At 62.9% G+C, this 68,843-nt stretch overlaps 1 protein-coding gene across 2 annotated transcripts; it reads left to right on the forward strand.

Annotated features, from left to right (window-relative positions):
- Positions 1-14,041: 14,041 nt before the first annotated feature.
- CPXM2 (carboxypeptidase X, M14 family member 2) lies at positions 14,042-44,535 on the forward strand. 2 transcript variants are annotated; one of them, XM_084904461.1, is made up of 15 exons: positions 14,042-14,522; positions 26,636-26,734; positions 27,414-27,523; positions 29,910-30,049; positions 32,671-32,755; positions 33,631-33,781; positions 35,269-35,357; positions 37,504-37,627; positions 38,424-38,620; positions 39,579-39,758; positions 40,574-40,871; positions 40,955-41,094; positions 42,000-42,099; positions 44,116-44,375; positions 44,463-44,484. In XM_084904461.1, the coding sequence occupies exons 1-14, from the start codon at positions 14,201-14,203 to the stop codon at positions 44,370-44,372; spliced, it is 2,292 nt and encodes a 763-aa protein (XP_084760587.1). In that variant the 5' UTR covers positions 14,042-14,200; the 3' UTR covers positions 44,373-44,375; positions 44,463-44,484. The 2 variants fall into 2 exon arrangements, with proteins under 2 accessions (XP_084760587.1, XP_084760586.1); XM_084904460.1 differs by having other exon boundaries at positions 44,116-44,535.
- The last annotated feature ends 24,308 nt before the right edge of the window (positions 44,536-68,843 follow it).

Consider the following 68,843-nt stretch of genomic DNA (forward strand, 5'->3'; position numbering starts at 1 on the left):
GGAGAGGGGTCGGTGTGCCCGGGACCTCCGTGGGGTGAGCGGGATGAGGCCCTGCCCTGACCCCGGACGGGCCCAGCGCTGGGTTCAAAGGTTTACGGCCACAGGCCCTCTGCCCCCCAGGCCGCTCCCGCCCTGCCCCAGCCTGGCCCCGGGGCTGCGGGCTGAGACCTGTCCCGTGGACGTCGGTCCCGGCCGTCCAGGCGCTGTCTCAGTGGGGGTTTGGAAGGCCAGGCCATCGGGGGGCGTTGGGGGCTCTGGTTGGCCCCCCAGTTCTGGAGAGACCACTCTTGGGGAGCCTCTCGCCAGCGCTGCCCCCACGGGGTGTGTTGGGGGGAGGGGGGCTGGTGAGTCCAGACCTGGAAGTGAGGGGACCCGTCTCTTGACAAAGAGCCAGGAGCAGCTTGGCCAGCAGAGGGCGTGTCTGAGCAGAAGGGTGTGTGTGTGTGTGTGTGTGTGTGTGTGTGTGTGGACAGACAGGCGGTGGTCCTGAGGGCTGGTTGACCAGTCCCTTTCCCGCGGTGGGGCCCCTTCTCGGGAGCCAGCTCTGGAACATTCTGCTGAGGCTCACGTGTCCAATGTCAGCCTCCCTCGGAATGGCCTCTCCTCAGCTGACCCCATGAGGACCCCGGGCCAAGGCCGGCTCCTGGAGGCACCTCGGGCCTCATCCCGCAGGGACGGGCTCCGAGGGCGGCGTGGCCCGAGGGCGGCGTGGCCTGTGGGCGGGCAGAGCCTGGCCTTTCCCAGAACCTCGCCCGCAGGGCCCCTGGGGAGTCGCAGGGACAGTGGCTCCTGGGAGGGGACGGGGGGAGCAGGCGGGTGTATGCTGTGAGGTCAGGGTCAGCCTTGCCCAGCCGCCGCCCTGAGCTCCCTGTGTGTGTGTGTGTGGGGGGGGGGCGGTCAGGGAACGTTCTGGGTGTGTGGCTTTCACAAGCTGCGCCCTGGGCAGCAGGACTGACTCACCAGCCTGGACCTCAGGCCTCAGTGCTGCCCCGTGGCTGAGGGGGGACGAGGGGCTGAGCACCCCCATCTCAGGAGGGGCTTCTGTCGGCTCTGGCGTTACCGTTATCCAGGTGGGGAGACTGAGGCTAGGGGGATGAGGGGGGCAACTAGGGAGCCCCAGCCCCCCAGCTACGGGGAGCAGAGCAGGCCGTGACCCAGGGCTGTGGTCTCCGGGCCTGAGACCTCGGGCCCTGCTCCCTCACCTCTGACCACTGAGGCCTGAGGCCTGAGCTCCCAGGAGGGGGTGGGGGCTGAGCCTCAGGGGAGCTGGGAGGGGGGGCGGGAGGCAGGCAGACGAGGGGCGGAGGTCAGGGCCAGGCGGCATCTGCCAGGCCTTTCCCGGTCGAACAGCCCGACAGCCCTGCATCCCGGGGGAAGCCTGTGTTGTGAGGGCGGCTGGGCCCAGCCCACGGTGCCCACCGCCTCCACCCGCACCCGGAGGGCAGGGAGCCGGCGATGGGGCCGGGGCCTCACAGGAGCCCTGCCTGGGAGGCTGAGCAGGTGGCCCTGGCTCCGTGGCCCCCCTCCTGTGGAGGCGTCCTCGGGGGCCTGGCAGCTGGTCCCGGGTCCGTAAGGGGGTCCGTATGGGGCCTCGTGGCCAGCGGCTGGGCGGCCGCCGCGGTCCGAGTCACGGCTGAGGAATGAGGAGCGGCTGCCGCCGCCTCCGGGCTGGCCTCCAGGTCTCAGAGGGGCAAAGCCCGGCCCGCAGTTGCCATGGAGACCACTTGTTGACACCCACCTCCACATGAGCTCATCTGGAGAGCGGCCATTTTCTGCCGTTCGCCGTGATGGAATTCGGGAAAATTCCAACGCCAGGGCGGCCGTGTCCAGAGGCGGCCGGCGGGGAGCTCGGCCCGGGCGGACGTCTGCGGCCGGCCTCGAACCTCCTGGTCCCCTGGAGGGCACCGAGGCTCTGACGTCCCGGCTCCCGGCCTTCGCCCAGCCACCACTCCCCCCGGAACCCACCCCACCAGCTTCCTACTCCACCCCCGGCCAAGTGCACGTGCCGCCGCCTCCGGGGGGCCTCCTGGGCTCACCCTCCTCTCCCTCCTGACCTGCACGGCTCCCTCCCCCTTCTTGGTCCCTTGCCCCCAACGTGGCCGTGGTTCCTTCCCGACCCTGGACTCGTGTGTCTCCATCTCCCGCGTCTCCATCTCCCATAAGCTCTGGCGATGCCCGCCCCCAGGTACCCCGGCCAGCCAGGGGTCGTTGGCACCAATTCGACGCCGATGGGGAGGCCCGGTGTGGGGCGCACCCTGGGGGGGTGTGGGTGCCCGTTAACATTTCACCTGCAGTGTTTCAGCTCTGGCCGAGGAAACAGCCTCCAGCCTCGGGGAGGGAGGGAAGGGCAGGAGCCCAGGGCCAGAGGGGAGCTCACTCACAAACAGGAGGCCCCCCAGTCCTGGATTGGTCTGTCCTCATCCTCCCTGCTGTCCTGATGGGCCGGAGTGGAGCCTCTGGCTGGTTGTGAAGAGGCTGCTGGGGTGGGGGATACAGCTGAGTAGCTCCCAGGGGACGGGGGTGGAAGTAGGAGCCGGGGTCCTGCACACGGGCTGCTCCGGGCGGGACGGCAGCAGGCGCTGAGGGCAGGCCTCTCCCTGCACGGTCTGCACAGGAGACCGGCTTGTAGAAATGGCTGCCAGGCTCATTTTTTGTTATTGTTTTTTCCTGTTTGTTTGCTTTTTTGGGGGGGTTGTTTTTGAGCCCAGTTGGTCCCCAGGAGCCCTGTTGGCATTACTGCCTTTCTCAGTGTTCACACCAGCGGGTGCTCCCCGGGGGAGGGCGGAGAGGGTGCCTGCAGAGACCTGAGCTGGGAGCCAGGCTGCTGGCGGACATCGCACACATCGGGCTTCTCTGAGCCTGTTTCCCCAGCTCCTGGCCGGGTGGGGTCTGGAGGATTTCTCTTTCGAAATATATTTTATTTTATTTTATTTATTTTATTTTATTTTATTTTTTTTTTAACAAAAGAGGAAAGGAGAGGGAGAGAGAAACATCGATCAGCTGCCTCCTGCACACCCCCCACTAGGGATGTGCCTTGACTGGAATTGAACCCGGGACCCTTCAGTCCGCAGGCCGACGCTCTATCCACTGAGCCACACTGGTTAGGGTGGATCTGCCGGTCTTTTGATGCCTTTTGAAACCCTGTTCCTTCCAGAAGCTTTTCACAGAGGATATGAGGGAAGGGGTGTCTGGGGCACAAGGCACCCACATGCAGCCCTAGGCGATGCTGCCCCCGTGTGGCCGCTGTGGGCACTACAGGCAGGCCACCCTGGCCACCCGGAGGGTCACATAGAGGATGCCCACCGCCCACCTGACTGCCCGCTGGACTTCCTGTCTCCCTGCCCACCTCCCACGGAGCTCCGAGGGCGCCCAGGGTGGGAGGCCTAGGCCTCCGCCCGGCCAATCAGGAGCGCTGTCCTGAAGGTGCCGATGTGTGTGTGTGTGAGACAAAACCTCTCACCCACTTCCCGGCGCCCTGGCAGAGCCCCGGGGGGGCAGTTCCCATGCTCTGCCCTCGGGGAGCAGGGGGCTCTGTCCTCAGGGGGCGCTGGGACAGCAGGTGAGGAGTGAGCACCTGCCCAGGCTTCCCGCCGATGCGGGCGCTGCGTCTGTCTGTCTGTCCCACCGCTGCCCGGAGTCACCGATGGCGAGACGTGAACAGCGATGCGGACAGAGGCTCCTGAGGCCCGCGCGCTGGCCTCGGCCGGCTGCCATGCGGGGAGGGGACAGGGACTGGACGGGGGCCCTGCAGCTGGGGGAGGGGCAGGCAGAGCTGTCTGGGGTTTGGGCCTGAGCTGACACAGGACGGATGGGCGGGGTGGCACTGACACACAGGCCATCTGTTTCGCCTGCAGCCAGGAGGGGCCTGGGCCAGAGGAACAGGGTCCCCTGTGGAGGACGAGCTGGAGCCGGGCGTCCGGCACCTGCCAGGCGATGGGTGCGGCTTCTGATGAGAGGAGTGGGCTCGGCCCTGGCCAGTCCTGGGCTGAGGGGCGGATGCGCATGAGGGCGTGCGGGGTCCGTGGCGGCCCAGGGCGGCGAGGCGGTCCTGGCGGCGGGAGCAGGGCTACACTTTCTCCCCGAACACGCGGGGCCCAGCGGCAGGGCCTGCCTGACCAGGGCGGGGTATTTAAAAAATAATAATAATAATACATTTTATTGATTTTTTTACAGAGAGGAAGGGAGAGGGATGATGTGCCTGCAACTGAGGTACATGCCCTTGACCGGAGTCGAACCCGGGACCCTTCAGTCCGCAGGCCGACGCTCTATCCACTGAGCCACGCCAGTTAGGGCCAGGGCCGGGTCTTGAGAGGCCATCAGCGGGGCTTCTGACCCTCTGGTCCTCTGACCCTCTGACCCCGAGTGGCCCGGCCATGGCATTCACCGGGAAGGGCCCTGGTTCCCGGCCGCGCCACCGCCCTGCTCCTGCCGTGGCCTCAGCCGGAGTCCGTGTGCGGGTGCTGAGGGCCCAGGCTCCTCCACGCGGCCTCCGGAGCCTGAGGGGCTGTGAGGGCCCCGCAGCCCAGCAGAGGGCAGCCTGGCTTGGGAATGAGCCGCAGCCGCTCCCAGTGAGAGAGGCAGCTTCCCGGAAGGGTGCAGGCTGGGCGCCTGAGTCTGCCCCTCCCAGGGCTCCAGGCCTGCTCCCTGCTCCCCGCGGCTCCTGCTGGGCCCCCGTTGGCTCCCCCCAGAGAGAAACCCTGGGAGGTGTCAGCCAGGCCCCCCCCTCCCTCCTGGCAGTGCCCCCTCTTCTGCCACCCGTCCTGGCTGATCAGCGTCCTGGCTGGCCGGCGAGGGCCTGTGAGAAGGCGGCCCCGCCCCTGCTGTCCTCAGGGCCCCCTGGGCCGGTGGCTCTCACCCAGCTTCGCGCTCAGTGCCAGCGCTGGCCCTGCCTGGCACACCACCAGCGGGTCAGCTTGGCCGCACAGGGACCTGGGCCCCACACCTCGGCTTTGTCCTCTGAAAATGGGACCGGTTCTATATAATAAGAGCCTAACAGGCAATTAGACCGAATGGCGGAACGACCGGTCACTATGACTGCACTGACCACCAGGGGGCAGACACACGGTGCGGGAGCTGCCCCAGCCTACAGGCCCCAGGCCGGCCGAGGCGGGTGCCAGCAGGGCCCCGATCGCCCTGCCGGCCGCCCCCAGATCAGCCCTGATCGCCCGCCAGGCCTAGGGACCCCGTGCACACGTCCCACGCACCGGCCTCCAGGGAATCAATCGCTGAGATGTGCTCCGCAGAAGAGCTGGCCTGTGGCCTGAGGCAGGCACAGTGCATTTGCAGTGATAGATGGGGAGGGACAGGACAGTTTCTTAAGCTCCGGACACCCTGCTTTTCCACCTGAAACGCGCCGTGGCCGCCGCCTGCGTGGCCGGGCCCTGCCTGAGCCTGTCCCTGCAGGGCCGCGGGCCCCGGCCCCCACAGGGCTGTTTCCTCCGCGGGAGATGGAGCCCCCGGTGCCCCCCCAGGCGCCCTGGGGCCGGGATTGGTTTCCTCCTGTTTGTGCTAAGTGCTTCGGGTTGGGTTTCGGTGCCAGGCGGGAAAAGTAAGGAAAGCCTGAAATTACATATGCGTCTGGATCCTTCTAGAAGCCCCAGGGAGAGGCAGCCGCCAGAGCCCCCGGAGCCGAGCGCCCTCCTCCCGCCTCCGGCCAGCCTGGCACAGGCGGGGCTGCACTGGGCGGGCCGAGGGCACAGCGAGTGGGGCTTCCCCAGGACTCCATCTGGGCCCGCAGCCCCTGACCCGGCTTCCTCCCCAGGCCAGGCTGCTCCGCGGTGCAGGCTCCCCTTACCCCCCCCTCCCCCACATTCTTTCCCTCCGCCACAGAGCAGCACCTGCTTCCCTCTGCGCCCCGTGGACAGGGGCCTGGTGGTGAGACCTCCTGTCCCTCCTGCTGCGGGCCGGGGCGGGGCCAGGGCTGGTCTGGGGGCGGGGCCATGGGCAGGGCGTGGGCCCTGCTGGCTGATGGCAAAGTCAGTGACTCTGTCCCCCCTCCCCTGCCCCTTCCGGGCTGCCAGGAGTGCTGGTGGGGGCACAGGGCTCCACGGCTGCAGGGGGTCCTTGGGCAGCTCAGAGCCTCAGTGCCATCTGCAGACAGAGGCGGGGACAGTAAAACTGGGGTCCCAGGCCGCAGGATGACAGAGTGGACGGCAGGAAGTGGGAGGCGCGGACAGTGGCTGCTCTGTCCGGTCACAGCCCGCAGCCCGGCGGGTGGTGCGGCCCTGGAGGGTCCATGGCTGAGGTTTAATCGAACAGGAGCTGGGAGCCGGGCTCCATCGCCTGTGGCCGGTGCTAGCGAACCAAACCCCAGCCGCTCGGCGCTCCCGGTCAGGAAGGTGAGATTTGGGAACAACGGCTCCACACGCCGAGGTCTCCCCAGGAGGGCTGCCTGCGCTCCAGCCGGCACACCCCGTCCTGTCTGCTCCCTGCCTTCCACGGAGCCCTCTGCTGCCCTCCCGGGAGCCGTCTCACCGCGCGGGCGGCCGGCCGGCCTCCGTGAAACCCTGTCTGCACGGCCCCGCCCGGCGGCTCAGGGCTGGCCGGCCAGGAGATTCCTGGTGTGCCTGCGCCAGGCCGGGCTGCCAGGCCCTCCCTCCGCATTCTTCCAGGCGGTGGAGGGAGAGGAAGGCTGTCTGGTTGGCAGGGTCTAGATTTCCTTCAGCTCAGAACAACCCCAGGCCCACGCGGCACCTTCTGAAGGCTGGTTCTGAGCCCCTTCGCCTCCCCCTGGTGGCAAACCGCACAGGGAGGAAGCAGCCCGTCCACCCAGAGAGGCAGGAGGGCAGCCCCTGGGGATGGAGGGCCGCTGGCGTGACCCCCGCTGGCACCTCCCGTGCCACGTGGCAGGGTGGCCCGTGGCGGCAGCCGCAGGTGCCGAGGCCAGGGCCCCTTTAATTCGATTCCTACGAAGGCCCGCCCTCAGCTCTGGAGACGGAACCCTCCCTCGTCCTCCTGGCTCAGCCTCCGGCCCGCCTGCCCGCTGCCTGCTGCCCGCCTGCCCGCCTGCCCGCTGCCCACCTGCCCGCCTGCCCGCTGCCCGCCTGCCCGCCTGCCCGCCTGCCCGCTGCCCGCCTGCCCGCCTGCCCGCCTGCCCGCCTGCCCGCTGCCCGCCTGCCCGCCTGCCCGCCTGCCCGCTGCCCGCCTGCCCGCTGCCCGCCTGCCCGCTGCCCGCCTGCCCGCCTGCCCGCCTGCCCGCTGCCCGCCTGCCCGCCTGCCCGCCTGCCCGCTGCCCGCCTGCCCGCCTGCCCGCCTGCCCGCCTGCCCGCTGCCCGCCTGCCCGCTGCCCGCTGCCCGCTGCCCGCCTGCCCTGGGGAGGAGCGGAGGGCGGGCCCTCCCAGCGGAGGCGGCGGTGCCGTCTGGGCGGATGCGTGGCGCTGGCCCCCCGCCCGGACTCCCCCGCCGGCTGTCAGCAGCGTCTCGTCCAGGAGGCCTGGCGCAGCCTCGGCACACGTGGCCGCCATCCCGCACGCCGGTGCTGATGCTATGCGGTCCTGCCTGTGCCGTCTCAGACCAGCCTCCTCTCTGCCTGGCGGCGCGGGGCCGGCCTGGCCCCGACCTCCCTGCAGCCTCCCGGCCGGACTGAGGGCTCGCCGCTCGCGGTCCCTGGCAGCCATGTTCCCAGCTGTCCCGGAACCGGCACCTTCACACGCTCTCTCTCTTCGGCCCGTTAAAGAGGGCACAGTCCCCCGGGCAGCGTGGCTCAGGGGTTGGCCATCGACCTATGAACCAGGAGATCAGGGGTAGATTCCCAGTCAGGGCACAGGCCCGGGTTGCAGGTTCCATCCCCAGTGGGGGGCGTGCAGGAAGCGGCTGATTGATGATTCTCTCTCACAATGGATGTTTCTCTCTCTCTCTCTCTCTCTCTCTCTCTCTCTCTCTCTCTCTCTCTCTCTCTCCCTCTCTCTCCTCTGTCTCTCTTCCTCTCTGAAATCAATAAAAACATATCTAAAAATAAAAACATATCTAAAATATAAATGCTGGGAGCGGAGAGAGAAACCCACTGACACACAGACCTTATCAGCCGGCGCTGAGGCTGGCTGAGGAGCCGCCGTCCCGGCCGCTGGGGTAAAGCCCCGCTGTGTTCGGGTCTGAGGTGAGCAGCGCTGGGGAGCACGCCGGGCTGGGAGCCGCCTTCCTGGGAACCAGGTCTGGGGCAAGGTGGGGGGGCGCAGGGGGCTCCCCTTCTCCTCCTGAGAGCCTCCAGGTGACCCCGAGGGTTCAGACCAAGAGCAGCCGTTCTGAACCTCGGGGGCCTGCTTTGCTGGTTTGGCTGGTTACCTGGGTCCTGTTTCCAACCCGCCAGAGCAGGCCCAGGTCGGGCATCGCCATGGCAACCCTGTTTCCCCAGGAGCAGGCTGCGCTGGACACAAGCATACTTGGCTGGGGGCGGGGGGGGGGGGGCGGTCTTTGGGCGCCAGGGAACAGGCCGGCCCTGGTGTGCGCTGGCCTTGGCCGCGGCTGTCAGAGGAGGGACGGGCGGGGCTGGGGCGGGGTGATGGGGCGCCTGGGCTAGGACCCACCTGAGGCCCCGGATGAGGGCCACCTGGACTGTCTCCCGCCTGCAGTCCTCGGGGCCCCGGCACGTGTCACCTGTGCCCCAGTGCGGTGTCTCCCCCCCCCCCCCCCCGTCCCACAGGAGGGTGCCTTCTATGCCACCCCCTGTCCTGTGTGAAAAGCTGGCATGACCCCGTCTCTCTCCACTGGCCCCCCAAGACAGGGAGTAGGGGCTGGCCCGAGCATCTGAAAGACGGTGATGGCAGACATGGCCACCGGCCAGCACTGTCCGCTTTCCTTGTCTTCTGGAAGCGTCTGCCATGGTCACCCCACTTCCTGTGCTGGCGAGAGGGGCTGGGGTTCCTGGGAGAGACAGCCACCGACATGGGGGACGAGGGGGGCAGTGCATCTGCCATGCAGGGCCCCCCAGGGGCAAGGTGGCTGTTGGGCAGGTGGGCTTTGGCAGGGGCTCCAGGCAAGCCAGGGAAGCCCTTTCTGGCGATTAGAGACGGGGTCTGTGTGTGAGGACTAGGGGAGGCTGTGTGTGTGTGTGTGTGTGAGGACTGGGGGGAGGCTGTGTCTGTGTGTGTGTGTGTGTGTGTGTGTGTGTGAGGACTGGGGGGTCAGGCTGTGTGTGTGTGTGTGTGTGTGTGTGGACTGGGGGGTCAGGCTGTGTGTGTGTGTGTGTGTGTGTGGACTGGGGGGAGGCTGTGTGTGTGTGTGTGTGTGTGTGTGTGGACCTGGGGGAGGGGAGGCTGTGTGTGTGTGTGTGTGTGTGTGTGTGTGAGGACTGGGGGGTCAGGCTGTGTGTGTGTGTGTGTGTGTGTGGACTGGGGGGAGGCTGTGTGTGTGTGTGTGTGTGTGTGTGTGGACCTGGGGGAGGGGAGGCTGTGTGTGTGTGTGTGTGTGTGTGTGTGTGAGGACTGGGGGGTCAGGCTGTGTGTGTGTGTGTGTGTGTGTGGACTGGGGGGAGGCTGTGTGTGTGTGTGTGTGTGTGTGTGTGTGCGCGCGCGCGTGTGCATGCGAGGACTCTCTCTCCCTCTCCCTTCCTCTCCGACATCAATAAAAATATATTTAAAAACAAGAACAAATTCTGTGTCCTGCTCCTCACAGCGGGAAGCCTGCCGGTGCCCAGCCCGTATCTGATGAGGGAGTGAGGGAGTGACCCTCTCTGTCCAGAGGAGGCGCCGATGGGCACCTGCGGAGGAGAGCGCCCTGTGCCAGGGTGGTGGCAGGGGAAGCTCAGGGTCCTGGGAGTCCCACTTGGAAGCCGCGTTGGAAATCGGGGCCCGGATCTGCTGGACGGGCACCGCGTACAGACATTGCGGCACCACGTCCGTCCGCCTCCAAGAGGCTGTTTACAAACAGTGTTTGTTAATGCGCGCATTTCCATCACGGTGTGCCATCCCGTGGGATCCTGTGGGAGCCACTCTCTCTCTGCACTAGTGGCAATGGACACGCCGATGTGTTTTGCAGCTCTAGCCAAGGCCGGCAGAGATGGCCTCTGATTCACTGGAAAACCAGAGTAATGAGCGTGCGCGTCTTTCCAATAATTTCCACCGCTAACGAGCTCTGGGCGCGTGCCGAGCCGGCCGGCTGCCAGGCTGGCATCGGAGGCTCTGAGTGCGGCAGTGCGGCCCTGCATGGAGGAGCCAGCCGGGGGGGGGGGGGTACCCTGTGCCCACGCTGGTCCGGCCTGCGGGGCGGGGAAAGCCAGATCCGGGGGTGACCGTGGCGCTGGGCTGGATGGGACGCTAACTAATTGCTGTGGGAACTGCAACTACTGGCCTCTCATACCCGCCGGCAGCACTTCGGTGGCTCCTGTCTGTGTCCTCGGAGCTGTGGCCGCGGGCGGCCCAGCACCCGCCGCGCCGTCCTCGGGGGCGCAGCAGCCTGGGCAGAGGCTGAGAAAGTGTCCTCTCTGGGGGCTCTCCTCAGCCCCCCTCACCCCGAAGCAGCTCCTCCTCCCCCTGCTCGGGCCCTCCCTCCTCCCTCCTTCCTCCTTCCTCACCCTCCCACCTTCTCTCATCCACCCCACCCCCTACTCCCCCACCTTCTCTCATTCCCCCTCCTCTTCTCCTTCCCCCAGGAGCCTCCCAGCGGGGGATCCTTGCGCCCGGCTGGCAGGGCAGGCTCATGTGTCCTGCGTGAGCACCCACAGGCGCCGGGGGCACCCACAGGCAGAGAACAGCAGCTGGAAATCAACCGGGGGAGGGAGCCAGGGCTGGTGACAGCGGAGGAGGCGCTGAGAGCAGGCAGCCGCTGTCCCAGAGTCTCCCGGTCCGTGGGGGCTGCCCTGCACCACCCCTGCCTCTCCCTCCTTCTAGAACATGCGGGATGGCCTGCATCCCAGATCAGAGGCTTCCTGCCCAGATTCATTCTCTCTGGAGGTCCCCAGGCCGGTGGAGCCAGGCCGGGGAGAAGCCAGGCCCCGGGGGCAGCGCACAGTACTCACGGTGACTGTCCGGGCCCGGCGTTCGGGGCAGAGGCTGGCAGTGGGGTTTGTGTAAAGCACTGCGGCCTCTGGGTTTAATTTAAACTTTATTCTGACTTCGGCACATGTGCCCAGAGGCTGCGGAGGGAGGCTGGCACGTGAGGGAGCGGAGACCTGACCTGGCAGATCCCCAGGGGCTGGAGCTGCTGGAGGCGGGAGGAGGAGTCCTGGGCCCCGGCTTAGCGAGCCCTGACATGGTGTGTGTGTGTGTGAGTGTGTGTGTGTGAGTGTGTGTGTGTGAGTGTGTGTGTGTGAGTGTGTGTGTGAGTGTGTGTGTGAGTGTGTGTGTGAGTGTGTGTGTGAGTGTGTGTGAGTGTGTGTGTGAGTGTGTGTGAGTGTGTGTGTGAGTGTGTGTGTGAGTGTGTGTGTGAGTGTGTGTGTGTATATATATGTGTGTGTGAGTGTGTATATGTGTGTGTGTGTGAGTGTGTGTGAGTGTGTGTGTGAGTGTGTGTGTATGTGTGTGTATGTGTGTGAGTGTGTGTATATGTGTGTGTGTGTGTGTGTGTGTGTGTATGTGTATGTGTGTGTCCAGGTGTGAACCATCTCTCCCATCTCTCTCCTGAGCTGGGGAGGCATTACTGTCCCATTTTACGGATAAGGAAACTGAGGCTCACCAGGGTGCAATGACGAGGTTAACACACGTTCTGCCCAGGAGCCCCTTTCTCCATGTTCCTGGCATGTAACACGGAGACAGCGTTGGACTGAAGCAGAGGGAGGTAACCAGCAGGGGTGCTCCCGGGCTGGGTGAGGGTGCGCCTGTCAGTGGGATGAGGGTGAGTGGAGCAGGGCCAGTGCCGGTGAGACTTTATTTCCATACCGACGCCCGAGGAGTGAGGAGGAGGGGAGCGCGGGGAGGCCTGAGGGTGGCGAGGGCCTCCGGGGGTGACGGGCAGGAAGCCGGTCTCAGGGCAGGTGGGCGGAGGGGGTGTGGTGGGTGAGGAGGGAGGCGCTGGCAGGAGGACTGGGGCTGTGCCATCGGCCGTGCAGACAGGGAGGCCCAGAGGCGGGGACGAAGCCAGCCGCTCTGTCCTGTTCGGCAGTGTCCGTCCTTCCCTGGCTGCGAGGACACTTTCCCTCTTCCCCAGGGCCCGGCGGGAAGCGGGCTCGGACGGGCCTTGTGCTGTTTTGTCAGTTTGGTGAGTTTCCTGGTGAACCATCCAGAGCGTCTCCACGGAGACCTGCTGCCCAACTGCCACTCCTGGCTGTGGCTGCTCCGGCCGTGGCTGCTCCGGCCGTGGCTGCTCCGTGCCGTGGCTGCTCGGCCGCTGGTCCGCTGGGCCCGGCGGAATGCGGTCCTTCCTGGGCCTGTCCTGCGCGGGGGCGGCCCCCCGGGATGCTGAGGTCGGCTCCCCACGGTCCCGCGGGTCTGATTTCTCAGCCGTGTCCACAGCCGCATCTTCTTGCTTACACATGGGACAGCCGGAGCCCGAGCCCGCTCTCAGGTCCACCCGGAGGCACCGCACAGCCGATGGAGGTCACAGCATCCTGCGAGGAGGGAGCTGAGCGCTCGGGGCGGGCCCAGGGCCCGGGACCCAGCTTATCTGCGGAGCACGGGTCCGAGCGCCTGCTGAAGCCTCGCCGTGAGGGTGGTGCCAGCCCCAGGCGGAGGCCTCCCCGCACTCACACCGCCACCTTGCCCGGTGACTCGGAAAACCCGCCAGCTTCGTCGTTATGATCACAGTTGCCATAACAACTTCGTACCTCTCTCCACTAGCATGCGTCTCCAGGCTGTATTTTTAGCAGCGACTGTCAGAGCGTGTATTTTTTAAAACATAGCAGCTGGTTTTTCAAGCGACCAATCTTAAAAAATAAAGCAGTCCCACCTTCGCTGGCTCCGAGTGTCAGCATCTCGAGGACACTGCGGGGAAGAGCAGGTGGGGCGCTCGCCGTGAGACACGATGACAGGGGTGGTCTGAACATGTTTCCACCGAATGTTCTCTGGATCCGCGTCAGACGGCAGCACGGGACTCTGACTGGGGGCTGTGACTTGGGAAGGGATTGGCGGGAGGTGTGCGGGGACCTGACACGCACAGGTGTGGGCTGTGAAACAGGAATTCGCTGCACCGACCGAGTGTCCGGAGGCGGGCAGGGAGGCCCAGACGCACCGCGCCCACGGGCATGCTCACCAGGGGAGCAGGCCCAGAGTGACGCCCAGGAGCCGCCTCCATTTCCAAATTGGGCTCCGGGACTACACCCAGCGGGCTGTTTATTTAGTTGATTGATTGATTGATTTTTAAAAATATTTCTTTAATTGATTTTACTGGGAGAGGATGAGAGAGGGAGAAACATCAACATGAATTGGCTGCCTCCTGAGTGCCCCACCCTGGGGATGGAGCCCTCAGCCCGGGCAGGAAATGAAGGTTTAAGGCCCGACTTCCCGCCCGAAGGGCACACACGAAGGTGTGGGGCAGGGGCACCTTCCCCAAGGTGGCGGCGCCCGCCCTCCCTGCCTGGCACGGGGGTGGGGGGAGGGGGGTGGGGGGTTAGGGGGGATGCGGGGCCTGTGGGCACCTGGCGGCCCGGACCCTCCCCATGCTCACCCTCCGTCCCTCAGAGGCACCCTGGGGGGGAGAGGGACCCTTGGGGGTCGCTGTGCTCCTCTGACCCCTGGTGACCTGGGGCCTCAGGAATTCTGTTACATCTCCCGGATCAGGGCCCGGGGGCGGGGGGTGGAGGTCTGGCTGCCAGCAGGCCGCCCAGCTCCAATGTGCTTTCCGGTGAGGGCGGGTCCGCAACCTGTAACTCGAACCCTCCAGCCCCTTCCTGGCCCAGCAGGGCAGCTCCCTGGCCGCCGGTGCCTGGAGCGGGAGGGGCGGGGGGGAGACAGCTGCTGGGATGGGGACACTCCCTTACCTGCCTCCCAGGGCCAGCCCAGCGGCTGGAGGGGGAGGGAGGGAAGGGCGGGGCCGGACCCCTGCGCGTGCCCGCCCTGCGCCTGGCGGGTCCCTGCCCGCCCCTTGCCCGGCCCAGCCTGGCCCAGCCCAGCCCAGCCCGGCCCAGCCCGGCCCAGCCCAGCCCAGCCCAGCCCGGCCCAGCCCGGCCCAGCCCAGCCCGGCCCAGCGGGCCGGTCACACGCGCCACCCGCCGGCCGGCAGCTTCCCAGCCCCGAGCGCTGCAGAGCCGGGCGCCCCTGCCCCGCGCCGTCCCACGCACGCCCTCGCTCCAGCCACCCAGACCCTGCCCCCCTGCCCGGGCCGGGGCGTGGGCATGGCCGGCGGGGGGCCCGCCACGCTGGCGCTGGCCCTGGCGCTCCTGGAGGTGGCCCTGCCGGGAGCTGGGGCCCAGGGCGCGGCCCTGGAGGACCCCGGCGGCCACTCGGTGCAGGAGCCCTGGAGCCAGGAGCCCTACTACGGGCACGGGGAGCCCGAGCCCCAGCCCGAGCCCTTCTCCCCGCCGCTGCCCGCGGGCACCCAGGAGGAGGCGCAGGAGCCGCCCCCACCCGCACCCAGGCCCCCCAAGAGGGCGCCCAAGGCCAGGAAGGCGGCCCTGAGGGAGAAGCTGGCTCCGGAGACAGAGCCGCCGCCTCAGGGTGAGGAGCGCGCTGCGCGGGGCGCGGGGGGGGGGGGGGGGGGATGGAGGGAGCCATGGCCCTGTGTCTCCCGGGGGAGGTGAGAGGAGGGGGCGCCCAGTCTGCGGGGACAGGACGGCTGGCTCCCCAGCCCCTCCCCGGCCCCTGCGTCTGGGATGGAGGCCCGGAGCCGCCTGCCTGCGCCCCCAGCCTCTGTAGAGCCCGCACCACGCACCCCGTGGCCCCTGCAGTGCCAGGCCCCCCGCTGGGGAGGCAGACAGCTGGGCAGCTGCCGGGGAGTGGGGGGCCCCAGTGAAGCCGCTGAGTGTGGGTCCTGCTGACCACCCTCCTCTCCGCCCTCTCAGCTCCCCCCCCCCCCCCCCCGCCACGGGCGCTCTCTGGGGGTGTTTCTGATTTGGGGTGGGAGCGGCTGGTGGGTCTGGGCACTGTGGCCTCTGGGGAAGGCCATGTCCCCTCTCAGCTGCCCCCACCGCCTGCTCTGGGGCCCAATCCTCTGAGCAGCTGAAGGTGGCAGAGGCTCTGCTGGGAGCCGGGGCAGTGGGGTCCTGGTGCCCCGGGGAGAGGGCAGCCTGGGGTGCGGGGCCTTCCCTGCACCCCTCTCCCCCCGCCGGTGCCCCCACTCTCCAGCCCGCCTCGGGGACGGACTTCCATCCCGCCTCGCACGCTCCCTGGGGAGGCCCTCTCCCTGGTGCCCTGGTTTGGGCCAAGGGCACAGGCTCTGTCCTCAGGGTCCGAGGTGGGGAGCCAGCGCCCCAGGCACGTCCTTGGTGATGGGCGGGGGGCCCTCCCTGCCCGCAGGGAAGGGGGGATCCCGGGTTTGGTTAGACTGTTCCGGAAGGACTGGCGAGGCCGGGAGGGGAGATGGAGACTCAGCTCCTGGCCCCGGACCCGTGTCCGCAGCCCCCGTGCACGTGCTGGGGCAGGGCTGCCCCTGACCTCCAGTTCCGGGCCCTTCCGGCACCAGCGGGCAGGGCAGGGGGTGGGTTGCCCTGGCCAGAGCCGTCGGGATTCCCAGTGTTTTCCGCCGGACGAGCCTGGGCTGTGGAGAGGGTGGGAGGAGCGGGAGTGGGAGACACTCATAGCTGCAGGACACCGCCGGGCCCCGGCGCTAGGGTGGTGGTGGGTGGTGTTAAGTGTCTCGGTGAACCCTCCCGTGGCCTCGAGTGGGTGTCCGTGACTTAAGACGGGAGGCGGGCCCTGCCGGCCCCGCTCCGAGCAGGCGCTTGGAGATCTGTGTCCCAGCATAAGGCCTCTTTGTGTCCTGGCATCTGCATCCCATCTGTGTGTGTTTATGCTGCTTCGGGGAAGACACGCATGTTGTCTGGTGTTTACTGGGGAGGGGCCGGAGCCTGAGGACACCCGGAGCACCAGGTCTGGGCCTCAGCTCCCTGTCCTCCCAGCCTCCGCGTCTGCACGCGGGAAGATGGGCTGCCACCTCACCTCACTCTGCTGATGGTTCTAGAAGCTTCTCCACAAACCTCCCAGCGTGTGCTTTCCTTCATTTGCTCTGCAGGTCTGTCCCGGGACCCCACTCAGCTTGGGGTGCAGACGTGCTGAGGGACAGATCCCCAAACTGGAAACAGGTCCCTGAAAACCTCAGGCTCAGCTCAGACCCTCAGCTCGGGGCCTCCCGGGGGCTGTCCCCGGCCCCATGTCTCTAATGGGCTGTGAGGGGCTCTGTGGGGCACCCCAACTATGACAAGCAGTGGGTGACATACACCGCAGACTTCCAGCTCCTGCCCTGCTGGGGTGCCTTTGCCAGGACAGTCCTTCACCTGGACCCCAAGTGGGGAGACTGGGTTAAGAATGGCCTCCTGCCCGGCTGGCAGGGCTCAGGGGTTGAGCATTGACCCATGAACCAAGAGGTCAGGGTTCGATTCCTGGTCAGGGCACAGGCCCGGGTGGTAGGCACATCCCCAGTAGGGGGCGTGCAGGAGGCGGCCCATCCATGGTTCTCTGTCATCACGAATGTTTCTGTCTCTCTCCTTCTCCCTTCCTCTCTGTGAAATTGGGAGAAGCATGTTAGAAGAGAGCGACCTGGCCTTGGTTCGGGAGCCCTGACCGCTTTGTCCGGTCGGGGTGCTGACCGAGTCCTGTTCCCCCGGAGCGGCGGTGGAGGCCTGCGCTGCTCCTGATGCAGGAGGAGCGCCGTGCCACACGCCGTGTCACCAGGCCTTACCGGGCGCTGGCTTAGGAGGGACAGCAACACGGCCGGTGTGTGAGGGGAACCTCAGGCCGCGGCCTCGCTGGCGGGAGGCGCCGGCCCGTCCCAGCTGCTCTCTGGCTCTGAGGCGGGAGAGGCCAGGTCCCGCCGAGCGAGGGGGTGAGGCCTCTGGAACTGACAGACGCCGGCCAAGCGCCTCGTCTTTGCCGAGGATGGTGTCCTCCCGGAGGCCTCGTCTTGCTCGAGGGGAGGAGGCAGGCCACTGTTCTGAGCGGCAGGGAGTTGGGTCTCGCGTCACAGAAAGGCCGGCTCGGCGGCCGGGCCCGGGGTGACTGTGTGTCTCAGGCCGACGTGGCCGGCTCTCAGCCCGCAGCCAAGTGCAGTGGGCCGTGGGCCGGGCCCTCAGGGGACGGGAGCACTGCCGCTCTGCAGGAGTGGCTGGTCCCAGAGAGGCAGAGTGCTGCTGGATGAGTGGCCCTGAACCTTTAAAAACTGTTAAGTTCTTATCTGGAATGATGGAAGTGTAATATGCTAATTAGACGGTGTCCTTCCGGACATCCTTCTGGACGGAGCGGGGCTGGGAGGGAGCCCGATTGGGCGCCAGAGGGAAGCCGTGCCGCAGCCGGGGAGGGAGGCCTGCTCGTGCACGGATTTCGAGCATCCGGCCTCTCCTTCTGAAGTAACTGCAGACTCAGGGAAACTGCAAAAGCCACGCCGGGAGGTCCTGTGTCCTGCCACCCAGCCTCCCAGGGACAGGCCTTTGAGGACCACACTGTGGGTTCCTCACCTCGGCAGGACCGGCATTTCGGGCCACGTGTGCGAGTGTGAGTGTGTGTGTGTGTGTGCGTGCGCGCGAGTGTGAGTGTGTGTGAATGTGTGTGTGCGTGCGAGTGTGTGTGTGCATGAGTGTATATAAGTGTGTGAGTGTGTGTGAATGTGTGTGTATGTGTGAGTGTGTGTGTGTGTGAATGTATGTGTGAGTGTGTGTGTATGTGCGGGTGTGTGTGAGTGTGTGTGAGTGTGTGTGAGTGTGTGTGCGATTGTGCGAGTGTGTGTGAGTGTGTGTATGAGTGTATATAAGTGAGTGTGTGAATGTATGTGTGAGTGTGTGTGTGTGTGAGTGTGTGTGTGAGTGTGTGTGTGAGTGTGTGTGTGAGTGTGTGTGTGAGTGTGTGTATGTGTGAGTGTGTGTGTGAGTGTGTGTGTGAGTGTGTGTGTGAGTGTGTGTATGTGTGAGTGTGTGTATGAGTGTGTGTATGTGTGAGTGTGTGTGTGAGTGTGTGTGTGAGTGTGTGTATGTGTGAGTGTGTGTGTGAGTGTGTGTGTGAGTGTGTGTATGTGTGAGTGTGTGTGTGAGTGTGTGTGTGAGTGTGTGTGTGAGTGTGTGTGTGAGTGTGTGTGTGAGTGTGTGTATGTGTGAGTGTGTGTATGAGTGTGTGTATGTGTGAGTGTGTGTATGTGTGAGTGTGTGTGTGAGTGTGTGTGTGAGTGTGTGTATGTGTGAGTGTGTGTGTGAGTGTGTGTGTGAGTGTGTGTATGAATGTGTGTGTGTGAGTGTGTGTGAGTGTGTGTGCGATTGTGCGAGTGTGTGTGAGTGTGTGTATGAGTGTATATAAGTGAGTGTGTGAATGTATGTGTGAGTGTGTGTATGTGTGAGTGTGTGTATGAATGTGTGTGTGAGTGTGTGTGTGAGTGTGTGTGTGTGAGTGTGTGTGTGAGTGTGTGTGCGATTGTGTGAGTGTGTGTGAGTGTGTGTATGAGTGTATATAAGTGAGTGTGTGAATGTATGTGTGAGTGTGTGTGTATGTGTGAGTGAGTGTGTGTGTGAGTGTGTGTGTGAGTGTGTGTGTGAGTGTGTGTGTGAGTGTGTGTGTGAGTGTGTGTGTGAATGTATGTGTGAGTGTGTGTGTGAGTGTGTGTATGTGTGAGTGTGTGTGTGAGTGTGTGTGTGAGTGTGTGTGTGAGTGTGTGTGTGAGTGTGTGTGTGAGTGTGTGTGTGAGTGTGTGTATGAGTGTATATAAGTGTGTGTGTGAGTGTGTGTGTGAGTGTGTGTGTATGTGTGAGTGAGTGTGTGTGTGAGTGTGTGTGTGAGTGTGTGTGTGAGTGTGTGTGTGAGTGTGTGTGTGAGTGTGTGTGTGAGTGTGTGTATGAGTGTATATAAGTGAGTGTGTGAGTGTGTGTGTGAGTGTGTGTGTGAGTGTGTGTGTGAGTGTGTGTATGAATGTGTGTGTGAGTGTGTGTGTGAGTGTGTGTGTGAGTGTGTGTGTGAGTGTGTGTGTGAGTGTGTGTGTGAGTGTGTGTGTGAGTGTGTGTATGGAGTGTGTGTGTGAGTGTGTGTGTGAGTGTGTGTGTGAGTGTGTGTATGAATGTATGTGTGAGTGTGTGTGTGTGTGAGTGTGTGTGTGAGTGTGTGTGTGAGTGTGTGTGTGAGTGTGTGTGTGAGTGTGTGTGTGAGTGTGTGTGTGAGTGTGTGTGTGAGTGTATATAAGTGAGTGTGTGAATGTATGTGTGAGTGTGTGTATGTGTGAGTGTGTGTATGAGTGTGTGTGTGAGTGTGTGTGTGAGTGTGTGTGTGAGTGTGTGTGTGAGTGTGTGTGTGAGTGTGTGTGTGAGTGTGTGTATGAGTGTATATAAGTGTGTGTGTGAGTGTGTGTGTGAGTGTGTGTGTATGTGTGAGTGAGTGTGTGTGTGAGTGTGTGTGTGAGTGTGTGTGTGAGTGTGTGTGTGAGTGTGTGTGTGAGTGTGTGTGTGAGTGTGTGTGTGAGTGTGTGTATGAGTGTATATAAGTGAGTGTGTGAGTGTGTGTGTGAGTGTGTGTGTGAGTGTGTGTGTGAGTGTGTGTATGAATGTGTGTGTGAGTGTGTGTGTGAGTGTGTGTGTGAGTGTGTGTGTGAGTGTGTGTGTGAGTGTGTGTGTGAGTGTGTGTGTGAGTGTGTGTATGGAGTGTGTGTGTGAGTGTGTGTGTGAGTGTGTGTGTGAGTGTGTGTATGAATGTATGTGTGAGTGTGTGTGTGTGTGAGTGTGTGTGTGAGTGTGTGTGTGAGTGTGTGTGTGAGTGTGTGTGTGTTGAGTGTGTGTGTGAGTGTGTGTGTGTGAGTGTGTGTGTGAGTGTGTGTGCGATTGTGCGAGTGTGTGTGAGTGTGTGTATGAGTGTATATAAGTGAGTGTGTGAATGTATGTGTGAGTGTGTGTGTATGTGTGAGTGAGTGTGTGTGTGAGTGTGTGTATGAGTGTATATAAGTGAGTGTGTGAATGTATGTGTGAGTGTGTGTGTATGTGAGTGTGTGTGTGAGTGTGTGTGTGAGTGTGTGTGTGAGTGTGTGTGTGAGTGTGTGAGTGTGTGTGTGTGTGAGTGTGTGTGTGAGTGTGTGTGTTTGCAGTGAGGGCAAGAGTTAGGAGGACGTTTGTAATGATTTCTGTGTCTCTTAGCAGCAATCACAGTGCTTTCAGCACACGTAAGTGAGGACAAGGGATCTTTTAAAAAATACGTGTTTTTATTGATGTCAGAGAGGAAGGGAGAGGGAGAGATAGAAACACCAATGATGAGAGAGAATCATTGGTCGGCTGCCTCCTGTACGCCCCCTACTGGGGATCGAGTCTGCAACCCTGGCACATGCCCTTGCCCAGAATCGAACCCAGGACCCTTTAGTCCGAAGACTGACACTCTATCCATGGAGCCAAACCAGCCAGGGCAAGAGATCTTCTATGGTGATATTATGTGCTCACTGGAAGAGTTAAACCCAGAGTGGTTTGACCTGATAAACTCCCTACGAAATTCCAGGGAAAGGATATTTTACAGAAAAAAGAAGAAGAAGTTGGTTCTTACACATCAGCAAATAGCTTTCAGGGCAGCACCTCTTTCCACAGCATTCTCCAAAGTCAACGGCTCCCGCTGCGGCCCCCCGCTGGCCGCGGCCGGAGGCCAGGCTGGTGCCGGGAAGGAGGGAGCACTCGTGCTGGGGAGCTGGCCTGGAGGCGGTGCCGCCATGTGCCGGAGCCTGCCCGCTGCCAGGCCTCCCGGCGGGCGATGCCCTCGGTGCCGGCGGTGGCAGCCCGGCTGGAGCCTGCGTTTTGAGGTTCTCGCTCGCAGGCTGGGAGTTCCCACAATGGCTCTGCCCTCCGAGGCCTCGCAGACCCCCTGAGGTCCTGAAACCCAGGGACCGGGGTGTCTGTGAATGGCCACCCCAAGGGCTGCTGGCCCCGCTGCTGGCACCCAGCCCGCTGCTCACGTGGGCACAGGGGATGGTGGGAGTGCTACGTTACCCTCCAGGTTCATTTCAGAAGCTCCTGTCACAGATTTTTTATGGAAAGCCCATCCTGTGGGACACAGGTGGGTATTTGGCATAAATGTTCAGGATCCAGAGAGAGCTGGGGTCTAACTGTTGCTCCATCTCCTCGGGCACGTGTGGCTTCTCCCTGCCTCCGGCTGCTCCCTGTGACACGGGATGGTGAGAAGCACGCTGCCCGGGTGGCGGGAGGTCGGGTGGGTCGCCAGCAGCCTCCCGGCTTTGGAGGGCCGTTCGGAGGCTCCTCAGACCCCAGGGTCCCCAGCCAGCCGGAGTCCCAGGGGGCCGGTGCTCTGCGCAGCCTGCGTCACAGGTGTTTCCTCCTCCACGTCTCTGTTCCTCCACTGCGTGGACTCCCCCCCAGAGACACTCCAGCTCTGAGGCCTGGTCTCAGGCTGTTCCCGGCCGAACCCAAACTGAGACAGGCAAGTGCCAGCGGTGCCCGCACAGTCCTGGGCACATCCCCGCCTGCTGCGAGGGGGAGGGTCTTTCTTTTTCTTTTCTTTTAATGTATTTTATTGATTTTTTTAAAGAGCAAGGGAGAGAGCTAGAGAGCTAGAAGCGTTGATGAGAGAGAAATATCAACCAGCTGCCTCCTGCACACCCCCTACCGGGGATGTGCCCACAACCAATGTACATGCCCTTGACCGGAATCGAACCTGGGACCTTCCAGTCCGCAGACCGACGCTCTACCACTGAGCCAAACCGGCTTCGGTGAGGGAGGGTCTTTCTCTAACGGGCTCCTCAGTTGCCAGTTAGAAAGGTGGCTGCGGCTGCACGGAGGCCGGTGCCCTGGGCCCCTGATGGAGACCGCGCCTTCCTCACAGACACGCCCAGAGGAGGCAGAGGCTGATGGGAGGACAGAGGAGGAGGGTTGGGAGGGCTTTTGGGTGGGTGGGTGGGTGGTTGGTTGTTTGGTCGGTTGATTAGCTGATTAGTTGTTTGATTGTTTGGTTGATTGGTTAGTTGGTTGTTTGGCTGATTGGTTGATTGGTGGTTTGGTTGATGATTGGCTGATTGGTTAATTAATTGGTTGGTTGGTTGGTTGATTGGCTGATTGGATGGTTTGTTGGTTGATTAGCTATTTAATTGGTTGATTAGTTGGTTGGTTAGTTGATTAGTTGGTTGGTTAGTTGATTAGTTGGTTGATTGGTTGATTGGCTGGTTGATTTTGGTGTAGCCCTCGTGAAAGGCTTAGAAAATTGCAGTGGAATCTCCATCTCTACTCCAGACCATGCAGGTGACTGAGTAACAGCAGCAAGTACCTCATTCAACCACTCAGCTCCTCTCAGGACTCACCAGACCCCCAGGGAGACCTGTTTCCAGGGAGCTCAGTCTCAGGCCTGGATAAGGACACAGGCTGCCTCCTCCCCATTGGGGCCCTTTTGCTAACACCCCCTGGAGCTCGGGTTTGCAGCCACCATTGCTCAGGATTTTCACGGCCCCCTCCTGGCTCTCACGTGTGAGGTTCTCTGCAGACGTGCATGGTGGCAGGACCCCAGGAAGCTATCGGCGTCATCTGCCTGGATATCCTGCATCTCTGGGCGCCCCTGAGAACCCCCTTGCCCGGGGAGGTCTCCCTCCTGTGTGGGTTCCAGGAGCTGTGGGCTGAGCCCTTCGCCAGCGGGAGTGCAGATGCCGTGGGGCTGGAATTTCCTGGGGAAATGCAAAGAGGCAGCGAAGAATTTGTCAGTTTCTGGGGTTTGCTACTGGAAGCTCCTTGTATAGAGAGAAAAGCTTTCTCATAAACCCAGAATAGGCACGGCCGGGCTGGCAGCGCCATTCTGCTACTTTTAAGGAATTCGGCTCTGTCACGCAGCCCAGATGGAGATGTTGATTTAATCTGGCTCCGTGTCCCCCCCTCCGCTCTCTTCTCTCCTCCGGACGGACATGTGCTGCCTTTCCTGCCGGGCAGGACCTCGCGGGGAGTCAGCCTCCAGCTCCGCCGGCTCTGGGGGCGCCCCGGGGCGGGTCACCCCGCCTGAGCCTCAGTGTCCCCACCTGTGACTCTGTGTTCAGGGTCAGCCCCCGCCCTCAGCGGCACTTGCCCAGATGGGATGCTATGGTCTCTGGGAAAGTGCCTCATGAGTGTGAGTCACTCGCCACATGCTGTCTGCTGGCTTCTCAGCAGCTGGAATGGCGCTCTGTGGCGGGAGGGGCTCCATCATCATATTCATGATGACCAGACGGAAGCTGCCTTTTAAAATATATTCTTATTGCTGAAACCGGTTTGGCTCAATGGATAGAGCGTCGGCGTGGGGACTGAAGGGACCCGGGTTCGATTCCGGTCAGGGGCATGTACCTTGGTTGCGGGCACATCCCCAGTGGGGGGTGTGCAAGAGGCAGCTGATCGATGACTCTCTCTCATCGATGTTTCTGGCTCTCTATCTCTCTCCCTTCCTCTCTGTATAAAATCAATAAAATATATTTTAAAAAATATATATATACTTATTGATTTCAGAGAGGAAGGGAGAGGGAGAGAGAGAGAGAAACATCAATGACGAGAGAGAATCCTTGATCGGCTGCCTCCTGCCCCACATTGGGGACGGAGCCCATAACCCAGGCCTGTGTCCTGAGCAGGAACCCAACCGTGACCTCCTGGTTCCTGGGTCAAGGCTCCACCCGAGCCCCCAGAAGCTGTCTTACTCCGTGGTGGCGAGGCCGGCTCTGCCCGGAGCCCTGGCTGTGGGGTATGTGACTGCCATCTGGTGACGGGCGGGTCCTGTGTGCCCTGCCCACTGAGGAGGGGGCAGGCCATGGAGAGGTGAGGGGTCACTGAGGATTCAATTGCTCAGGGCGGGGGCAGCACCTGGAGCTTCGAGAGAGCGGCTGGGCCCTGCCTGCCGTCTCCGCCCTTGGTCCCCACGTGTCGGCCCCGGGAGGCAGGCTCTCAGGGTGGTAGCGCATTGCCCACATCGAGACCTTCCTTCAATCCCCGGAGCCAGGCAGGTGTGTTTGGGCCCTGGATTCGGACCGGGCGTGGGAGAGGCGAGGCTGAGGGTATGGCCGGGCTGAGCTCTGGACTCCCCCTCCCACATCCCCTGGAGGCCCCTGCAGAGAGGAGGAGGCAGGGAACACCACCTTCTCCCCAGAACCCCGCAGTCCCTCAGAGTTTGTGAGCCCCGCCCCGCCCCGTCTTAGCTCTCCGCCCAGTCAGGCTCCACGCTCGCAGGAGTCATGGCTCCAGTTTTGCCCAACCATCGAGGTCTTACGGCCCCTCAGCCGGGCTCTTCGGAAGAGGCCACCTCTGGAGGCCACTGACCGTGACATTTCCACCCACAGACCTGGCCCCAAGGGCAGGGCCGGGCACACCCAGGGCGGCAGCCTCTCTCCGCCTCTCCGGGCGCTCAGAGGGACTCCCTCCGCCAGGGGGCACTCATGTGGCGCCTCTTCAGTTCTCAGAAAGATGGGAGCCATCCCCGCGGCATCCCCCGAGAAGGGGGCGGTGTGGGGTGGCCCTCAGCTGGGCCCAGTGAGGGTCTGTGTTCTCCTCGCGAAGCACGTGTTCCCCGTTGGTGACAGAGGAACCGTCGGAAATGATTTCATTAATTGGCACGGCCCCCTGGCCGCTCCTGGCCTCTCAGTTTGCCGCAGGAAGTCCCCACGGAGTCTCTCTCCGCAGAGCTGCCCTCCTCTCGTGTTTGTCTGTTTGGTCACCCATGACTCATTTGTTCATTCATTCACTCCCTCATCACAGCCAATGATCTACCAGATTCTGGAGACAGCACGAGCAAAACCAGACCCACGAACAGGCCAGCTGTTGTCACACATGTGTGGTGATGCTACCCAGCACAGGGTGCAATGCTGTGGGGGTTGCTTGCCAGGGTTCCTGTCCCAGCATTAAGAAGGGTGCAGCAATCTGGAGGAAGGCAGTGCGTAGATTAACTAAGAGTCCAGAGAGGAAAGATGGCTTTGAAAGGCATTGGGGGTCAGAGGAGCTTCAGCTAAAGGAGCTAACGTTCTGAGTTCTTAGTTCTTGGCTCAGGTCCCTTGCTTTTTATTAACACAATTTGTCCTGAGGCAAGGTGGAAATAACACACATCAAAGGGTAGGGTTTCGTACAGATTGGGGAATAGCCTACAGCTGTTCAGGTGTTTGGCCAACAGGAGGCAATAACATGTAGATTGAGAAGCCCTGAGCTGTCTGGCAGCAAAAAATCATCCTATTCAGGTTTGGGGGGAGTGCCTTCCAGCGGTTCCAACAGGTGATTACATATGTGACTCAGCCCTTGTTGAGCCCCCAAGTTCCATCAACCTTTTGATAAAACCCTTGTAATTATGACGTGTTGGAACTGGCTTCCGGCACTGCTGCTCCCAGGTGGCCCTCGTCCGCAGGTGCACGTGTCCCTGGCTGCTGGGGTCCCAGTGAGATGGCTCACGGCTGCTCCTTCTCTGGAGTGTCGCCCTCGAGGGTCCAGCCTCCCTTCCCAATGGGTTGGTCTGTGGCCAGAGGCCCGCCAGCAGGAGAGCAGCCCCCCCGTCTCCAGAGCCGGAGGAGACCGAGGAGCCCTGAGAGGCGCTGCTGGCCCGAGGGGGCTGCCTCGTGCCCACAGCCGTCTGGTCCAGCCGGGGCCTCGGAGGGCGGGGGAGGAAGTGGCCCTGTGTGTGGGGTGAGGGGGAAGGGGAGGTGGGGGTGGGAAATGCCAGCTCTGGGCCCAGAAGGCCCCATTCCAGCTCCGTTCGGTCAGAGGGACGCGGTGTCAGCCTGTGGGTCCGGGAGGCCCGAGGTGCAGGCTTGGACAGAGTGGCTGCTTGTGCTGAGGGTTAGCGGGTTACTTCCTGGTCCACTCTCCGGGGAGCACCTCAGTGTCCTGGGCATCGCTGGGTTCGGGGTGGGGCAGAGGTGAGGATGGGGAGGGGACTGAGGTGGGAGTAGGGAGAAGGCAGAGTGGGGAGGGGGCACAGGTAGGGATGGGGAGGGGATAGAGGTGGGAAGGGGGAGGGGACAGAGGTGGGGATGGGGAGAGGGGATAGAGCTGGGGAGGGGAGAGAGGTGGGGAGCCCCCAAGTTCCATCAACCTTTTGATAAAACCCTTGAACGCTGGCGTGCGGAGGGGTGGGAACGCTGGCGTGTGGAGGTGGGGAGGGGATAGAGGTGGGGAGGAGGAGGGTGAGGATGGAGAGGGGAGAGAGGTGGGGAGGGGAGAGAGGTGGGGAGGGGATAGAGGTGGAGAGGGGATAGAGGTGGGGAGGGGGAGGGTGAGGATGGAGAGGGGAGAGAGGTGGGGAGGGGAGAGAGGTGGGGAGGGGATAGAGGTGGAGAGGGGATAGAGGTGGGGAGGGGGAGGGTGAGGATGGAGAGGGGAGAGAGGTGGGGAGGGGAGAGAGGTGGGGAGGGGATAGAGGTGGAGAGGGGATAGAGGTGGGGAGGGGGAGGGTGAGGATGGGGAAGGGAGAGAGGTGGGGAGGGGAGAGAGGTGGGGAGGGGATAGAGGTGGGGAGGGGAGAGAGGTGAGGATGGGGAGGGTGAGGATGGGGAAGGGAGAGAGGTGGGGAGGGGAGAGAGGTGAGGATGGGGAGGGGAGAGAGGTGGGGAGGGGAGAGAGGTGGGGAGGGGAGAGAGGTGGGGAGGGGAGAGAGGTGGGGGCGGCTGCTCTGCAGAGGAGGAGCCCTCGCCCCTGGGACCCTCACACGGGGAGGCAGACGTTTCTCTCTCTTTTTAGGTAAAAACAGCAACAGAAGGGGCGTGAGAACCAAGAGCTTGGAGAAGGCTGCCAGCGACGAGCACAGCGCCCCCGTGGCCCCGGGGGAGGCCGGGGCGGGTAAGCGAGGACCAGGGAGGCCCGCCCGAGCCTGGCACCGCCTCCGTCCGCGCCCCGCAGGCTCCGTGAGGCCCTGTGTGGGGCTGCCTCTTCCAGCCTCGCTCTCCGGGGGCACAGGGCTCTAGGGTCCCGGTCACTGCTGCGTGTCCCAGCTCCTGAGTCCCTGCCGGCCCCGCCCGCCTCCCCAGGACCACACCAGCCTTTCGATTCACGTGGGGCCTGCAGACACCCCCTCCCAGGAAGCTGCCCCCCTCGTCCATCCAAGGGAACCCGGGGAGCCAGGGAAGGGAAGGACGCAGAGTTGGGGCTGCTGGCTTTTGGGGCTCACACTGAGGTGCTGGGAGCGGGTCCCTGGCCTCCAGGCGGAAGCATTCCCGCCGGTTCCAGGAGGGGCCCCGCTCCCAGCACCCAGTGTGAGCCACACGGGGGGACCTTAGCCGGAGCAACCTCAGCCCGGGGGGGCAGCCACGGGGAGGGTGTCCGAGCAGGTGGCCCGGAGGGGAGGCTGGCCTGGTGTCGCCAGGATTCACCCTGGAATGCTGGCGTGCGGAGGGGTGCGGCGATGAGGGCGAGTCTGGGGCGCGGGGACGGGGAGAGGGAAAGAGCACGCGGCCGGCTCTGAAAGCCGGAGCGGCCCTCCCGCCTCCGTCCCGGCTGATGACCGGCCGTGCCTCTGCAGGGTGCCCGCCCCTCGGCCTGGAGAGCCTGAAAGTCACGGACTTCCAGCTCCACGCGTCCACTGCCAAGCGCTACGGCCTGGGCGCCCACCGCGGGCGGCTCAACATCCAGGTACCGGGGAGGGTCCTGATCGCATGCCGGGAGGGTCCGTACACGCCTATCGCTCTGGCCGCGGACCGCGCCCGCTCGCCGGATCGGCTCAGGCTCCGGCACCGGGCCAGCGGCTGGTTCGGCTCATTAGAGCGTCAGCCTGCGGACCGAAGGGTCGCAGGTTCGATTCCCGGCCAAGGGCACCTTCCTCAGTCGCAGGTCCGTCCGGACCATTCGTCGGGCACATGCAGGAGGCCACCAGACGATGTGCCTCCCTCCCCTCGAGCTCGCTCTCGCTCTCTCTCTCTCTCTCTCTCTCTCTCTCTCTCCTCCGCCTCCCCCTCTCTCTAAAATGTCTTGGGGACGGGGCCTATGACAGTAAGGCGCACTGACCCTAACACTCACAGGGGGCACGCTGCTGACCTCAGCGTAGAGTCGGCCCAGAGCCGGTTCGCTGTCCTCTCCGAGGGCTGCTCCTCCCTGGTGCTCGCTGCGCCGCCCTGGCTGGGCCACACTGGCCGGAGGCCAGAGGCAGGGGGAGGGACGGTGCGCCCTCAGGCGGTGCTTGCTTCCTGGCACTTCTGCTGCCTCTTTGTCCTTCACCCGGGGAGGCCTCAGCCGGCGGGGAGCACCTCGGGGCGCCAGTCTGTGGACATGCTGCCCACAGGGAGGACGGTCGGGGGGAGGGAGAGCGCCCGGTGCTGGCCGCCCTTACTGGGCCTGCCCGAGGCCCGGACAGACCCTCGCACCTGCCCGTGGGTGGAGGAGGTAGCGTGTGGGCCCGGGGGCTGGCTGTCCGCGCCCTGGGTGCCCTGCCCATGGGCAGCCACGCGGGGTGAGCCCGGAGCGGGTGCTGCGGCCCCCGGGGCCGTGATGCCGGCCGGCCAGGCTCTCGCCTCCAGAACCAGAACACGTGTAGGGTGGAGGCGGGGAACGGGGTTTTGTCTGCGAGAAGCTCTGAGGCGTCAGAACTTCAAACCCAACTTAAAGGCCGTCGACGGGGTGCGAGGAGGCAGCGCCCTGCTGGCCGCTCGGTCCCCTCGCCACCGCATCTGCCGCCTGGCCCCGCCGTGAGGCGAGAGCCTGACGGACGGCGGTGCCCGTGGCTGTAGACAGGCCCCAGGAGGACGGGATGTGGTCACAGACGTGGCACCCAGGTTTATGCTGGTGTCAAAGGTCACGTGCGTGGGGACATCTCGCCTGTCCCTCTGCCCTGAGCCCTCCGCCCCCACGTGCCCAGCCGGGGAGGCCCCTGTGTCCTGGCAGGCAGTGCGCGGGCAGCTTCACTTCCTCAGGTTCGCCCACGCCCACCCCACCTGCTGCGCGCGGGGCCGTCCGCACCCAGTGCCTCTGCCCCGGGGCCTGCCTGCCCGTCGAACCGTCCGGCTCGGGGGGCAGCCACCCTCAGTCTCTGGCAGAGGAGTGCGGCACAGGAGGCGGAGGGCCGTGGTGGGTGGTCTCCTTTCCGAAGCTCAAACCGTCCTGCTCGCCCCATTAAGAGGCTTCGTCTGCGTCAGGCGGCGAGGCGCAGTCTGGCTGGCGTTCGTGCCGAAGGCCGGAATGCTGGCTGTCCGTGTGGAGGGGAATAACGGCCACACGTGTTCAGTCTGGAAGATGAGCGTTCCCGTCCTGGCTGAGCTGCTCTTACAATCAGAGCTCGGACCTGCCGGTTTGGCACGGCGCCGGGTAAATCGTTTTCAATGTTTTTCTTCCCCTGGAACAACTCTGGCGTCTCCCGGCGCTGGTCTCGCTTTCTGTTGTTGGCGATCCCTCGGCGAGAGCGCGCTCGGAGAACGCTCTGTCCGTTCCACACGGCCCGGCTGCCCCAGGCCGCACGCCGGGCCCCAGGCCGCCCCCCGGCCCCTCACTCCGCCAGTCCTTTCCTGCTGGCCTGGGCCGGGCGGCTGTGCTCTGGGCCGGGGGGAGGGGACCGGGACCTCCCTGTTCAATGGGCTGACACACCCGCCCGTGTCCCTGTCACGTCACCCCTGCCTGGCTCTGCGCTGGGGCCTCTGTGGTTTGAGGTGATGTTTTGTTTTTGTTTTTTGTTTCAGAGAAAAGTCTAGGGCTTCTGTGGAGTGGGGGTGGCAACATGGGAATCTTTTTCTTTTCTTTTCTTTTCTTTTTAAATGGCAATATATACTTTATTGATGTTTTACAGAGAGGAAGGGAGAGGGATAGAGTTAGAATCATGGATGGGAGAGAAACATGGACCAGCTGCCTCCTGCACGCTCCCCACTGGGAATGAGCCCGCAACCAAGGTCCATGCCCCCGACCGGAATCGGACCGTGGCCTCCTGGTTCGTGGGCCGACGCCCAGCCCTGAGCCGCGCGGCGGGCTCCAGCGTTAGTGTCCACGGAGAGGGAGCCGCCCGGCCGCTGTGCAGAGCCGTCCGCCGTGTCTCCAGGCAGGTGTCAGCGAGAACGACTTCTACGACGGCGCCTGGTGCGCCGGCCGGAACGACGCCCACCAGTGGATCGAGGTGGATGCGCGGCGGCTGACGCGGTTCACGGGCGTCATCACGCAGGGGAGGAACTCGCTGTGGCTGTGAGTGGGCACTGAGCCGTGGGCGGAGGCTCGGTGTGGGTGGAGGCCCTGGTGTGGGCACTGAGCCCGTGGGCGGAGGCCCGGGTGTGGGCCGGGCGGAGCAGGGAGGGCTGGCAGTGGGGACAGGTGGGTGGTGGTGGGGCGGGGAGGGGCCAGGCAGGGGCATTAGACGGGAAGGACCTCGGAGGATGGGCAGGAGGTTGGGTGCTGTGGACTCAGGGCCCCTGGGAAGGTGCATCTCTTAGGATGCGGGGAGCAGGACCCCGCAGGTCGGGCTGGGTGACGGGTACGGTTAGCACCACGCAGGGTCAGCAGGGGCTACGTCTTGGATCCGTGGTGGCGGTTGGCCGACTGATGGCTGAGCAGCCTGAGGAGGAGCTGGCAGAGCAGAGGGACGGGGTCAGGTCCCAGCACCGCCTGAAACCCGTGTGGCTCTCCCAGACGCTGGGGCAGAGGCCTGGGCCTGGCAGGTCTGGAATGAGGGGCCGCTGAAGAAGCTGCAGAGGCGAGGCCGGGCCAGTGGGAGGCCCAGGGACCCGTGGGAGCCCATTTCCCAGAACCCAGCCTGCGGCCAGGGCTGTGTCAGTGATGGTGACTGAGAATGTCCCAGGAGCGGTGGCTGCAGCCCCTCAAAACTCTCCGCGGCCTGTCCAGCTGTGAAGGCAGGGAATTCTGACACCGGCTCCAGCACAGAGGAACCGTGAGGACATGGCGTCAGTGTCTGGCCGTCACACCGGACAGACAGAGTCCACGCTCAGGGCTCTGGGAGAGTCAGATCCCCATGCAGGAGGCAGTGGGGCGGCTGCCTGGGGCTGGGGAGGGGCCGGGGAGTTCCTGCTTGAAGGGGTGAACTTTCACTCTGGGGATGGAATGTTCTGGAGTTGGAGGGAGGGGATGGTGGCACAGCGATGTGAATACACTTCTTACCACTGCGCTGTACCCTTAAGAATGGTTACAATCAGCCAGCCAGTGTGGCTCAGTGGTAGAGCATTGACCTATGACCAGGAGGTCAGAGTTTGATTCCCGGTCAGGGCACAGGCCTGGGTTGCGGGCACATCCCAATGGGGGGGCGTGCAGGAGGCAGCTGATCCGTGATTCTCTCTCGTCATTGATGTTTCCACCCTTTTCTCTCTCTCCTGTCCCTCTCAAATCAACACAAACATATTTTTAAAAAATGGTTAAAATCATCGGTTTTATAGTATGTATGCTTTATTACAATAAGTGAAAAATATAAGTGCAAATACCTCTGCCCCCAAATGACCTCCACCTCACCCCGGGCTGGAGACGCAGTCCCCATTTCCCGCCACATTTGGGTGCGATTCCGCTGGTTTCCACTGCACCCAGGCATTGTCCTGCTGCTCCTGGACTTGGTGATGGTCCTCGTTAACAGCCGGTCACGGCACAGCCGGCCTCCCCTTTCCGCTCACGGCCATTCTGCCGGAAGGCGTTCCCTCCGCTTCCTCTTCCTGTGAGCGGCTCCCTCACCTGCGCCTGCAGAGCGGGCCCTCCGTGCACGGACAGCACCGGCCCATGACGGACCTCCGTGTGGCGGAGTCCACGGGGCGCTCTGCGGTAGCTATCACGCGCGTGTGCATGCCTGCCAGGCTGCCCCTGGCCTGGGTCTCTCTCCAACTGGTGGCTCGTTACCATGACGATGGTTCTCACTGTTCAGATTCCAAAAGGCAAGGGTTTTGGAAAAAAGAACCAAGTTGAATTGCTCCAGGAACAGGGGAACTTGGGGTTGAGATTGCCCCCGGGGCCGTGGGGACTGCGTTGATACAGGGCACGGACCTGCGGGCGGCAGCGGGAGGGCCGGGGTCGGGTTCGGGCTGTTATTGGCGGCGGGAGGGGCCGGTCGGGCTGTTACGGGTTAGAAAGCAGGCAGCTCACTTTCCGTTCCAGCTGAAACCCGAGAGGGCCTGGCCGGGCGAGAAGCCGCAGGGAACAATGTGTTTCTGGCCCCGCCGAGGACGGGAGCCTCGGAGCGGGGCACGGGGTAGGGTTGCTTCTCAGAGGCAGTTTGTTTTTGTAAACGTCTAAGTGCATTTCAAGTCCAATTACTCGTCAAGGCCAAGGCCAAGGAGGCGGGGGCGTTCGGTTTGAGCTGCTGGAATGGGACCGCCTGCACTCAGGATGGGACGAGGGTGCGTTTTGGTGTCTGAGCCGGTTTCCCGGAGGCCTGAGTCACGCTGGAGGCATGGGAGCCAGTCTGGGGCGACCCCAACACAGGGCGTCCTGACCTCCTGATGCTAAAGGCGGGACTCATTCTGGGGATTCCCAGCCCTCACAACAGGGGCTGTGCTCCTGGTGGAGGAGGAGGCGGGTCCTCTGCAGCCCTGAGCCCGGCAGATGCGGTGGGGAGAGGGGGGGGGGGTTGGACACAAAGATGCAGGGAGGGCTGGGCAGGACAGCCATGGCGTGGCTCAGGAACCAGGAAGTCACGGATCAATTCCTGGTCAGGGCACAGGCTCGGGTTGTGGGCTGGATCCCCTGTGTGGGATGTGCAGGAGGAAGCTGATCAATGATTCTCTCTCCCTCTCCCTTCCTCTCTGACATTAATAACAATATACGTTTAAAATAAGTAAGGTGTGTCGCCCCAGTGACATCCTGTTTCCTCTCAGGAGCGACTGGGTGACCTCCTACAAGGTCATGGTGAGCAACGACAGCCACGCATGGGTCACGGTGAAGAACGGGTCAGGGGACATGGTGAGTCTGCTCCTGGTGCCCTCGGTGCCTGCGGGGGCTCTGCAAGAATGGTGTGTGTGCCCCGTGTGTACACTGTGTGTGCCCCGTGTGTACACTGTGTGTGCCCTGTGTGTGCCCTGTGTGTACCCCGTGTGTGCCCTGTGTGTACACTGTGTGTGCCCCGTGTGTACACTGCGTGTGCACTTTCCTGCCAGCTCAGGGCACCCACAGATCTGGTGGGTGGCGCCCCCTCCGGGCCGGGAAGCACATTACCGAGTGGCCCTCGGTCAGGGCTCCTGCAGGGCTTAGTCTTCCCGCTCCCAGGTCAGCCTGGAAGTGGGGGGCCCTAGGCACTGCCCCCCAAGGTGTTCATTCACTGTGACCGGTCCTGACGTGCTTGAATGGCCGTGATCTCTCGGCCCAGGATGGGCTCCAGGGCGGCCAGTCTGACCACGTCCCCTCTTCCTCGGCTGCTCGCTCCTGGCCTGGTGCCTGGGTCCTGCTCGGCCTGACTGCGCCCCGGTTCCCTTCTCACCCCAACGCACTCCTGTGTCTGAGACTCCGCGGTCCCCCCTCTGCGCCGTCTCAGCCCCGCCGCCACAGCTGCTGCTCAGAGCCCGCCCTCCCTCAGCCGCAGGCGCTCTGCCTGCGGGCCGGGCGGGGCCTCCCACCACGTACCCTGAAGCCAGGGGAGCCCCCTCTGCCGGGGCCTCACCGTTTCCGCCGTCCCCTCCCCCCAGGAGGGGCTTCCTGTGGGCGGGGCCCCGGCTGGCCGGTGCCCCTCCCATCCCCCCTCCACGCCAGCCCGGTGTGGGGTCCCCAGTGAGGCCGGCGAGGGAGCGGGTCCGTCCCCCCACACGCAGGTGCTGACGGCGCCCGCCCCGGGGTGTGAGCAGGTGTTCGAGGGGAACAGCGAGAAGGAGGTGCCCGTCCTCAACGAGCTGCCGGTGCCCATGGTGGCCCGCTACCTGCGCGTGAACCCGCAGTCCTGGTTCCCAGACGGCAGCGTCTGCCTGCGGCTGGAGGTCCTTGGCTGCCCGCTGCCCGGTGAGCGTGCCCGCCCCGCAGGTGCCCGGAGGGGAAGCAAATAGACCGGGCCCGGCGTGTGGCTCAGGGGCTGAGCATCCACCTATGAACTGGTTCCATTCCCGCTCAGGGCATAGGCCCGGGACGTGGGCTCCATCCCCAGTGGGGGGCATGTGGAGGCAGCTGACCCATCTCTCTCTCTCATCAGTGATGTTTCTCTCTCTCTCTCCCCCTCTCCCTTCCTCTCTGAAATTCTCCAGGCTGGAAATGCATCCACTCAATCCCCAGAAGGGGGTGTACTGGAGGCAGCCCATCCGTGATTCTCTCTCACATCGCTGTCCTCTCTCTCTCCTCCTCGCCCCTCCTCTCTCTGAAAAAACCAATCAATTCCTCCTTCTCTCCTCCTCACTCCTCCGACCTCCCCTTTCCTCTAAGTGTGTGTGTTTGTAATTACAGAAGCAATACAGGCTTACACGATTACAGGCAGGGAAGAGCCAGAAAGGCCATTCATACGGAGGGGAGCAGACAGGCCCTCTGCAGACCCCAAACCCAGTCCCCAGAGGCGACCACTGTTAACACCCCCTGACCATGCTATCGGGGCGCTTCCACCCCAAAACCAGCTCCCCGCTCCCACTCGCTGAGCGGGTGAGGGTTCCTTCCTCCTGTGACCGGAAGCCCGGGGAAATTGGGCTCCAGCGTTGGTGTTTGGGTTCTCTCTGGCCTGTGTCCTGGAGAGTCGCACTCACTCCTCCGCGGTGACACTGAGGTCCTTCCCTTCGACCTGCACCCGTGAGGGTGGCCCGGAGGCGATGCTTCGATAGGCTGGGGGTGTGAGGCCAGTTTCTGAGGGAGAGAATGGGGCCCCCCACGTGGCACAGGCTTCTGTTAGGAAGGGTGGCAGTGGATGAATGCTGGATAAGCAACTGAGTGTGTCCACCACACTTGCAAAGATTCCATTTCTGCATGCAGTGTGGCATTCATCCATTGACTCATTCCCCCATCTGTCCCTCCACCAACCCATCCATCCACCCATCTATCCACCCATCCACCAACCCATCCATCCACCCATCCATTCATCCACCCACCCATCCATCCATCCATCCATCCACCCATCCACCCATTGATCTGTCAGTCCGTCAATCCATCCATCTATCCATCCAGTGCTGACAGTGTGCTAGGCACACAAGTCACGCCAACTCAGACCACAAGAAACCACGGAGGGAGGTGCCAGCATGCTTCTGTCTATGGGCAAAGAAGCCAAAGCAAAGACCCCTCTGTGCGTGTCAGGGTCACACAGCCTGTACCCGGAAGAGCAGAGCTCTGAGCCCGGGCGTCCTGGCTCCCGGCCCACGCTCTCCGTCACTGGGTAATTCTGACTGGTACAAAGCTGCTAGAAAGCTTCTCTCCGCTCTGTGGGGATCTTGAGGAGGGGTTGTGACAGGCGTCCGGCAGAGCCCCCACAGGTACCAGGTGACACCCGTGCACTCAGAGCCACGTCCTCTCCCTAGATCCCAACAACTACTACCACCGGCGCAATGAGATGACCACCACGGACGACCTGGACTTCCGGCACCACAGCCACAAGGAGCTGCGCCAGGTGAGGCCACGAGAAACCTCAGATCGAAGGATCGGCGTGAAGACGCGGAGCAGAGGAGCCGGAGCCGTGCCCTCATGAGCACACGTACAGGGCCAGGACCGACCAGGCCACGCTCCCCTGGCTCCGAGCAGGGCTCCTGGCGGGAGGAGGGCGCAGGCTCAGGGGCCTTCCTGCGGAGGAGCAATGAGGCTGAGGCCAAGGGCTAGGGGCTCCCCGAGGCACCCACCAGCCCGGTCCCCACTCGGCCTTTCACGGGGACACAGTCCTGTCGGCGCGACTCGGAGGGGGGCGTGCTGCGGGGACCGTCCCGGCCGCACTGTCCGGAAATCACTGTCCTGCGCTTGGACGCGAGGCTGTGAGTCACCCGCTCTGCACGCGGGGTGCACCGGGCCCCGCCCCCGCCCCGTGGACGGCCCGGTGTGTGTCAGCGCAGCTCCCTCCCTGGGCATCCTGGACGCCTCCCGCGCCGGGAACTAACGAGTCCAGCTCGGGGCCGTTAGTGTCAGAGGCAATCTGTCCGCATGCCTTTCACGTGCGCTCCGCGCCAGGCAGAGGCGGCGTCTCTAAATAGTTGTCCCACTTGCAGAGGGGCCTCTGCTCACCCGAGAGGAGATAGGGACGGCCCGACCACGTGGCTCAGTGGATAGAGCATCAGCCTGCGGACTGAAAGGTCCCAGGTTTGATTCCAGTCAAGGGCATGTACCTTGGTTCAGGCACAGCCCCAGTGCGGAGTGTGCAAGAGGCAGCTGATTGATGTTTCTCTCTCATCGACGTTTCTAACTCTCTATCCCTCTCTTCCTCTCTGTAAAAAAATCAATAAAATATATTGAGAGAGGAGAGAGAGAGAGAGAGAGAGAGAGAGAGATAGATATGGGATGGCCAGACCCATTTGGCTCAGGGGCTGAGTGTCGACCTATGAACCAGAAGGTCAGGGTTCGATTCCCGGTCAGGGCACAGGCCCGGATTGTGGGCTCCATCCCCAGTAGGGGGCATGCAGGAGGCAGCCGATCCATGATTCTTGCTCATCATTGGTGTTTCTATCTCTCCTCCCTCTCCCTTCCTCTCTGAGATCAGTAAAAACATATTAAAACAAAACAAACGAAAACGAGGAGCCACAGGAGGGAGAGGAGGAAGTAGGCCTGCCGCCGGGAGGGGGAGCCGAGCGGGAGAGTCCCACAGGCAGGAGGCGGTTCCCGGGAGTGACTTCCCGGAGGCGCTGTCCTACCCGGCTGTGGTTGGACGGGGAGGGGAGCTCCGGAGGACAGTGCACAGACGCTGGTCTCAGAGGGAGTAAATGGCTCCCGAGAGCCGGCGGCTCCACAGCACGGGTCCCACTTCAGAACCGCTCAGTCCCCTAGGCCTACATGTGTGTCTCCTGTGTGTGGGACCATGAGGGCCGAGACTCACTGTCACAGCCTCCTAGTGGCACGGACTGGGTCCAGGTGCACCTGTGAGGCCGTCAGGGAGAAGCCTGGGGGGGCGAGGGGGAGGAGGGGGCCGCCTGGTCGGCCTGGGTGGCGTGGGCGTTGCTGGTGGTGGGGCGCTGTCCTCCGCCTGGCCGGGCTGGGGCGGCAGAGGCGGGCGAGGTTGCTCTGGGCGGGGAGGCGGCTGGAGCAGGGGCGTGGAGGTCGGGCCAAGAGCATGTGTCTGGAGCAGTTGGCGGGGCTGCCTGAGTGCCCGGGAGGCCCCTGCGCCGAGTCTGAGTGTCGGGGAGGGTCTGCACGGGGAGCTGGGGGGTCGGGGTGGTGGTGGTGGTGTGAGAGCAGCTGGCGGTGCTGGGGGCCGGGCCGAGGGGCCCAGGACAGCTCTGGGTGTTGAGGGCGGCCTGGGGCCGTGGGGGGGGCAGGGGGCTGTCTGCTGGGGCCCCTCCGTGCTCAGGTCCTGGCTGAGGCCTGGGGTCCTGGGGGGAGCGGGGAGCTGTCTGCTGGGCCCTCTGCACGCAGGTCCTGGCTGAGGCCTGGGGCCGTGGGGGTGGGAGTGGGGAATGGGGGGAGCGGGGGGCTGTCTGCTGGGCCCTCTGCACGCAGGTCCTGGCTGAGGCCTGGGGCCGTGGGGGTGGGAGTGGGGAATGGGGGGAGCGGGGGGCTGTCTGCTGGGCCCTCTGCGCGCAGGTCCTGGCTGAGGCCCCGGCTATCTCCTCTTCCAGCTGATGAAGGTGGTGAGCGAGATGTGCCCCAACATCACCCGCGTCTACAACATCGGCAAGAGCCAGCGGGGCCTGAAGCTGTACGCCGTGGAGGTCTCCGACCGGCCCGGCGAGCACGAAGTCGGTGAGGCGCCCCCACCCCCCGGGGCGCACGCGGCCCGTGGGGTCGGCCTGGCTCAGGGCAGAGCCGCCCTCTGGGCCCCGTGAGAGGTGCGGGGTGTCCTCCTGGAAGGGGTCTCCCCGCGGAGAAAAGCAGGGGCTGCGGCTCCGGTGAAGTCGGTCGTTTCAAACCCGGGGCCGGTGTTCTCGTATCTGTTCTTCCACCCGGAGCCCCCCGCGCACCGTGGCCGAGAGCAGCGGGGGTTTCTGCCCTCGTCCTCCGAGGTGCCTGTCCGGGAACAGACCTGCACGGATAGCATTTTGCAGGCTGATGTGGAACAGTGGTCGGCAAACCATGGCTCGAGTCTATTTTGAAGGAGTGGTGTTGGAACAAGTTTTTTTTAAATGTGGCTCTCAAAGGAGCTTCAGTCGTTGTGCTGTTGATATTTGGCTCTGTGGACTAACGGGTTTGCCGACCGCTGACGGGAAAGAACAAGGCTGCCCGGCCGGCCGGCGTGGCTCAGGGGTTCAGCGGGGACCTGTGAACCAGGAGGTCAGGGTTCGGTTCCCGCTCCGGGCACAGGCCCGGGCTGTGGGCTCCATCCCCAGTGCGGGGCGTGCCGGAGGCAGCCGCTCCATGATGTTTTTCTCTGGTCCATGTTTCTCTCTCTCCCCCTCTCCCTTTCTCTCTGAATCCGGTAAAAACACGCTTAGGAGAATGAGAGGCCAGCAGGCCGAGCTGCAGTGGCCGCCAGCGGGGCTCCCTGGGCCACGGGGGGCTTTGCCAGCCGCTGACGGGCCTGTGTCTCCGCCCGGCCCAGGGGAGCCCGAGTTCCACTACATGGCAGGCGCCCACGGCAACGAGGTGCTGGGCCGCGAGCTGCTGCTGCTGCTGGTGCAGTTCCTGTGCCAGGAGTACCTGGCCGGCAACGCCCGCATCGTCCGCCTGGTGGAGGAGACCCGCATCCACATCCTGCCCTCCCTCAACCCCGACGGCTACGAGGAGGCCTCGGAGGGGGTAGGCCGCCCGCCCGCCCGCCCGCCTCCCCCGACCACGGCCCTGGCCGCACGGCGCTCTCGGCCCCAGTTCAAGTCCCCCCAGGGCCCGGAGCCCAGCCATCCAGCCCCGCCAAGGTCACATGACCCACCCAGTCAGGGGTCGGGGGTCAGGGGGTCAGGGGGTCAGGGCGCACACAGAATCAGCAATGAACACATGAGTGAGGGAACAGCATTCGCTGCTTCTCTCTCTCCCCTCCCTCCCGCCCCCCTCTCCCTCCCTCTCTCTCTAAGAAAACCCCAACGAATCGACAAGTAGCTTCCTGATGAGTCTCTGCTTAGGGGGGACACTGCAAGGTCATGAAGGGCTGGGAGAGAGGATTTCGGGGACCCGAGCGGGCCCGGCAGCAGACTCAGTGATGGCAGATGGTTGTGTTTATCGGTACAAACGGGTTTGTTTGTGGGCTGGACAGCGAGGCTGTTGAGTTTGCAATCACGGGCTTCTATTTTCATTCATTCATTCATTCATTCATTCAATTTTACTTTTTTAAATTTGAGAGAGAGAGAAACGTTGATGTGAGAGAGAAATACCAATCGATTGCCTCCCATGTGCCCCAACCAGGGGTCAAACTCACAACCAAGGTGTGTGCCCTGACTGGGAATCGAACCCACAACATGGTGGTTGTGGGAGAAAGAGTGCTCCGAGCACTGAGGCACCGGCCAGGGCCGGCTGGGCTTTTGGATTCATTAGCCTCAGTCTCCTCCTCCTGGGAGCAGCCCCCAGAGGAGGCTCAGGGGTGAAGGGCGGGATGAGTCACCCCGAGGAGTGGCTGGGCTGGCTGTGCACCCAGATGTCAGCAGGGGTTTCGATGGCCCCTTTGAGTGTGGCCTTCGGGTCAGAGACACGCCGGGTGGGGTTGGGGGAGGCGCCCCGTATCAGCGCGCCCACATCCGCGGCCCCTCCTCTGCACTGTCCCCAGGGCTCGGAGCTGGGCGGCTGGTCCCTGGGGCGCTGGACCCACGATGGCATTGACATCAACAACAACTTCCCCGACTTGAACTCGCTGCTCTGGGAGGCCGAGGCCCGGCAGCGCGGCCCGAGGCCTGTGCCCAACCACCACATCCCCGTCCCCGAGTGGTTCCTGTCGGAGAACGCCACGGTGAGCAGCACGCCCGGGCCTGCGGGCTCAGGGGGCGGCGGGGGGCCGGGGGAGCTGTGGGGGCCATGGGGGGCCTTGGGGACTGTGGGGGGGCAGCGGGGGTGGGGGGCACACGGGGGCTGCAGGGGGCCAGCCAGGGCCCCCAGGGCATTCCAGAAGGGGACAAGCCACTTCTTCTCTTATATATCTTCTCCCGGAGCAGGGAAGAGCCTGATGATAAAACACCTTTCAAATGGGTATTTGAGGAGGTTCTCTAGAAAAATCACTTAACTGTGTGTCTTTACAAGAACACAGAAAACATGCCACCGCTATTTGTCCTTTTCTGTTGCTGCTGTGGACCTGCCCCTCAGCTCGCAGACCCTGGGGGCGGTGCGTTCACGGCCAGGCAGGACCGTGGCTACAAGATGGGACTCCCGTTTCAGACAGGAAGTCACTGCCATCATCACCTGAAAATAAACGATTTCTCAATATTGTAAACTATCTAGCCAGGCTTCACATTTCACTATGTCACTCTCTCTCTGTCGTCTTGTTTACATCAGGAGCCAAATAAAGTGCATTCATTTTGATTGGTTTACAGTCTTTTAAGTCTTATTTATTTTTTTAAACATTTTTATTGATGTCAGAGAGGAAGGGAGAGGGAGAGGGAGAGAAACATCACTGATGAGAGAGAATGATGGATCGGCTGCCTCCTGCACGCCCCCTACTGGAGACTGAGCCTCCAGCCGGGCCTGTGCCCTGACCGGGAACGAACTGTGTCCGGGCGTTGGGGGAGGCGGGCCGCTCCTCACCGTGCCCCGGCGCCCGCGGTGCTGCAGGTGGCGGCGGAGACGCGGGCCGTCATCGCTTGGATGGAGAAGGTGCCCTTCGTGCTGGGCGGCAACCTGCAGGGCGGCGAGCTGGTGGTGGCCTACCCCTACGACATGGCGCGGTCCCCCTGGAGGGCCCAGGAGCGCTCGCCCACGCCCGACGACCACGTGTTCCGCTGGCTGGCCTACTCCTACGCCTCCACACACCGCCTCCTCACCGACGCCCGCCGGCGGGCCTGCCACACGGAGGACTTCCAGAAGGAGGACGGCACCGTCAACGGGGCCTCCTGGCACACCGTGGCCGGAAGTGAGTGCTCCCGGCACGTGCCCGCCCTGTCCGGGGCCACACGGAGCCTGGCTCAGCGTCCCGTCGTCCGGTTGGCTTGGCAGGTCTCAACGACTTCAGCTACCTTCACACCAACTGCTTCGAGCTGTCCATCTACGTGGGCTGCGACAAGTTCCCGCACGAGAGCGAGCTGCCCGAGGAGTGGGAGAACAACCGCGAGTCCCTGATTGTGTTCATGGAGCAGGTGCGGGCCGCGCTGCGCGGGGAGGCCACGGAACGAGGCTGGACGGGAGGCCAAGTTAGTGCTGTGGACCGTGGCTGTGGTCCCAGTGGCTGTGGTCCTTGGTTGCCTGTAGTCCGGTGGCTGTGGCCCCGGTGGCTGTGGTCCTGGTGGCCATGGTCCCGGTGGCCGTGGTCCTTGGTCGCCTGTGGCTGGGTGGCCGTGGTCCCGGTGGCCGTGGTCCTGGTGGCCGTGGTCCCGGTGGCCGTGGTCCCTGGTTGCCTGTGGCTGGGTGGCCGTGGTCCCGGTGGCTGTGGTTCTGGGAGGCCGTGGTCCCCGGTGGCCTCTCCAGTGGGGAAGGAGCCGTCTGCTCTCCTTCCTCTCTCTATACTAAGTCTGTAGAGCTCAGGAAAATGCAAATAGGTGCATATCGACATTCCATCGTTAGTGGATTTCTAAAAGATAAATGTTTTTTATTGATTTTAGAGAGAGAGGGAGGGAGAGATGGAAACATCAACTGGCTGCATCCTGCACACCCCCTACTGGGGATCGAGCCTGAAACCCGGCATGTGCCCTGGCTGGAATCGAACCGGCAACCTTGTGGTACATGTGCCTCCGCTCAACCACTGAGCCACAGTGCCCAGGCCAGTGGGTTTCTGTTTAGGACCCTCTCAGAGGCTGACATGTTTAACCTTCTGAGCGACCTCACTCCGAAGGGCGCCTCTGGAGCTGCCGAGAGCACACTGGCGCAGAAGGTCCACTCACAGATCCCGGAGCAAAGACACTCACCCTCCACACCCCACCGCGCGGGCGCTCCCGAGCGGGCGGGCCGCGGGAGGGTCACCCTGGGCGGCCGAGGGTCCGTGCTCACCGTGCGTGGCGGGCGGGCGGGCGGGGAGCTCACCGTGTCCTGTGTGTCTGCCGAGCAGGTGCACCGCGGCATCAAAGGCCTGGTGACGGACTCGCACGGGAAAGGCATTCCGGACGCCGTCATCTCCGTGGAAGGCATCAACCACGACGTCCGCACAGGTAACCGCTGCGTGTGCTCCCCTCCCGCAGGGCGCGTGCGTTTCCTGGAAGGTGGAGGGGTGAGTGGACATTGCAGGGTGTCCCCAGAGCGCCCAGTGGGTGGCGTGCCAGTGAGGGCCCTTCCCAGCCCCGTGCTGCTCCCTCCGAAGGGAGGGAGGGGGCCTTCCCCCAAACTGGTCTCATTCAGCAGATCATCCCGTTTGGTCTGGGAGGAAACAGAGACCCTGGACATGAGGCTGGGGTGAGGCTGCATTCAGACTGGCCATGTGCCTTCAGTGCCAGGCTGCCTGCCCACCCAAGTGCCTGGCCAGAGGCCAATGGCTATGGAGACGGTGCAGGGTGTCTGAAATGCCACGGAGCAGCTGCCTGATGGGTAACACCCTGAGTCATGTGCTCCCATGTGGTTGCCTGTTTCTTTACTCAACAGTATTTCCATGCCAGGTAGCATGGTATTAGGTACATAGCAGCCCCCTTAGGCACCCAGCACTCATCCATCATTCATTTATCCATCATTCATCATCCATCCATTCACCCATTCATCCATCCATCCATCTATCTATCATCCATCCATCCATCCATCCATCCATTATCCATCCATTCACTTATCTATCATCCACCCATCCACCATTCATACATCCATCCGTCCATTCATTCACTCAATAAATGGGACTCACAAGGAGATGGCAGTCTTTATGAATGAAAGAGGCTGTTGGATTGGCTCCACATGGGACTGTGTTTTAAGCATTGCCAATGAGCCTCTTAAAAAGCGTGTTTCATGAAAGAGCCTGGAACATTCTGGGACTATTAGTGCCGTGTGCGCTCTGCGAGGAGACGTGAGGGTTTAAATGGAGTGGGAGATAACAGGGCCCCGGGGCCGCCAGCCTGCAGAGAGCTCGCTGCCTAATGAGCTCCGAGCCGCCAGCCTGTGATCAGGGAGACAGCTGTGATGAGCCGATGGGGCTCGCAGCCCCTCCGCCATGATTTCCTGTCGCAAATCCCACACCTCACACACGCCGCCTCCCCGCGCTGGTACCCGCCTTCGGGGACCCGCGTCAGCTCCGAGTTTGCTTGGTTTCTGCCTGAGGCTTACGGGGTCTACAGGTTTTATTTCCGGAGGGACTTTGTGTAAAATAAACAGCGGGATTAGCTGACAGCAGCAGGAGATGAATTCCACCGGGGAAGCAGCCAGAAAGCACGCTGCCTTCTCAGTCCACGTAACTGGGGCCAGAGCCAGGCTCTGTGCCACGGGACGGTCCTCGGCCTGGTGGGCACTGACCTCACAAATGACATTCATTGGGCCTGGTTGGCCCTCTGCCCACCGTGTCCATCTCTGTCCGCCATGTCCACCTCTGCCCACCGTGTCCATCTCTGTCTGTGTCCATCTCTGCCTACCGTGTCCATCTCTGCCCACCGTGTCCATCTCTGTCCACCATGTCCATCTCTGTCCACCGCGTCCACCGTGCCCACGACGCCAGCAGTGTGTCCACCACCCCTGCAGCCCACAGTGCCCTCACCCAGTGGGGCAGTGACCCAACAGCAGCTGGCACTTTGTGTGCCCAGTCCTCTGTTCCTAAGACATTCAGGCTTGATCCCCAGTGTAGGGCGTGCAGGAGGCAGCTGACCAATGATTCTCTCTCATCATCAATGTTTCTATCTCTCTCCCCATCTCCCTTCCTCCCTGAAGTCAATAGAAATATATTTAAAAAGTAAAAATAAAAACATTTTTTTTTTTAAAAAAAGGCATTTGTGGGGAGGGGCGAGGCGGACCATTGGAAGCGCACATGCAGAACGAATAGCACGTTGTCACGGGGGTGGGGCTCGGTGAGAGGTGGTTTCTCCATCTCCGTCCCCGTGTGCGGACGCTGTGGGAGCCCTCCCAGGCCCTGCCTGCCGGAGCCCTCGGGGGCTTCCAAAGAGGGGCCCCCTGCAGGGGCCGCCCCGCTCTCTCTGGTCTCGGCTCCGGGGCTGGGGTCCCCGCTGGACCAGAGCCGCCCCGACCCCCTGCTCTCTCTCCAGCCAGCGACGGCGACTACTGGCGGCTGCTGAACCCCGGGGACTACGTGGTCACGGCCCGGGCCGAGGGCTTCGCCGCCTCCACCCGCAGCTGCATGGTCGGCTACGACATGGGCGCCACGCGCTGCGACTTCGCGCTCAGCAAGACCAACCTGGCCCGCATCCGCGAGATCCTGCAGCAGCACCGGCGGCCCCCGCCCGGCGGCCTGCGCGCCCGCCCGGCCCGGCTCCGCGGCCGCAGGAGGCGGCAGCGCGCGTGACCCCGGCTCGAGCTGGGGTGACCTCCGACCCGAGCCGGGGTGACCTCCGACCCGAGCCGGGGTGACCTCCGACCCGAGCCGGGATGACCTCCGACCCGAGCCGGGGTGACCTCCGACCCGAGCTGGGGTGACCCCTGACCCGAGCCAGGGTGACCCCCGGCCCCAGCCCGGGCCCAGACCCCGCCGAGGACGCCCCGGGGCCGGGCTCCCGGAGGACACGTTCCCTGTCCCTCTGTCGTCCCGGGAGGCCCCCGGGCAGGGCTGAGGCTCGAGGTCTTTCTCTCCCTCCGTCCCCGCCTCCAATGGCCCAGAGGGAGCCGCGGAGCAGGCTGGCGGAGTGAGCGGCTCTGCCAGGACCGGGGAGCGGGGAGCCTGCCGCCCGGGCGCCTGGCTGTGCCGTGGGGAGCCCGGTGCGGCCCCTGCTGGTGACAGGAGCTCCTGTGTGTGTGCCGTGTGCCGTGTGCCCAGCTGAAGCCGCTGCTCCCGGGCCCGCTGTCCCCGAGGTCACCCTTCCCGCGCTCAGGCCGGACACCCCCGCCGGGCACCCCCACTGCCGCCCCGCAAGCCCAGTCTGCTGACAGCAGCAAGCAGAGCAGCGGCGGCCGCGGAGTCAGTCTGGTTTCTCTCCCATCGGCGGGAAAGGCTGGAGTAACCCAGGCGGGAGGCCTGGGCAAGGGGCGTCAGGGCTGGTTGCCGGCCTCCGGGGTTTACCCAGAACCCCGCACCCCCGGGTCCACAGCCCGATAGGGAAGGTGCTTCCCACGAAGCCACATCCTGTCCGGCTCCTCCGAGAGCCGCTCGGGCCTGGAAGGAGAGGTCAGGTGACCTGCGGCCTCCTCTGCCCAGCCCCCTCCCCCGGGGGCGCCCTCACCTGCCCGCTCAGCATCGCCTGCGGAGCTCGCTCGGAGGGGGCGGAACGGCCACGGGAAAACAAATCTCATTGTTACTGTTGCGGCCGAGGACCGGAGCGTGAGGAATAAAGGAAGCAAACGGGAGCGGCTCCTGTGGTTCCCTTGGAGCCTCGCGCCCATGCCCCGCGGGACGGGACGGGATGGAGCCGGGCTCCCCTCCCTGAGCTGGGCCCAGGCCCGCGAGCGTGTCCTCCTGCCGTCGGTCCCCTGCCACGCACAGCCCACGCACGGCCACGGCCACGGCCACGGCCCCAAGTCCCGGGGAACTGGGAAACAGACATCAGAGGGGGCGCGTACGTGGTGCCTTCGGGGGTGGACAGAGGAGCGAGGCGGGTCTTTATTTTTTATTATTTTTAAAAAATATATTTTATTGATTTTTTACAGAAGAGAAGAGAGGGATAGAGAATTAGAAACATCGATGAGAGAGAAACATCGCCCAGCTGCCTCCTGCACACCCCCTCCTGCGCAGGGCTGAGTGTGGGGAGCAGGCAGCACGGGGCCGGGAGGGGCGGCCAGCAGGAGGGGGCTCAGGAGACGGGGAGGGGGGACAGCTAGGGCGCCGGCACTGGTCCCCGAAACGCTCCTGGGCCCGGGAACGCCTGGCTGAGGGGAGGCCCCGGAAGCTGACTGAGTGAGGCTGCGGGATATCAGCTCCCACCCAGGGTCCCCGCCAGCGGGCACGTGGCTGAGGGCAGCGGCCGGGTCCGATGGGACCTCTGCCGTCGGTTCCTCCTTAACCAGCGTTTGCTGGAGCCGTTCCCAGCCCGGCCTGTGTGGCTCAGTGGTTGAGCACTGACCTATGAACCAGGAGGTCAGGGTTCATTCCTGGTCAGGGCACATGCTGGGTTGTGTGTCCATCCCCAGTAGGGGGCATGCAGGAGGCAGCCAACCCATGATTCTCTCTCACCATGGATTTTCTCTCTCCCTCTCCCTCTCCCTTCCTCTCTGAAACCAATCCTATGTAATAAAAGGCCAATATGCAAATTGTCCCCTTGACCAGGAGTTCCACTGGGAGTTTGACCAGGGGGCAGGGCCAGCCCGCCAACCACCCATGGCCCCTCCCCCCAGGCCTCCTGGCCTGATCGGCCTCAGGCCTCTGGTCTGTATCTATAAAAGCCTAATGTGCCAAGTGTCCCCTTGGGAGTTTGACCGACTGGGAGTTCAGTCACTTGCTATGACATGAGCTGACCACTAGGGGCGGTGCAGAATCAAGGAGGGCCCTGGCTGGCAGCCACTAGGGACCCTCCCCTGCAGAACTTTCACGCCCTGGGCCTCCAGTAAAAGTACATTTAACAAAACATTGAGGCAGCCATGGCCTCGGCTTCCTGCCAACCCCTCCCCCTTCCCATCAGCGGGACCGGAGCGGCCCTGTCCGTCCGCCATCTTCGGGCCCCGGTCCCTGAGCTGAGCTGGTGAGGCCCATTAGCCTCACCCAGTCCCTCCGGTGGCTCAGACAACAAGGAGGCCGCACTGTCACCGCAGCTGCTCTCTCGGCTCCGGGCAGGACTCGCTTCTTAAGGTTCCGAGGCGAACACCCCCCTTCCTTCCCTGTGCTAACGGCAGGCACCACGAGGCTCTCTGAACCGGCTTTTAGAAATTACCGGAGGAGAAACCTGGCCAAAGACCGAATGCCGGCGCGGTCCGAGGGCAGAGCGCTGGCTCGCTGTGATCGCCCTCCTGTGGCCTCGCGCTGTGCCCGCCTCCCCAGCGCCTCTGCCGGGCTGCAGCACTCCGAGCAGCCGGGGGGGGGGGGGGGGGGGGGGCCCACCCCCAGTGGGAGGAAGGGGGTCACGCTGACGGAGGTGGAGGGTGGGGGGAGAGGGTTCCACAAAGCAAAACTGATCTGTTGTTCCGAGAGAGAGAGAGAGAGAGAGAGAGAGAGAGAGAGAGAGAGAGAGAAAGAGAGAGAGAGAGAGAGAGAGAGAGAGGAGAGAGGGAGAAGGGGTGGGGGGAGAGAGAGACTCCTGGGCTCCGCTCTGGGGAGCCAGGTCTTGTCGTCTAGTTGGATGCGTGTGGGACGTGTGTCCGTGTGGGACGTGTGTCCGTGTGGGACGTGTGTCCGTGTGGGACGTGTGTCCATTGGGATGCGTGTCCGTGTGGGACGTGTGTCCATTGGGACGCGTGTCCGTGTGGGATGCGTGTCCGTGCGGGACGTGTGTCCGCTAACAGTCGCTGTGGGCCGCTCACCCAGCTGCCCCGTGCCTGCGGACGTGGGCCTGGCCGCACAGCGCTGTCCGGGGAGCTGGCTCCATTGGGGACGTCCCGTGGACGCGGCCCCGATGTCCCGGAGAAGCTGTGCATGTCTGCTGAGAAGGTGCCGTCTCGTTAGCTCTCCGCCCAGGGACTGCGCGACGGCTCCTCGGTGAGAGGCAGAGCGCAGCCTGGGCCTGCTGCTGTGGAGGTTGCCGTGGAGACCGGGATGGAGGCGGAGGCGGCCTCGCAGCTTCGACACCTTCCCCCGCGGCCGGCAGCCTGGCAGTGCGGGCTCTGAGGGAGCTGGGAGCTGGTGGGTGCGGGGCGTGCGCGTGTGCGTGTGGGTGCGCATGTGTGTGTGTGTGTGTGTGTGTGCGCAGGCCTGCATGTTGTATGTCAGAGACGTGATGCCATGCACCCAGGCGGACACGGGCGGTCCTCTCCCAGAGGCGGCCTCTCCTGGGACTCCCAGAGAAGCCACATGCGGGCGGGGGATGTGGAGGAATCTCCAGGCCAACGGACCAGGCCCCTGTGCTGGGCCCCGCACTGAGGGCCCGCGGGGCGGCTGGGCGGCTGGTCCCTGGACCCTTCCAGCTCACACTGCTGCCTTCTGAGTGGCCTGGGTGCGAGCACTTGCTGTCATGTGAGCGGCAGAGCCTCCCCTGATTCCCAGTCCCGCTCCGCTCCATCCCGGCTCTGACTGTGCAATGGGAAGGTGGCTGGGCCGGCCCCCATGGGCACTGGCTGGGCCTGTCCTGGCTCTGACTGTGCAATGGGAAGGTGGCTGGGCCGGCCCTCATGGGCACTGGCTGGGCCGAAGACTCTACCTCCTGCAGTAATGGGAACCGGCCAGCAGAGGGCGACAGCGCCTCCCAAGGCCTGCAGCTGGGCTGGGGAACCACACCTGTTCCCTTTCAGCGGGGGTGAAGGGAGGCTGAGCGAGGGGTCTGGGGCCGGGTGGGCACCCAGCTGCCCGGGAGGCCTGCTCCGCCTGCCGCTCTGCAGACGGGAGCCTCTGTGACCGACGGTGTGGGCCGAGCCTCCAGGAGCTGGGCGCAGGCAACTGGGTGCTCACAGCGTTCCCTGGGGGGGAAGGGAGGCGGAGTGCCCGCTGGGGCCAACCCCCCAGCCCCTCCCCCCCGACTGGTTTGAGGACCTGGTTGCTGGCAGGACCTGGGGGACCAGTGATGGGCTGGGGCCCGGGCTCAGCGGGTCCCTGGAGCTGCAGGGGAGTGCGGAGGGTGCGGTGCGCTGAATGGGGGCTCCAGGGGGTGAGAGATGCTGCCACGAAGGTGGGGTGGCACCAGAGCCTTGGACCAGGCGGTCCCTGGCAGAGCTGTCCTCAGGGATCGGATGCAGGAAGGGCGTGGGGTGGGCTGGTCCGTGATGGAGACGCCGTCACCTCCCACAGCTGCCGGGCGGAGCCTGACCGGGCCCACACGTGCCCTGGGGCTCCTCGGCACCATGCTCCCTTCTCCCTAACGGGGAGGAGACACTCAGAGGAGGGAGGGCTGTTGCTCATGTGACAGGAGACGGGGGTGGGTGCCCATGGTGGGGTGACTCAGCCCATGTCCCTCCTCCCCCCGCCCCCCCCAGGCCTAAGTGGAAGCAGACAGGCTCTCGGTGGGCTGTCTTTGGGGGTCAGCTGACCACAGACACAGCAACCCCAGACACCTCGCTCCTCCTCGTGGCCCGCCCCTCGTGGGCCTCGGTTTGGGAGTCCGTCCAGGGGTGCAGAGGGAGGCGCCTCAGGGCGCAGGCTGGTCCTGGGCGGGAAGGAAGGAGAGCCTCCCGCTCCAGGCCTCACTTCCCGGCTTCGTGCTGTGTTCTCACTCCGGCCGGCCGCCGGGCGTCGGGCCCTCAGCCTCCAGCCGGCACCTGGCGTCCGGGGCGCAGATCCCGCGGCAGGTGCTGGTCTGGACGTTTCCAGGGGCCCTGCCTGAGGAGACGGGCGTTGAGAGGGGTCTCACCCCGAGGTAGACAGTTCACCCGGGCCATGGCGCGTCGGACGCTCTATCCCGCGGCCGCCAGCCTTCCGGCCTCACGGGCCGCCTGCTGGTGACCGCTGGCCTCACGCTGTGGGGCAGGGGTCCTCAAACTTTTTAAAGTGGGGGCCAGATCACAGTCCCTCAGAGAGCTGGAGGGCCGGACTATATGAACTACTAATTCCTACTGTAACACCTCGGCTGCGCTCACTGCCCAAAAAACCTGGCGGGCCGGATCAGACTCCTCTGCGGGCCGCATGTGGCCCGCGGGCCGTAGTTTGAAGACCCCTGCGTGGGGTGAGCACACGCCTCCGGCTGGCAGCTCGCCGCGATGTGGGTGCTGAGCATCTCTGACACCCGGCTCCTCCCTTCTCCTGGTGTGTGTGTGTGTGTGTGTGTGTGTGTGTGTGTGTGTGTGTTTATAGAGGGAGAGAGGGAGAGAGAGATGGAAACATCCCTGATGACAGTGAATCATCAATCAGCTGCCTCCTGCACGGCCTCCCCACCTCTCTTCACTGGGGATCCAGTCTGGCCCCGACCGGGAATGGAACCGTGACCTCCTGGTTCATAGGTCGAAGCTCAGCCCCCTTAGCCAAGTGCCCCCTCTTCTCTCTCGGGGAGTCTCAGGGAACAGCAGGAGTTCCCAGAGCTGCCTACCCGAAAGACGGCTGCAGGTGAGGGTGCGGGTGAGGGCGCTGGTGAGAGGGCGCCTGTGAGGGTGCGGGTGGTGGGGACGCAGGGTGACACTCCCCCTGCAGGGCCGTCAGCTCCGAGCCCAGAGGCACAGGCAGCCCTGGCAGGAGGGGCAGGAGGAGGGTCCTCCCGGAATCCTCGGCGCCTCTCAGGTGCTTCCTTAGGACCGGCAGGGGGTGCAGCCTGGAACCCCCCTCCCCCGTCTCTCTCTCTCTCTTTCACACACACACACACACACACACACACACACACAGCAGCGTGGGCCCGGAGGAAGCACAGCCCCAGAAGCACAGCTGGTTCCGGAGTGAGGACCCTAAGGAGCCCCCAGCCGTCCAGGAGCCCCATCCGGGCCCAGAGCCCCTCACAGGCCTCCGAGCGGGAAGTGCCAGCCACACACACAGGAGCAGGTCTGCTCTCTGACTGCTTCCCACCTGGTGCCTCCAAAGCCCGGCCCTGCTGCCCACTCCTGCTGCCCACTCCTGGAGGCCCGCTGTGCGGACCCTGCACTCTGGGCACCTGCCCTGCAGCCTGCAGCCTCACTCAACATTCTGCAGCCTCACTCAACACGGTGCCTCCCCAGTCAACACGGTGTCTCCTCACTCAACACACTGCATTCTCACTCAACAAGCTGCATCCTCACTCAACACGCTGCATCCTCACTCAACACGCTGCCTCCTCACTCAACACGCTGCCTCCTCACTCAACACGCTGCCTCCTCACTCAACACGCTGCATCCTCACTCAACACGGTGCCTCCTCACTCAACACGCTGCATCCTCACTCAACACGCTGCATCCTCACTCAACACGCTGCATCCTCACTCAACACGCTGCATCCTCACTCAACACGCTGCCTCCTCACTCAACACGCTGCCTCCTCACTCAACACGCTGCATGCTCACTCAACACGCTGCCTCCTCACTCAACACGCTGCATCCTCACTCAACACGGTGCCTCCTCACTCAACACGGAGCATCCTCACTCAACACGCTGCATCCTCACTCAACACGCTGCATCCTCACTCAACACGGTGCCTCCTCACTCAACACGCTGCATCCTCACTCAACACGGTGCCTCCTCACTCAACACGCTGCATCCTCACTCAACACGCTGCATCCTCACTCAACACGGTGCATCCTCACTCAACACGCTGCATCCTCACTCAACACGGAGCCTCCTCACTCAACACGCTGCATCCTCACTCAACACGGAGCCTCCTCACTCAACACGCTGCATCCTCACTCAACACGGTGCCTCCTCACTCAACACGCTGCATCCTCACTCAACACGCTGCATCCTCACTCAACACGCTGCATCCTCACTCAACACGCTGCCTCCTCACTCAACACGCTGCCTCCTCACTCAACACGCTGCATGCTCACTCAACACGCTGCCTCCTCACTCAACACGCTGCATCCTCACTCAACACGGTGCCTCCTCACTCAACACGGAGCATCCTCACTCAACACGCTGCCTCCTCACTCAACACGCTGCATCCTCACTCAACACGCTGCCTCCTCACTCAACACACTGCATCCTCACTCAACACGGTGCCTCCTCACTCAACACGCTGCATCCTCACTCAACACGCTGCCTCCTCACTCAACACGCTGCATCCTCACTCAACACGGTGCATCCTCACTCAACACGGAGCCTCCTCACTCAACACGGTGCCTCCTCACTCAACACGGAGCATCCTCACTCAACACGCTGCATCCTCACTCAACACGGTGCCTCCTCACTCAACACGGTGCATCCTCACTCAACACGCTGCATCCTCACTCAACACGCTGCCTCCTCACTCAACACGGTGCCTCCTCACTCAACACGCTGCATCCTCACTCAACACGCTGCCTCCTCACTCAACACGCTGCATCCTCACTCAACACGGTGCATCCTCACTCAACACGCTGCATCCTCACTCAACACGCTGCCTCCTCACTCAACACGCTGCATCCTCACTCAACACGGAGCCTCCTCACTCAACACGCTGCATCCTCACTCAACACGGTGCCTCCTCACTCAACACGCTGCATCCTCACTCAACACGGTGCCTCCTCACTCAACACGCTGCATCCTCACTCAACACGCTGCATCCTCACTCAACACGCTGCATCCTCACTCAACACGGTGCCTCCTCACTCAACACGCTGCATCCTCACTCAACACGCTGCCTCCTCACTCAACACGCTGCATCCTCACTCAACACGGTGCATCCTCACTCAACACGCTGCATCCTCACTCAACACGGTGCCTCCTCACTCAACACGCTGCCTCCTCACTCAACACGCTGCATCCTCACTCAACACGGTGCATCCTCACTCAACACGCTGCATCCTCACTCAACACGCTGCATCCTCACTCAACACGCTGCATCCTCACTCAACACGGAGCCTCCTCACTCAACACGCTGCATCCTCACTCAACACGGAGCATCCTCACTCAACACGCTGCATCCTCACTCAACACGGTGCCTCCTCACTCAACACGCTGCATCCTCACTCAACACGGAGCCTCCTCACTCAACACGCTGCATCCTCACTCAACACGGAGCATCCTCACTCAACACGCTGCCTCCTCACTCAACACGCTGCCTTCTCACTCAACACGCTGCATCCTCACTCAACACGCTGCATCCTCACTCAACACGCTGCATCCTCACTCAACACGCTGCCTCCTCACTCAACACGCTGCCTTCTCACTCAACACGCTGCATCCTCACTCAACACGCTGCATCCTCACTCAACACGCTGCATCCTCACTCAACACGCTGCATCCTCACTCAACACGCTGCCTCCTCACTCAACACGCTGCATCCTCACTCAACACGCTGCATCCTCACTCAACACGCTGCCTCCTCACTCAACACGCTGCATCCTCACTCAACACGCTGCATCCTCACTCAACACGCTGCATCCTCACTCAACACGGAGCCTCCTCACTCAACACGCTGCATCCTCACTCAACACGGAGCATCCTCACTCAACACGCTGCCTCCTCACTCAACACGCTGCCTCCTCACTCAACACGGAGCATCCTCACTCAACACGCTGCATCCTCACTCAACACGGTGCCTCCTCACTCAACACGGTGCATCCTCACTCAACACGGAGCATCCTCACTCAACACGCTGCCTTCTCACTCAACACGCTGCATCCTCACTCAACACGCTGCATCCTCACTCAACACGGTGCCTCCTCACTCAACACGCTGCATCCTCACTCAACACGGAGCCTCCTCACTCAACACGGTGCATCCTCACTCAACACGCTGCATCCTCACTCAACACGCTGCCTTCTCACTCAACACGCTGCATCCTCACTCAACACGCTGCATCCTCACTCAACACGCTGCATCCTCACTCAACACGCTGCATCCTCACTCAACACGGAGCCTCCTCACTCAACACGCTGCATCCTCACTCAACACGGAGCATCCTCACTCAACACGCTGCCTCCTCACTCAACACGGTGCATCCTCACTCAACACGGTGCATCCTCACTCAACACGGAGCATCCTCACTCAACACGCTGCCTTCTCACTCAACACGCTGCATCCTCACTCAACACGCTGCATCCTCACTCAACACGGTGCCTCCTCACTCAACACGCTGCATCCTCACTCAACACGGAGCCTCCTCACTCAACACGGTGCATCCTCACTCAACACGCTGCATCCTCACTCAACACGCTGCCTTCTCACTCAACACGCTGCATCCTCACTCAACACGCTGCATCCTCACTCAACACGCTGCATCCTCACTCAACACGGAGCCTCCTCACTCAACACGCTGCCTCCTCACTCAACACGGTGCATCCTCACTCAACACGGTGCATCCTCACTCAACACGCTGCATCCTCACTCAACACGGTGCCTCCTCACTCAACACGCTGCATCCTCACTCAACACGCTGCCTCCTCACTCAACACGGAGCCTCCTCACTCAACACGGTGCCTCCTCACTCAACACGGTGCATCCTCACTCAACACGCTGCATCCTCACTCAACACGGAGCCTCCTCACTCAACACGCTGCATCCCCGGTCAACACGGTGCAGCCTTAGTCAGCATACATGACCTCCCCCAGCAGAACTGCCCCAGGGAGAGCGGGGTGGGGGTGGGCTGGGGGTGGGGAGTCCTGATTGGGCCCCCCCCGGAATCTCACCTTCTGGCCAAACTAATGTGCACATGCATCCTCACTCTCTCTCTCTGACATCTGACACGGCTCTGCGCAGGCGTGGGGTTGGTGGCTTGACATTTGCATGTTCTCCCGCTGCTTCCTCCTGCAGCGATCAGCAGCATGGGACTCGGGCTCCTGGTCCTGCTTCAATATTTAATCGTTTGGCTCCGGTTGGTGAATGTCATTAAACTAAAATAGAAAACTCGTTTCCAAAGAGCACTGTGTGGGCTGCTCCCTCTCTCAGGTAGTCCATATCCCCGCACGAAATGGGCCTCTGCCCTCCCACCCTCCCTCCCTCTCGCTCTCTTTCCTTTTTAACCGTTTGTAGCCCACAGGCTAGCGGGAAGCTGTGGGTCCTGGGATGTGCTTTCTCCCCGTCACCCAGCCTGTGCATGGCTCTGTGCGGACACATGGGGCCTCAGGGACCTGCCCCGTCCAACGTTCACACACGCGCTCCATGCACCTGCCAACCTGCAGCAGACAACAGGGGGAATTATGGGGCAGAGGACGTCGCTCCCAGCTGGGGTTCTGGGTGAACACTGAGGCTGCTACTCAGATTCAAATGGAGCGAGTTTGCTCTGTAATAACCGTGCGTGATGCCATGACCTAAATGTAGTCTCAGAGGCCCCTCCTAACTGTGTGTGTGTATGTAACGTATGTGTATGATATGTGGTGTGTGTGGTGTATGTGTGTGGTGTGGGGTGTGTGATGTGTGGTGTGTGATTGGTATGGGATGGGGGTCTGTTTGTGGTGTGTGATGAGTGTGTGATGTGTGTGTGATGAGTGTGTGGTGTGTGTGTGATGAGTGTGTGATGTGTGTGTGATGAGTGGTGTGTGGTGTGTGTGGTGTGTGGTGTGTATGATGAGTGTGTGATGTGTGTGTGATGTATGTGTGATGAGTGGTGTGTGTGTGATGTGACAGCAGTCAGAGATTCACTTCCCGCCAGGCTACGCCGGTGGTTTTGCTTCCTGAGTTCTGTCTGCCGGCAGAGAGCGGGATTCTGCCCTCCTGCCCAGCCACCTGTCTCAGCTCGCTGTGCGGCTGTGAGTGGTGGTCTTTCCCTAACGCGTGTGCAAAGGGGGAGGCAATCGTTATATCTCTTTCACATCAATCTTGCTCTCTCCCCCACCCCTTCCCGGGACCCGCAGACTGAAAGACCCGTCACTCACCTGGCCTTGGTGCTCGGCATGGCCCCGGAGCGTCCCACTGACACGCGCTGTGATCTCGGCCAAGGGGCTGCCAGCTGGGGTCGTGGCCTGACCCCCGGGGGTGGTCTGGGCGCTGCAGGGAGTGGAAACAGGGTGTGGGCACATCCCACCCGCCTGCAGGGCTCCACCTGCCCCCCCCCCCCCCCCGCTCAGCTCCTCACAGACCTCAGCCATCGTGGGGGCACCTGACCAGCTCGCTCCCCAGAACCCTGGGAGTCTAGACCAGTCTCTCCAGCTGCAGCTCATCGGGACAGCCTCCCGGGGCCACTCAGGACAGCCTCCCGGAGCCACTCAGGACGGCCACCCGGGGCCACTCAGGACGGCCACCCGGGGCCACTCAGGACGGCCACCCAGGGCCACTCAGGACAGCCTCCTGGGGCCACTCAGGACAGCCTCCCGGAGCCACTCAGGACGGCCACCCGGGGCCACTCAGGACAGCCTTCCGGGGCCACTCAGGACAGCCTCCCGGGGTCACTCAGGACAGCCACCCGGGGCCACTCAGGACGGCCACCCGGGGCCACTCAGGACAGCCTCCCGGGGCCACTCAGGACAGCCTCCTGGGGCCACTCAGGACGCCATCAGGAGGGGCTGGAGCCGGCCAGGGCCAGGGGAGAACAGCTCTCCCCCCTCTCACTCCCCCAGCAGGAGGCTGCGTGGAGCTGTCCGTGGTGCTGACCGCTCCTCGCCCATTACTGCCTCTGCTTCTGCTGACCCACACTTCTCGCCTGCTGGCTGCCTGGGGCAGGTCCTGGCCCGGGGTGAGCAGCAGGAAGGCCCACCGCAGCCAGGCCAGGAGGGGGAGGCCCGGAGCCCGCTCTGAGGGCTCCCTGACTAGCGGTCTGCTCGGCAGGGGGGCGTCCTCGGGGCCAGAGCCGGGCGCCTGGACCGAAAGAGCCGCAGGCTCAGTGCAGGCCCAGGCCCCGCAGCCGCCTTCTCACTTCCCCAACAGCCGGCAAACCACACCTGGAGGCCAGGGCTCCACCAGCGCCTGCGGGGCCTGGAGGAGGGCGGCCCGACCCCTGGTGGTCGTGCCCCGCAATGACCCTGCTTCCCACCCGGGACCCGGTGGGGCAGAGAAGGGGAGCCCAGGAGCCCCGGGAAAAGGAACTCGTCCTCGGGCCCCCGGGGTTTGGGTTTAATTCTCACAGAGAAGAGGCCCCGCCCCCTGACTCCGGTGGGGCTGGAACGGTCACCGCCCTCTGCTCGGCGCAGTAACGGGGTCCGGAGATGAACCCCCAGACAGAAACCGCTGTCACTGGCCCAGGCAAGAGGCTTAGGAACCAGACCCTCCAGCTGACCCAGAGCTGCGGTCCGGCCTGTTCCTGAGGAGGGCGCCTGCGGGGGCGCTGAGCAGACAGACGCCCTGAGAGCCGGCTCCAGGGCGGGCTGCGGCCTCAGCAGCGTGTTTCCCTCTTTAAAAAAAAAAAAAAAAATAAATAAATAAATAAATAAATACATTTATTGATTTCAGAGGGAAAGGAAAGGGGACAGAGAGACATCCATGGTGAGAGAGATCGGCCCCCTCCTGCACGCCCCACACGGGGGATGGAGCCCAAACCCAACCAGGGCCTGGGCCCTGACTGGGAGTCGAACCCTGACCTCCTGGCTCCTAGGTCGATGCCCAGCCACGGAGCCCTGCCAGGTGGGCCGCATTCTCTCCGGAAGCCTCGGTTCCATCCCTTGAGTGAGGTCGGCCTGCAGCTGCTGAGGTCACGGTCACGCACACAGGTGCTCCCAATAGCCGGCACCAGGTGCCAGGGCGGCGCTGGAGAGGACGGTTAAGCCGCCATCGGCCGCGGTCGGCAAACTCCTTCCTCCACAGAGCCAAACATCAACAGCACAACGATGGACATCTCTTCTGAGAGCCAACTTTTTAAACTTAAACTTCTTTTAACGCCACTTCTCCAACATAGACTCGCCCAGGCCGTGGTATTATGTGGAAGAGCCACCCTCAAGGGGCCAGAGAGCCGCCTGTGGCTCTCGAGCCGCAGTTTGCCGACCACGGGCTTGGGGTACTAGAGCTCAGGCAGACCCGACGGCTGGCCACAGGGAGCAGGAGGGCAGCAAACACTAGTCACTGTCAGCAACGGCTCCCCAACCTCCCCGCCGGGGGCCGGCCCTCAGCACCGTGGGGGGCCGACACCCCCATCCTTTCAGGGGGGGTGAGGGGTGCCGTGTGACCCCGCCTGGGCCAGTGCCGTGGGGAGGAGCAGGGGCGTGTGGGCAGTGCCAGCCTAGCGAAGCTGTGGGTGCCCGTGTGGGAGGCCAGTTGCGGAGGTGACCGTGCCGGGCCTGGTGTGAGCCCCCTGTCTGGCTCTGCCCAGCTCTCCCTCTTCCTCTGCATCCTGTGAGCGGAGCTCAGCTAGACCCCGCTCTGTCACTTCTACCCAAGAATCCCGGGGAGGGCAGCACCTGCTCAAGGACACACAGCAATTCCACATCAGGGGCCGAGCATCGGCCTAGGAGCCAAGAGGTCAGGGTTCGATTCCCGGTCAGGGCACAGGCCCGGGTTGCGGGCTCCATCCCCAGGGTGGGGCGTGCAGGAGGCAGCTGATCCCTGATTTTCATTACTGTGGTTTCTCTCTCCCCTTCCCTTCCTCCCTGGAATCAATAAAAATACATTTTAAAAGAAATAAAAATAAAAACCAAAGAGCGACAGCACGACTGAAGGTGTGGGGACACAGGACACCACAGCCCCACCCCTGGGCCCTCACCGTCCTCAGCAGCACACGCGCCCCTTCCCAGGGATCTCCGGGCGTTCGCGGCTCACGGGCGCCACCCAGTGGCCATCCTGCCGGCAGCAGAGGTCCCGCCTGGACGGCGACTTCCCGCCCTGGAGGAGGGCATGGGCTGTCCAGGCTGTAGGCCCGTCCCCACCCTACCCCCGCCTTGTCCTACCGACCCCAGAGGCCCGTGTCCTGAGGGCAGCCACGCACCACGGTCACCACGCGATGGCTCGGAGGCCGAGGCAGGTGCAGGTGCGTCCGAGCGCTACCATTTCACACTCACACACTCACACACACACACTCATACCCCCCACACACACACTCACAGGCACACTCACACACACACACACACACACACACACACACTCACACACACTCACACACACACTCACACACACACTCACACACACTCACACACACTCATACCCCCACACACACACTCACAGACACACACATTCTTACATTCTTACACTCACACACACACACACTCACAGACACACACACACATGCACACTCACACACACTCACAAGGGCAGAGCTCAAGGGGACGGAGGGGCGGAGGGGAGGCTGGCGGCTGTGGGGACCTGGGAGGGAGGGGCTGTCACCAGGGGGTGTGGGGGGGGAGGGAGGGCACGGACTAGGGACGGAGGAGGGTCAGGCTGACGGGCTTTCTGAGAATCTGAATGGAGACCAGCGCCCCGGGGCCTGCCTCTGCTGCCCCCTCCTCTGTCTCCGGGTGCCGGGGGGGGGGGAGGGGGAACACGCTCACGCGGGGCCCTGTGACAGCAGTGCCCGCCTCCCAGAGCCGCCGAGACACCGGCCGGCCAGTCGCCGTCCCCGGCCATGGAGCTGCGGGAGCTGCTGTTTGAGTGACGGCTCCCGGTGAAGGCGGACAGCTCGGCCGCTGGCCTCCAGGTCACTGTGAGCCGTGAGCACGCACACCTGCTGCCTCCGTTGCCCAGCCCCTTCGAGAGCCGCCCTCCTCGGACCGCGGCTGGGCTCCGGGGCCTCGCTGGCAGAGGCTGGGGGTGGGCGTGTTTGGGAGATGGGAGCTCCCTGCCCCGTGGCCAGGCTCAGCTCACCTCGTGCTCCCTGTGGCCGTGGCCGCCGACCACCACTCTCCACAGTGCCCCCAGCCCCCCGAGCCTGCATTCCCAGCCCCTCGGACCTCGGCCTGGTCGGGGGTGCGGATGGGCAGAACGAGGCCGGTGACAGCCCTGCCGCCCGGTCCCCACACGTCTGTCACTGCCGCCACGGGAGAGGGTGCCCCGGACGCTGAGCCTGGCAGAGCAAAAGGCGGAGGGAGCCTGGGCCCCGAGCAGCTTCCCGGAGCCAGACCCTCCCGCCAGCACCCCACGGCGCCGGCCCAGCGTGAGCACTCGGCCCGGGCGGCACGGGGACGGGCGCACAGCAACGCCGGGGGCCGTGCCGCTCCCCGGACGGCTCGCATGGCCACGCCCGCTGCCTCCTGCCGGGCTCCCGCGTCTGCACTCGGACAGACTGGCCTGACCAGCTGGAGGCGCCAGGAGGCCGTTCCCGGGACTCAGGCCCAGCGAGCAGCCGGAACCCCTAAACCACAGCTGCCGCGGCAGGCCTGCGCCCGGAGCCCGGCCGGTCCTCCTGCAAGCCTCCCCCCTCCCTGCCGTCCCCTCCCCTTCCCCCCCCCCCACTTGGGCTCCAGCTGCGTCCTCCGGGACATAAATCCGGGCCCGCAGAGGCGCCAGGCATCGATTTTCCCGAGGCCCCGCGCCGGCTCCGTGCTCCGGCGGGTCGATGGGCCGCGTCCCGGGCTGTAAATCGCCCCGAGAGCAGCCGGGGGCCTGGCCCAGCGGTAAATCCACCCCTCGGGCGGCTCCCTCCTCCGGGGCTCCCCTGTGAGGACCAGGCAGACCTTCCTCGCCTCCGTTCCTTCCCTCCGTACCTTTACAATAACTGTTAACTTTTTAATAGACGTGTTATTGGTGTCAGAGAGGCAGGGAGCGAGAGAAGCATCCATGAGGAGGGAGAATCACTGACCGCTGCCTCCTGCACGCCCCCCACTGGGGATCAAGCTCGCAACCCAGGCCTGTGCCCCGACCAGGAATTGAACCCTGGCCTCCTGGTTTCTAGGTCAACGCTCAACCCCTGAGCCCCACCGGCCGCACTTGAAACAATGTCAGATTCACAGACAAACCCGAGAGCCTCAGAGGCCCTGGCCGGCCCCCTCACTCTAACATCCCCCCGCCCGCCCCCGCCCCCGTCACTGTCACTGGGACGAGGGGTGAGCTCAGTGCCACCGGCCGCAGCTTCCGGGCCCCCGTTCCCCGTCTGCCCCGGGACCCGCCCGGCCGCGGCCAGCGGTCTCGGCCCCTGCCTCCCGCTCCCCCTCGCCGTGTCTGCGGCCCCGGAGTCTGCAGCCTGCCCCTCCCGCTGGCGTGCCCGCCATGTTCTCACCTCTCGCCCCGCGGATAAGGTCGGGGAGACGGTCCAACCCCGGGGCCTGGGCCCCCTACTCCAGGGTGCCCTGCCCTCACCCGGACCCGCCTGCAGAGACCCCGTTTCCAAGGTCTCAGCCCCGGGACCAGGGCTGGGACGTGACGCGGTCTTCCTTTGGGGGCCGCCAGTGAACCCGCTAAGACCCCCCATCCCAGTTAAAGGCCCAGCACCAGCCCCCTCCCTGCACCCAGGGCAGCCGCTCTCCTGACGGTCTGACCCCTCACTGCCTCCCTCTGCGGCCTCCCAGCCTGCCCTGGAGCCCCCGAGGCCGGCGGGGTCTGTGGGAGGAGGGGACACGCTCTGCCCGTGGGGCCACGGCTCTCGGGGACCCTCCCAGTGTTCAGAGCGAGTTCGTGTCTGGGACCCACTGCCCTGTGAGAGGGCTCCCCGGCTCCATGGCACAGACGGGGAAACCGAGGCTCAGAGACGGCAAATGGTGTTCCCAGCGCCACACAGCTAACCAGCACCGCTGGGCCGCCAGCGCAGGGCGACTGTCCAGGAGCCGCCTCTGACGTCACAGGGCGTCACAGGGCCGGCGTGAGACAGCGAGCCTCCTGCCAGAGCGGGGCCAGCTGCACGGTGGCCCCGAGAGGAGACAGAAGGGGAGGGGATATATATATCACACACACACACATATATATATGGAGAGAGAGAGAGAGAGAGAGAGGGAGAGAGAGGCTCGCTGCTCTCTGCACAAACCCACCTGGGGATCCCACCTGCTACCTGGGCATGTGCTCTGACCTGGAATCGAACCCCCAACCTTTCGGAATATGGGATGACACTCCCACCAACGGAGCCACACCAGCCGGGGCCTTCCTCCCATTCTTTCAGAAACGTGTTATTTAAGATACAGCAAGGTTTAAACACAGATAAGAGCCGTCACTGTGAGCCGCCGCCAGCTCAGAAGACAGCCTCCACCTGCGTTAAAGCTGCCGCGTGCCGCCCGGCACCCTCCCCGTCACCTGCCACCCGCAGGCCCCTCCGGAGCCAGAGGGACGTGGGCTGGTGCACAGGCAGCTTCAGCCACCGACACGCAAACGGTGTCACTGATCTGTGTGACTGAACCGCTCCTTCTGCTCGAGGGGCTGTCACTGCTCTTCCCGGGCCGGGCTGGGGGGGAGCAGAGCTCTGCTTCCGTCACCCTAACGCTGCACGTGTCATCAGGGGTGCAATGTCACCGTTTCCGTCTCTGCTGCTGGCCTCTGCCTCTGCTGCTGGCCTCTGAAAGCTTGCCGTGAGCTTGCTTCTCTCCCCAGGAGGCAGCAGCAAAACCCACTCCCTTGGCTCAGCCCATCCCGGCCCCGCCCCGCCTGCCCAGGCCCCGCCCCGCCAATCCAGGCCCCGCCCATCATGCACAGGCCCCGCCCATCCAGCCCCGGCCCCGCCCAGCAGCCTCTCAGAGCCTCTGAAAGCTTGCCGTGAGCTTGCTTCTCTCCCCAGGAGGCAGCAGCAAAACCCACTCCCTTGGCTCAGCCCATCCCGGCCCCGCCCCGCCTGCCCAGGCCCCGCCCCGCCAATCCAGGCCCCGCCCATCATGCACAGGCCCCGCCCATCCAGCCCCGGCCCCGCCCAGCAGCCTCTCAGAGCCTCAGAGGGAGATGGTGCCCCCGCTGCCATCAGGGGGCTCAGTCCCCATCTGTGGTCTGTGTGCTGCTCCTGGTCGTGTGCAGTGCCTGCATCGGACACCAGGGGGCAGCCTTTCCCCGTCGAAGATGCCGCTGCTATGACTGAGCACCCGGCTCCCAGCTGCACCCAGCCTGGGCCTGGCTATGAATCAGCAATTGTGCCCGGCCCAGGGCAGGCGTGCATAAAGGGCCCATTGTCCGCTCGCTCGGCCTTTGTTCCAGGGCAGGAGACAGGGTTGGCCCGGGGCCTGGACGGCTCTCCTGGCCCTGGGTGGGGGGAAGGGCAGGGCGGGACTCACCTTCTCCCAGGGATGTCGGACAGGTGGCCCTTCCCACCTGTGCCCTGGCTGTCTCCCCTGGGCCCAGCCCGCCTCCCCGCGGCCTGCGCTTCTCTCCGAGTCTGGGGATCCATCCTGCTGCTTGGACCCCATTTCACCCTCCTGGGCCTCACAGGGGGTTGCAGCTGGGGGTTGGGGCGTGGGCTCCACTCCCGTCTCATGTCCCCTGCCATGGAGGGCGGGCCTGGGGCCACATCGTGAAGACGTGGGCCTCTGGGAACGTGGAGTCAGACCTGGCACCACCTGGGGCCCAGCCAGGACCGCCACCCTCGGGGCCCCCTCACCTCCCCCCGCTCAGCCCGGACCCATCTTCTCGGGGACCCTGTCTCACCGGCCCGCACCCCCCCCCCCCCGCCCGGGTCCGTTTGGTGCTTGGCGCTTGGCGCTCAGAACCAGAACCGGAGGGTGCGGCTTTGGTCTGTTCTCCCCTCGGAGTCGAAGGCGACAGGACGGAAGCTGGGGCTTCTCTCGTCCCAGCGCAGGGCGGAGGCCGAGGACGGGCCTGGCACAGCAGGCGAGGTCCGTGAGGCCCGGGGCCGGCGGGTCCCCTCACGCACACAGGTCCTGCTCACAGGTGCATGGTCACGGGGCCGTTCACACCCGCTCACACCCGCTCACAGGAACACAGGACCAGCTCCCAGGTCAATGGTCAGAGGATCCCCTCCCAGGTTCCGCTCACAGGCCCCGCTCACACCTGCTCACACCCACTCACACCCACTCACACCCCCTCCCAGGTTCATGGTCACAGGATTCCCTCACAGGGCCCGCTCACAGGGCCTGCTCACACCTGCTCACACTCACTCACACCCACTCACAGGTCCATGGTCACGGGGCCCGCTCACAGGACCTGCTCACACCCGCTCACACCCCCTCCCAGGCCCGGCTCCCAGGGCCCTCTGCGCAGGGGGAGTGTTTGGCCGTTGCACGGACGGGACAGAGCAGCTCCGAGCTGGAGCCCCTGCCTGGAGCCGCTCAGCTGTCCCTCCGGCCGCCTGGCGGTGGGAGCGCTGGGCGGGGCCTGAGCCACCTGCCCCCGGCGGCCAGCTGTGCCCAGGGCGGCCCAGGCCCCATGGACGTTCCACAGGGACTGTCGGGGCCGGGGGCCAAGGGCGCGGCCGATGGGAGCACCCCGACTCCAGGCTCCCCGAGTCACACCCGTGGCTACGGTGTCCCGTCCCGCACTCGGACTCCTCCCGCTCACAGCAGATGCTAATTTGCAATGAGAGCCCGTCTGTCGATGGTTTCCATTATCCTGATAATTGCTCCCACATTCGGGGCTCGATAAAGTTATAAACCTGTCCTCCGGGGACCCGAGTCGATAAGGCTATTGATTAGGGGGGGCTGTCTCCCCGCTCTGCCTGCGCGGGGCCCGCTGTCCTAAGGGAATCATGGGGTCCCGGACCCAGACCTCAGGGCCCTCCCCCAGCACCCCCCCCCCCCCCCCGCCCCAGGGCCTCTGCACCTGGGGCCTCTCGGAGACCAGGTTTCCGCGGAGACCGAGCTGAGAGACGGGGTGGCCCCGGGGATTTCTGCCTGCTGGCACCCTAACAAGTGCTTGGGGTCCTGTGCTGGGGGAGAGGGGGGGAGACAGAATGGGTGCTCTGGTTTGGGTTGGCAAAGAGGCCTCTCCCCCTCTGCTGTGTGACCGGGCAGGGCCCTCACCCCTAGCCGAGCTCCTCGCGGGCAAACAGGCGGTGACAGCCTCCCGGTGTGAGGGAGAGTGTTCAGTGGAACAACCACTAAAAATCCATATGCTTCCTCCACACCCGCGGATACTCACAGATACCCACTGGTACCCACGGATACTCACTGATGCCCGCTGGTACTCATTGATACCCGCTGGTACCCACAGATACTCACTGATACCCACGTATACTCACTGATACCCACAGATACTCACTGATACCCACTGATACCCATGAATACTCACTGATACTGGTACCCACTGCTGCCCACTGTGGCTGTTGGCTCTCTCTCCATATCCCAGCTGCCTGTCTGGTACCCGCTGGTACCCGCTGATACCCACGGATACTCACTGATACCCGCTGATACCCACGGATACTCACTGATACCCGCTGATGCCCACAGATACTCACTGATACCCGCGGATACCCGCGGATATCCACTGATACCCGCGGATACTCACTGATACCCGCTGGTACCCACGGATACCCGCTGGTACCCATGGATACTCACTGATACCCGCTGGTACCCATGGATACTCACTGATACTGGTGCCCACTGCTGCCCACTGTGGCTGTTGGCTCTCTCTCCATATCCCAGCTGCCTGCTGTCTGCCTCCTGATGGGAAGGGAGGGGTGACCTTGGACTGACATCACTGAGCACTTTCGGGCGGTGAATGCTGGGGGGACACTAAGCCCCCTTCGGAGTGCTCTCTGGGAGAGGCTGGCAGAGCCGCCGTGGGCAAACAGCGGGTGTGGGGCGGCCTCCATAGGGTTTGGCAGCGCCCCGCCCGCCTCGCCTCTCCGCCCTCTCCCCCACCCACTCGGCTTCCTCTCCGCACACGTTTAACAGGCCGATCCCCAACCATCACGCCTGGAACTTTCTGAGGTTTAAGACGTAAATGTGAGCACCTCATCATGTCCAACGGCCTCCAGTAAAAGGCCTGATGCACAGTGATAGGACCGGCCGGGATCCGCTGCTGGCGTGGGCCATGGCGGCTGGTTTCGGGGAAACGGACCCAAACGCTCGCACCCGCGCCGGCTGGCAATCCGTTCCCAGGAAGACGTTCCCGTCGGGGTCACACTGAGGCGCCTTTGTCCGGCGGCGGGCCCGGCGCGTCCACGGACAATTGACTTCCGTCCAGGTAATCGGCTACAGTGTTTACGGTCTCCTCCCGCCTTCCCGGACCGTCCGCACTAAGAGGATTAGCATCGCGTTTCGCGAGGGGCGCTTCCCTTTCGGCCACGGTGGCGCTGCCCTCGGAGGAGATTACAGGCTGAAAGGAACGGCTTCTCTATTGGGAGACGGTGTCACCAGGTAAAAAAAACGACCGCGGCCGGCCTGAAGGAACACAGTGTCCCGTCCCGGACAGCCGGGGCCAGAGGAGTCAGGTTTCAGCACAAACAGCACAACATTGTGCAGACAACCGCGTCCCACGGAGCCGGCCACGTCCACAGCGCTGGCGAGGCGTCCGCCCGGCCCGGCCCGGCCCAGCTCGGCCTCAGCTCCCCGGGCGGAAGGACCCTGGGTTCCTGGTGCAGCTTTTAAAACTATGTGAGCTCTCGCCCGGCCCGAGTGGCTCAGGGTTAGAGCATCAACCTAGGAACCAGGAGGTCAGGGTTCGATTCCCGGTCAGGAAACAGGCCCGGGTTGTGGGCTCCATCCCCAGTAGGGGGCATACAGGAGGCAGCCAATCAGTGATTCTCTCTCATCACGGATGTTTCTCTCCCTCTCCCTCTCCCTTCCTCTCTGACATCAATAAAACAATATTTTAAGAGAGAGACGCAGAGGGCAGGGTTCACAGGGAGCGCTGAGAACCCCCTGTCCGGGCCTCACTCTCTCCCGGTGAGAGAGACCCTCAGACAGAGCCAGACTTGCCCGTGGGCCATAGGCCTGCCGGTGACAGAGCCAGAGCTAACGCCCGGACAGAGTCACGAGGGCGTACGAGGCAGGTGAGTCTCCGTTCCAGGAGGGAATAAAAATGCTAATGAGCAAAAAGTAATTAAGATTTTAAAAGAGCACCTGCGAGGGAGAATTTGCATAATAGAGAGATTCACCTCGGGCTTCCTGAAGTCGGTCCAGCCACCAGCACAGGGTCCACGGATGTGCACGGGAGCGGACGTGAGCACAGGGGCGGGGGCGGCGCGCGCAGGCACACCAGGGCCGGTGGGGGCTGACCCCGTGGGAAACGCCACCATCCGTGCCCTTCGCTGTGCCCCTGGGTCTGGAGGAAGGGCCTCCCGGCCTCCGCGCCCCCCCCCCCCCCCCCCCGCCCCGAGGGGTGGACAGGAGGACGGTTTTCACTGAATCCTCATGACTTCTGGGCATTTTCATGTTAAAATTTGTTTATTTATTTATTTGTTTTTTAATCCTCACCCAAGGATATCTTCTTATTGATTTGAGGGGGGTGGAGCGAGAGCGAGCAAGAGAGAGAAAAACATGGGTGTGAGGAAGATACATCGATCGGCTGCTGCCCTCGACCTGGAATCAAACTCGCAACATGGGTGTGTGCCCACACGGGGAACAGAACACGAGCCTCTGGACACGGGACCACGCCCCAGCCCAGGAGCCACAGGCGCCAGAGCTCATTTCATCTTTAATCTTTACTAACCGGACAGTCAATAAACCATATATCCATCTTGTTAACATTTTATATCTCTGCATTCTTATAGAATTACTCACGTACTGTTAAAACTCTGGAAATTATATCAAAGAATAAAAAAAGATAAGAGTCTGTAAATCCCATCCATCCGGGTAAATCCATTGTTTCCAAGTATTTTCTTCTAACATGTTTTCTGGGTACACTTTAAATGTACCCATGATCATACTATATGTAAAATTCCATATTATGCGTTTTCATTTAACAATGAAACCTTAGTGATTTATTACAATAAAAACTCTTTGCAAGATTAGGCAATTTTGTAAAAAAAAAAAAAAAATAGTGAATTTGGAGACACAAGAATAGGAACTATTCTAAAAGAAATGCAGAGGTGAAAAGACTCAAAAACGAACAGAGCAGCGATGGACTGCGGGACAAAGGCCAGGCATTCACATCCCGGGAGTCCCCGAAGGAAGAGGCACCAGGAAGTATTTGAATTAATCGTGTCCAAATGTTTTCAAAACTATGAATTCACAAAAATAAGACCTCTAGTGAACCATAAACTCAAGACACATAAATAAAACTCCAAACAAAGCACAACATCCTCAAATTACTTAAAATGATCAATAAATAGAAACCTCAAAAGTATCAAAAGGGGGAAAGACACAAAACCCACGGAAGAACAAGGATGGGGTGACAGCAGATTTCTCTCGGAAACAATGGGAGCCGAAAGGCAGTGGAGCAGCATCTGGAATGCACGGAGATTAAACACTGAGGACCCAGAACGCTGCATGTCCAACAGATGTTTTCAAAAGTAAAGCAAATGAAATACTCTGGAAGACATACAGAAGCTGAAAGAATTCATCGCCGACATACCTGAACTATAAGGACCATTCAAAGGAAGCCATTAAAGCCGGAGAAAAATGATGCCAGATATGAACATACACAAAAACAGAGGGATAAAGAGGACTGGGATTGGAGCATAGAGACTTTTCTCATTATTTAAATATCTCTAAAGGATAATCAAGTGTTTAAAACAAAAACGATAGCAGTGTTCCCTGCAATGGATAAGACATGTACCAGTAAGATGATGGACATAAGAGCATGAAGGCCCAGAGGAGGAAGTGAAAATATACGTATTTTTATCATGTCCTCATAAAGCACAGGCAGTGGCATGAGATCCCCTGAAGATAAAACGTGACTAATTACACGTGTATACCACTAATCAGCCACCAACAATAACACAACAAAGAGTTATAGCTAATAGGTCAATAAAACGGTGCCATAAAACCGTAACAAACACAATTCGCCCCAATGAAGACAGACATAAAGAAAACAAGGAATAAAGAACAGCCATGAGAAATCAAACAAACAGCAGAACAATGGGTCTAAATGCAATCACATCAATAATGACATTAAATGAAAATGATGTAAGTACCTCCATTAAGAGGCAGACAGTGTGGCATTGGATAAAATAGGAAGACTCAACTAAATAGTGCCTGTAAGAAACCTCTTTTAAATATAGAAACACAAATGCGTTAACAATGAAAAGACGGGAAACCATACACATGCTCACACTAGCCAAAGGAAAACCGCTGGAGTGACTGTATTAAAGGGATAAGTTAGTCACAATCGCCAAACTGGTCACACACCACGGAGCCGGCTTTTAAAACACTGAGGCAAACACTGGAAAGTTTACGAGGAAGAATAGATGAAGCCACAATTCTGTGCGATTTTACCCGCATCTCTCAGTGACTGGCAGAGAGCAGATAGGAACTCATCAGGGACAGGGAACACCTGGATGAGAACGTCAGCCAGCTCGACCTGCTGACAGTAATAAACTGGCCACCCAGCAGCA

Source organism: Pipistrellus hanaki (assembly GCF_964339955.1).
Source record: "Pipistrellus hanaki genome assembly, chromosome: 14".
Lineage (NCBI taxonomy): Eukaryota > Metazoa > Chordata > Mammalia > Chiroptera > Vespertilionidae > Pipistrellus > Pipistrellus hanaki.

Bases quoted from the DNA above. Each gene is read 5' to 3' on its own strand.
- CPXM2 (XM_084904460.1), top strand. From the start codon at position 14,201: ATGGCCGGCGGGGGGCCCGCCACGCTGGCGCTGGCCCTGGCGCTCCTG. The intron at 39,759-40,573 runs GTGAGCAGCACG...GCGGTGCTGCAG, and splicing joins TCCTGTCGGAGAACGCCACG to GTGGCGGCGGAGACGCGGGC. The intron at 40,872-40,954 runs GTGAGTGCTCCC...TTGGCTTGGCAG, and splicing joins CTGGCACACCGTGGCCGGAA to GTCTCAACGACTTCAGCTAC.